The sequence below is a fragment of the Spinacia oleracea genome, chromosome 4, assembly GCF_020520425.1.
Source record: "Spinacia oleracea cultivar Varoflay chromosome 4, BTI_SOV_V1, whole genome shotgun sequence".
Classification (NCBI taxonomy): Eukaryota; Viridiplantae; Streptophyta; class Magnoliopsida; order Caryophyllales; family Amaranthaceae; genus Spinacia; species Spinacia oleracea.
This window is the reverse complement of record NC_079490.1, coordinates 146091517-146163605: the sequence shown is the minus strand read 5'-3', so window position 1 is coordinate 146163605 and position 72089 is coordinate 146091517. Positions and strand designations below refer to the sequence as shown.

General features: G+C 35.9%; 3 protein-coding genes and 1 long non-coding RNA gene across 5 annotated transcripts; all 4 read left to right on the top strand.

Annotated features, from left to right (window-relative positions):
• Positions 1–15085: 15085 nt before the first annotated feature.
• LOC130471997 (glycine-rich cell wall structural protein 1.8-like) lies at positions 15086–17331 on the top strand. Its single transcript, XM_056842396.1, has 3 exons — positions 15086–15221; positions 16000–16054; positions 17067–17331. Exons 1-3 carry the CDS (start codon positions 15086–15088, stop codon positions 17329–17331), a joined length of 456 nt encoding a protein of 151 aa, XP_056698374.1.
• A 301-nt stretch (positions 17332–17632) lies between these two features.
• LOC130460038 (uncharacterized) lies at positions 17633–20285 on the top strand. Its single transcript, XR_008919855.1, has 3 exons — positions 17633–17696; positions 18677–18788; positions 19432–20285. It is a non-coding gene; the product is annotated as an uncharacterized lncRNA (long non-coding RNA).
• A 2868-nt stretch (positions 20286–23153) lies between these two features.
• On the top strand, positions 23154–29615 carry LOC130471996 (uncharacterized). The gene is made up of 6 exons (XM_056842394.1): positions 23154–24423; positions 24474–24719; positions 24892–25050; positions 25473–27061; positions 27478–27554; positions 29393–29615. Exons 1-6 carry the CDS (start codon positions 23154–23156, stop codon positions 29613–29615), a joined length of 3564 nt encoding a protein of 1187 aa, XP_056698372.1.
• Positions 29616–51327: 21712 nt separating this feature from the next.
• LOC110776185 (B-box zinc finger protein 19) lies at positions 51328–55942 on the top strand. 2 transcript variants are annotated; one of them, XM_021980744.2, is made up of 6 exons: positions 51328–51821; positions 54486–54582; positions 54676–54791; positions 54896–55156; positions 55249–55337; positions 55551–55942. In XM_021980744.2, exons 1-5 carry the CDS (start codon positions 51729–51731, stop codon positions 55330–55332), a joined length of 651 nt encoding a protein of 216 aa, XP_021836436.1. In that variant the 5' UTR covers positions 51328–51728; the 3' UTR covers positions 55333–55337; positions 55551–55942. The 2 variants fall into 2 exon arrangements, with proteins under 2 accessions (XP_021836436.1, XP_021836435.1); XM_021980743.2 differs by having other exon boundaries at positions 51329–51821; positions 55243–55337.
• Positions 55943–72089: the final 16147 nt, after the last annotated feature.

The following is a 72089-nucleotide window of genomic DNA, read 5'->3' as shown; positions in this document are numbered from 1 at the left end:
CTCTCTAATTCTCGTAACACTATTGTTAATATAGTAACATGTATGTTTTTTTGGTCAAATACGAGCAATAGCGACTTTTGTGTATATAAATTTTAAATTGATGGCTAATTGGTTTATCATTACAAGACAAAAATAAAGGGATACTTTTATTTCTTTGGGTAAAGATGTAGTTGGCTGGTTGTTAATTATCTCCACTAGGATTGATAAAGTTCTTAGAGATGTCTGTCCCCAGTTTTCTATGGAGTGTTTCTTCTAAATTTTGACTGTTAAATTTTAATCATCAAAGTCTTTTCTTGATTATAGAGTTGCGACATACACTCAATTTAAATTGTATTTGTTATGAATTTTGATGGTCCATGTTCTGTGCAGTTATATTTGGAGAAAACGGATAATTGTGATATTTGTGTAAAGTTCAGACATTTTGTATTCAATACTTTCTTTTGTGTTTATTCCAATTGTTTTGAACATTGGGTTCTTTATGATAGGATATCATAAATCCAACTCTTCTTTTGATTACTGAAGGTACTCCATGGCGAACTTGAGAAGTTGGGCCAGAAGTATCATGTAGCGTTGAGGTACACTACTTCTTGCTTGTCATCTAATTATAGATGTGGGAAGTCTTGCTATAACTTTTCATACTATGTTTTTAATCTGTGGAACAAAAATGATTGTTTCTGCATGAACTTATTAAATTCAATAACTAATCTCTTTTCCAGTGGTAGAAGTTGGTTTATCTTTGGATATCAATTTTTAGCTCGTTTCATGTTAATTAGTTCCTTGGGACATACAATATCTTCTTACTAAACTGAGGCGATATGTTAAGATATGTTAAGATATTAGATATTATTCTGTGAATATTCTGTAGAGTCCTAACTATGGTATGTTACCTAATGTGTACCTAGGGTTTAGGTAACTGAGTTGTACTATATATACGTGTGTGATTAATGAGAATGATACGAGATTACACAATATTTGACATGGTATCATGAGCCTAGGTTAAAAATCCTAGATTTTTTTTTTCCCGCAATAATTTGAGAGAGTGTAGCCGAGTATTGAGAACAGCGAATTTCTTCGCTTGTTGAGTATCGAGATTAGGAGTTAACAATTCCTTAAGTATCACCATGAGTTCCGATGAGGAGGCACCACCAAAGGTCATCGCCGCCGCCGTCGACCTAGACTACTATCTCGGGTCAGGCGACGGTCCCGGTATTGTTATCACCCCTGTGAAACTAAGAGGAGCATCGAACTACGATGAATGGGCCAAAGCCGTTCGTCGCTCGATGATTTCAAAATTCAAATTTGGATTTCTTGATGGTTCTGTGAAGGAACCCATTACGGACGCAACGAAGATGAAACATTGGATTGCGGTCAATTCGATGGTGGTGTCTTGGATCACAAACACCATAGACGAGAGTTTGCGTTCGAATCTGGAAGATTTTGATATTGCTCACGAGTTGTGGTGTCATTTGAGGACGCGGTACTGCGTCGTTTCGGGCACTAGGGTCTGCCATATTAAGATGGCTCTGAGTGGCTGCAAGCAGGGCACGTCTGAGGGCGTCATGGAGTACTATGGCCGCTTGTCGAAGGTATGGAAGGAGTACGTACAGTATGCACGAGTTCCAAGGTGTATATGTGCGGGTTGCACGTGCAACATAACGAAGCAGGTGGGGGACATTCATGATGAAGATCGTCTGCACTATTTCTTAATTGGCCTAGACGATCACTATGAAGCCATTCGTGCACAACTGTTAGCAAGATCGCCGTTGCCAGGCCTCGACGAGGCATACCAGACGGTTATGAATACCGAGACCATGCGCGCCAAGGCAACGAGAGGTAAGGAGAGTGTCATGGCGTTCAAGGTCGAGACTAAGGGTCGGTCGAGGTCGGGAGATGCGAGTGACAGATTTTGTGGTCATTGCAATCGTGAGGGTCATGAGGAAGAAACTTGTTATCAGCTGATTGGTTTTCCCGAATGGTGGGATGAGAAGAAACGAGGTGGTAGAGGGCCTGGTCGAGGAGGCAGGACGTTGATTAGAGGAGGCAGAGGAGCTCGTGGGGCAGCGTCGTTGACCAGTGGTGTCGCTCGCACCAATGCCGTGAGTAATACCACAGGAGGGGCGACAACCACTGTGACGAGTGGAGGCGGATCGCAGGGAGCAGTGACGACAACCAATCATGAGCTTGTTGGTGTGACGAAGAAGCAAGTCCAGCAAATTGTTGACATCTTATCACGACCACCAAACAAGTTGCAAGGTAATCTTGATTTACGATGGATTGTTGACAGTGGGGCCTCACGTCATGTGACGGGTGATATTTCAATTCTGAGAAATATCAAAACATCGAGTAATCAACAGGTTGTGTTACCAGATGGTCAACCTGCAAATTCAAATCAATATGGTTCGGTGGTCTTGGAGGATGGTTTCGTGCTCGATAACGTTCTATTTGTGCCTAAATTGAACTGCAATTTAATTTCTGTAACTCAATTAAGTGACGAATTACATTGTGCTGCTCAATTTACTAACAAAATGTGTGTTCTTCAGGACCGCTCGACGAGGATGGTGATTGGCGTGGGTGATCGACAGGAAGGACTATATTTTTTCCGTGGGGCTCCAAGGGTTCGTGTGCTAGCAGTGGAGTGTGTGGTCGACTTGTGGCACCAACGTATGGGGCATCCGTCGGAAAAAGTGTTGCAGTTACTTCCTCCTGTGAGTCATAAGATTAGGAAGAATAAAAACATTTGTGATGTATGCCCACGGGCGAAACAATGTAGGGAGAGTTTTCCAAATAGTGATAGTCGTGCAAGTCGCCCATTCGACCTTGTTCATCTTGATTTATGGGGGCCTTACAAAACACCCTCGTCGAGTGGGGCGAAGTATTTTCTTACCATTGTGGATGATTATTCTAGGGGTGTGTGGATTTATTTATTGTGCAATAAAATGGAAGTTGAATCGTCGTTTCTTAATTTTGTTGCCATGATTAAATGTCAGTTTAATCGATCCCTGAGAGTTGTTCGCAGTGACAATGGTACTGAGTTTAATTGTTTGCAAGGTTATTTCTTTAAAAATGGGATTCTGTTTGAGTCGTCATGTGTTGGGACACCTCAACAGAATGGGAGAGTCGAGAGGAAGCACCAACATATTTTGAATGTTGGGAGAGCGTTACGGTTTCAAGGGAATCTTCCTATAAAATTTTGGGGGAATGTATTCTGGCTGCTTGTCACTTGATCAATCGTACACCTACACCGGTCCTTGACAATAAAACCCCTTATGAGATGTTATTTGGAAAACCACCATCGTATGTGTCTATCCGGGTATTTGGGTGTCTGTGTTATGCGTATAATCTCCGGAGTAAAGGGGATAAGTTTGCGTCTCGTGGTCGCAAATGTGTGTTTCTGGGTTACCCGTTTGGCAGGAAGGGATGGCAACTGTACGACCTGGAGACACACGAGTTCTTTGTCTCAAGGGATGTAAAATTTCATGAACGGACGTTTCCATTCGCAGACACGTCGACTATGTTGCCTGCAATGCATGATGGTGGTGGGGTGCTTGACCAGTGGGGTTTGGATGAGAGTGGGACTGGATGTACTCAGGAGGTGTCGCCTGCAAGTGACAATGAGGAAGTGTCGTCACCTGCAGGTGCCACAGAGGAGGTGTCGTCGCCTGCGGGTGACACGGAGGAGGTCTTGTCGACTGTGAGGGAGGAAAAACATGATACACCTAGTCGAGGTGAATCAGACGTCGTCTCAGGTGTAGATGAGACGACGGGTAGTGATGAGAGTGAGACAAGGCAGTGTGTGGAGGATACGGAGTTAGGAAGGGGGAAGCGTGTGAAGTTTCCGTCGACAAAGCTGAAAGACTGTGTGATACATACAATACGGGAAAAATATAGTACTTACGACAAAACACCTACGGCGTCACCACCCTCAGGTACTCCTTATCCTATCACATATTTTGTTTATTATGAGCGTTTTTCGTCAAAGCACAGGTATTATATAGCAGCATTGCAAGAAGGGCAAGTTCCTAAGAGTTTTAAACAAGCGATGCAACATGAGGGGTGGCGTCAGGCAATGGCTGCTGAAATCGACGCGTTGGAGGAACAGGGGACATGGACGTTGGAAAATTTGCCGGAAGGGAAGAAAGCACTGGGGAATAAATGGGTGTATACTGAGAAGCGTGATGAGGATGGGAATTTGTTGAGACTGAAGGCTCGATTGGTATGTTTAGGGAATCATCAGGAGGAAGGGTTGGATTATAATGAGACATTCGCTCCCGTTGCGAAGATGACGACAGTCCGAACTTTTCTAGCTGTCGCAGCTGTCAAACAGTGGGACGTGCATCAGATGGACGTACACAATGCGTTCTTGCACGGTGACTTGGAGGAAGAGATCTATATGAAGATTCCTCCTGGATTCCAGAAGAATCACTTTGACAAGGTGTGTCGAATGAGAAAGTCGTTGTATGGGTTGAAACAAGCACCTAGATGTTGGTTCCAGAAGTTGTCGACAGCATTGACACGCTATGGCTTTCGACAGTCGCTGTCCGATTATTCGCTCTTTACTCTGTCTAAAGGTACGTTGCAGCTGAGTGTGCTCATTTATGTGGACGACATGATTATCGCAGGCAATAAAAAGTTTGCGCTTGAGAGTTTTAAGGCATACTTGAAGGAGTGTTTTAAAATGAAAGACCTCGGGGCTCTGAAGTACTTCCTTGGGTTAGAGGTGGCACGAAGTAGTCAAGGGTTCTATGTATGTCAGAGAAAATATGCCCTCGACATCATCTCAGAGGCCGGATTGTTGGGAGCAAAGCCTGTGGACTTTCCCATGGAACAGAATCATAGGTTGGCATTGGCAGACGGGCCAGACCTGTCGGACGGTGAGCAGTATAGGCGTCTGATCGGACGTCTGGTTTATTTGGCTGTCACGCGACCAGACGTTGCCTACTCTGTACATGTCCTATCTCAATTTATGCAAGCACCAAAGGAGGCACATTGGGAAGCAGCTTTGCGAGTAGTGAGATACTTGAAGAAGTGTCCGGGTCAAGGTATACTGCTTCGGTCGGACAGCGCGTTGCAGTTGGAGGGGTGGTGCGACTCGGATTGGGCAGGGTGTCCAATGACGCGTCGGTCGGTGACTGGATGGTTTGTGTCACTTGGTATGTCGCCAGTTTCTTGGAAGACCAAGAAACAACATACTGTTTCTCGGTCGTCTGCTGAGGCAGAATATCGGTCGATGGCAGCTCTGACGTGTGAGTTGAAGTGGTTGAAACAACTACTACGCGACTTGGGGGTGACACACGACCAAGGCATGAGGATGTATTGCGACAGTCAGTCTGCGTTGCATATTGCACAGAATCCGGTGTTCCATGAAAGGACAAAACACATCGAGTCAGATTGTCATTTCATTCGAGATGCAATCAAGGAAGGGATCATCAGTCCGTCGTACGTGTCGACGAAGGTTCAGTTAGCAGATATCTTCACCAAAGCGTTGGGGAAGGCGCAATTTGAGTTTTTTTTGAACAAGATGGGCATTCGAGACCTACATGCTCCACCTTGAGGGGGGATGTTAAGATATGTTAAGATATTAGATATTATTCTGTGAATATTCTGTAGAGTCCTAACTATGGTATGTTACCTAATGTGTACCTAGGGTTTAGGTAACTGAGTTGTACTATATATACGTGTGTGATTAATGAGAATGATACGAGATTACACAATATTTGACACGATATCTCCAATGATTAAACCATCATCAGTCTTTTGAAATATGACTGTTGGTTGCATGATTTCAAAAGTAAACCTTTTTATTGTAGTTTAGGATCAATATTTATTTGCAGTAGTGAGTGGTGACTACAAATTTCGCTATTGATTTCAAATCCTGAATGTATATACTATGAGAATAGCTGAAACCTTAAGAGAACTAGAGCTGGCAAAAGCTAACCCAACCCACCAACCCGACCCGAACCCAACCCGTTATTATTGGGTTGGGTCAAGATTTTTCAACCCGTTTAGTTAAACAGGTCGACCCAACCCAACCCGTTTAATAAATGGGTTGGGTCAGATTGAAAATTTCAACCCAAAAATAACCCGCCTAACCCGTTTAATTATTGGGTAAACCCGCCAACCCGCCAACCCACCAACCCGCCAACCCGCCAACCTGCTAACCTAACCCACAATCCGTGATTCCGTGTAACTGTTTAAAAAAAAAATTCATTAAAAGTCTTTAATTATTTCTGGGCTTTTTATTTGGGCTTTAGCCTTTATTCTCTAATCATATATAATGAAAAACCCTAAAATTTCTTGCCTCTCCTCTCAGTCTCTCACTCCTCTCACTCTCTCACTCCTCTCACTCCTCTCACTCACGACACTCAGTCACTCTCATTCAGTTTCTCACTCCTCTCTCAGTCTCAGCGGCGGCTCTCGGTGTTCTTCACCGCGCCGGTCATCGGTCTTCAGCCTTCACTCACCACTGTGCGGCTCTCGGTTTTCTTCACTCACCACCGTTCTCGGTGTTCTTCACTCACCACCGTCCACCGAAAGTATGTAATTTTTAAAATTTCATTCGATTTCTTTTATAATTAATAATTTATGTATGTTTTGTTCTTTCTAATTTTCTATTTGTTGTTAAAACGCTTTTGTTTGTCATGGTGATGTTGATAACATAGTAAATTAATATCACTTTGATTCCAATTCGTTAGAAATTCAGTTATTTAGAACCATGATGATGATAATGAAGTGGCTTATTTCATTGTGATTCACTGATTTGTCGAGTTCCATAAGCAAAATAATTTTCCAGTGTTTTCGATTTTTTAAGGTTTTTGATAATAATTTTCCTAGGGTTTTTTTAGGGTTCAGAATTATAAGTTGAGAACAATGATGATGATGATGATTTGAGAATAAATTTGTTAATTAGATTAAATTTAAATGAACTGTGATGTTGATGATTATTAGCGCAGACTAAATTTTTTGTGTTTCTTGTGATCCAATTTGAATTAAAATATTGTAAATATGAGTTTCTTACTTGTGTAATTATATTTGGTTTATTTTACAGCAATGGAAGACTATCAGAACTTTGTTGAATGTTCTGATGATGAAGAGGTTCCAGAATCTGGAAAGACAACACCAACATGTAAACCCATGCCAACCAAAGATGCTGAGGGAGAACTGAAGCGCCAAAGGAAGCTTACATCTGATGTGTGGGCTGAATTCGATTTGCTGGATCGTGATGAAAATGGTGTACTGCGCTGTAAGTGTAAGAAATGTGGCCAAATGTACAATGCTGAGAGTAACCAAGGTACTGGTAATTTGCGTCGCCATATTGCTAAATGTAAGAAAAGGAAATTTAGGGATATTGGTCAAATGATATTGGATTGTGGTAGTGGTGGGTCTGTAGAAACTAGGTTGCCTGCTTTTAATCCTAGTGTGTTTCGTGAAATGCTAGCTACTACTATTGTGCGTCATGATTTACCATTTCAGTTTGTTGAGTATGAGGGTATTAGGGGGTGTTTTATGTATTTGAATCCTGATGTGAAAGTGGTATCTAGGAATACTATTAAGGCTGATATTCTTCAAATGTTTAGGAGGGAGAAAGGGAAGGTTAAGGAGGCTTTAAGTTTAGCACCTGGTAAAGTTGCTTTAACTTCTGATTGTTGGACATCTATTACTACTGATGGTTATCTTTCCTTGACTGCCCATTTCATTGATCACAATTGGTGTTTGCAAAAACTGATTTTGAATTTTAGCTTTATGCCCCCACCTCATACGGGTCTTGCTTTGTGTAATGAAGTGTGTCGTTTGTTGAAAGAATGGGGAATTCAAAAAAAAGTATTTTCTATTACTTTAGATAATGCTTCTTCTAATGATTCAATGGCTGATTTGCTTAAGAGTGAAATGGATTTAGTTTGTGGTGGTGCTTACTTTCATGTTCGGTGTTGCGCTCATATCATGAATTTAATTGTGCAAGATGGTTTGAAAGAGGTTGATATAGCTATTGTTAAGGTTAGAGAGAGTGTTAAGTATTGCAAGGGTTCTCAATCTAGGAAGCATAAGTTTTTAAGTTGTGTGTCACATGTGGAGCTTGACTCATCTAAGGGGTTAAGGCAAGATGTGCCAACAAGATGGAATTCAACTTATATGATGTTAGAGTCTGTTTTATTTTACAAGAAAGCTTTGGTTTATTTGCAAAGAACGGATGCAAATTATGTTCATTGCCCAACAAGTGAAGAGTGGGTAAGAATTGAGAAAAATTTTAAGTTTTTAAAGGTTTTCTATGAGGTCACTTGTGCGTTTTCTGGTTCAAAATATACTACTGCAAATCTGTATTTTCCTAATGTTTTGAGGGTAAGGGTGCTGTTACACCAAGAAAAGGGAAGCCATGATGCTTTTATGGAAAAGATGGCTAGTAAAATGTTGGTTAAGTTTGAGAAGTATTGGGCTACCTTTAGCACTGTTATGGTTATGGCTGCTGTTTTGGATCCTCGGTACAAATTTCAGATTGTGGAATGGGGATATGAGAAGATTTATGGGGCAAGTTATAATTTGGAGTGTGCAATGATGATGGACAAGTTGGTTTCCTTGTTCGACGAGTACCAAGCTGAGTCTTCTTTGATGAAAGCAAATGATGAAGCTAGGAATGCTGCCATGTCAAATAATCAGCAAAGTGAGTCGGATTCTCTCATGATGGTAAGTAACCTTAACCATATACTTTACTTTTTTTTTAGTGTTGTATCATTTTTATTGAATATTTGATCATTTCTACATTTGGAAGTGATATTTTACTTTGTTTTTTATTAAGGATTTGACAACTTCTCCACTAAGATGCCTACTAAGGCATTGAAATCTGAACTTGAGAGTTATTTGGAGGAGCAGCTCATGCCTCGGTCAACTGATTTAAATGTGTTGGAGTTTTGGAGAACTCACGAGGCACGATATCCTACACTTGCTCGGATGGCCAGGGATATCTTGGCTATCCCAATCTCAACAGTGGCATCTGAATCTGCTTTTAGCACTGGTGGTAGGGTGCTTGATGCTTATAGAAGCTCTTTATTGCCTTCTGTTGTGGAGGCAATTATATGTCTTCGTGACTGGGTGATTGGACAAGGTTAGTATTTTTCAATTACAATAACTAATTATATATATTCTGCTCTTAAATAAATACTAAGTATGCTGATCTTATTTGTTTTATTACTTTTGTAGTAAAAATGGAGCCTCAATTGGAGGAGCTATGTGGAGCCATCATGAAGATGAAGGTGGAAGAACAAGTTGACGCGGTCGTGAATGTTGATGACCCATCCTCACCCATAGTTGCTTCACCAGGAACACAAGATTCCAACAAAGTGTGATGAATGAACAATTTATTAATGCGTTGTAACCTATTTGAATTTTAGTTTTACGTTGGATATGGTATGTATTAAACTTTAATTTCATATTTGGTGATGTATTAAGCCTTATGACTTTTGACAGGGCATTAATTAATGGCAAATATTGCCAGTTTAAGACTTATTATTTTAGCAGATTGGAAAAACAGGTTATTAGTTTAGCAGGTTTTTTACAAAAAAAAAATTAAGTAAACAGGTCAGCAGGTCGAAAACAGGTTGACCTGTTTATTTCCAGGTTGGGTTGGGTTTAAAATTTCAACCCGTTTAACTAAACAGGTTGGGTTCAGGTCGGGGAAATCTCAACCCGTTTATAAACAGGTTGACCTGATTTCGACCCAACCCGACCCATTGCCAGCTCTTTAGAGAACTGTTGTATGCCTGATTTATGAAGTTCCGATTTTCATGTTCCATGAATGGCTAAAGGGATATATATTCCATGTGGCCATATGAGTCACTTGTATCATGTTGGAGAAATATACTACTTCTAATTCTGACGTGTTAGATTCTTATACAGTATATTGTATGCAACTAAGACAGAGGAAGTAATCTGGGTTAATGTCGTTTTACCATACAATATGAGTTTGAATTCGGGGCTAAGATATATTGTATAGAAATCCAACAAGGAACATACAAAAAAGAGGCAGCATACCCTTCTCTCTCTAGAAACCTCTCCCTTCTCTCTAAACCAAAAAAAAAAAAACCCCAAACCCTAGGTTCCTTTGTTCGTCGGCGGCCTGAGTTCTCCGCTCAACTCGGGTCGCCGGCGAGCATCATAGTGTTTTCTATCGGTGGCGAAGAGAAAGAGGAGCCAAGTTTTCGCTTCCACCTCCTCTTAGTTCGAAGCTCTTCTCGCCGATCTCTATTAGTTTTTACGGATTTTTCATGAAATACCCCTCAATTTTCACGAAATTCACCAAATGCCCCTCAACTTTCAGAAATTCACCAAATGCCCCTCACCTTTAATATAATACCCAAACTACCCTTACTAATGACACGCCGTTAGCCCGCCGTTAGCCTACTTTTCTAATTCACCAAATGCCCCTACAATGTAACTTATTTCACCAAATACCCCTATTTCAAAATATAATTCACAAAATGCCCAAATGTAAAAATTACCTTTTTAAAGCCCAACGGCTAGTTTTTGGGCATGTGTATGTCGACCGAAAAGATGGAACAGTCCTTGTCGGCTGGTGTTACGGGGGAGGAAATTGATGAAGCAGGTTCTCCGTGCTAATTTGTTGGTGGTGTTTCTGGGTTTTCTCCGGCTAACAATTGTCCATTGGTTGGGGTTGGGGTTTGGTTGGGGTTGGGTTCTCTCTCTCCATTTTTTTAAGACAAGTGAGAGTCTTTTTATTATTAGATGCGAGTACAACATTAGTTTACACCATAACTGAGCTTAATCATAGTTTGGGGAAGTTGCTGTCAAAAATCCGTAGCTCTAGCGACAACCACATGTCCATAATAGGACTAGACATCGAAAGACACTACTGTCAAGATGACACCAAACGCCAACTTGCTGAAAAAGTTGCCATAGTGAAGCTGTGTTTCTTCGACAATTGCTTGATTATTCAGTTGTTGCGGATTAATAAACCTATTTGTTCACTGGCCTAGTTCTTCCAAAGACAAGAGCTTACCTTTGTTGCTTTTAAAATGAACAACTGTCTTAAAGCGTTGAACAGAGATTATGGGATTCAATGCAGGAATGCTTTTGATTTGGGTGAATTGGTTGTAACTGTTAAACAAGATAAAAAACAGACCAATGAACAGTTCAAAACATTTGGATTGCAATATTTGACGAATCTATTTACACCGGGTAAAGAATTGTTTTTGTACGTGCTTAAAGGTCCTGCAGCACCTCTAGGAAGTTGGGGTGCTACTATGTTGTCTTTACAACAAATTGAAGCAGCTACTCGTGATGCTTACTTGTGCTGCCTTGTTGCGTATTTCTCTTGTTAATTACTCCATATTTGGGAAATAAACTGCTTCCTCATGAAATTGTAATCAATCTAGCATTTCTGCTGCTAATAGTTTCAGATGTGTCAGAAATAAAGTGTACTAAAAATATCAGCAACAGATTAAGCATATTCAACACACAAAAAAACATCACTTATCAAACTAGATTAAGCATATTCACCATTCAAAAACATCATAATTATCATATTCACCATTCAAAAATAACTTCATATAGTGACAGATATACTGAAACAATATGTAGTATGGATAAAAAACATCATAATTAAGCATATTCGCCATTGTTGCTTGGATCACGCTTGTAGTATACCCTTTGTGGATTGAGTGTTGTATCGGAGCTACGAATGACAAATTTCCTCCCACGATAACAAATTTTATTTGGGACTCTAACATATGTGGACTCATTATGTGTGGATGATGATTTTGAATGATAACTCATGACATAAAATGAGATGAAACTACAACAAAAGAATTTGGTGACTAAATAAACACTCAGAACAGGGTTATTTATACTAAAACAATAAACTACGGCTATTTTTCAATCCCAAAAAACTAGCCGTTGGGCTTTAAAAAGGTAATTTTTACATTTGGGCATTTGGTGAATTATATTTTAAAATAGGGGTATTTGGTGAAATAAGTTACATTGTAGGGGCATTTGGTGAATTAGAAAAGTAGGCTAACGGCGGACTAACGGCGGACTAACGGAGCGTCATTAGTAAGGGTAGTTTGGGCATTATATTAAAGGTGGGGGGCATTTGGTGAATTTCTGAAAGTTGAGGGGCATTTGGTGAATTTCGTGAAAATTGAGGGGTATTTCATGAAAAATCCGTAGTTTTTAGGGGTTTTAATTTGAGAATCGGAATAAGCAAGCAAAGCTCGTGAATTTTGGGTTCGGAGGTTAAAAAAATCGAGTCATCTTCCAGCCCTGCTTTAATCGTAGCCGCCGTCGTCGGTAAAGGTAATCTATTAGGGTTAGGGTTTTTGTTTGGAAGAATTGTTGGTTTTTTTGTGGGTTGTGTTATCTTGTGTAAGTTTTCGGAATTCCCTTGTTTTGGGATTTCGTGGCTTGTTTTTCCCAAGCCCTTTCAATCGCCGCCGTCTTGTGTGTGTCGGACCACCCCGATCTGGACGGTAAAGGTAGTCGCCGCAGTCTTGTAGTGTCGAACCACCCCGATCTTGACTGTAAAGGTAGTTGCCGCCGTTTTGTAGTGTCGAACCACCCCGACCTGGACGGTAAAGGTAAAGGTTAGTTTAGGGTTTCAGTTTTTGGGTTAAATTTTGCCTCTTGTGCTTATGCCCGCACCTCCCCTGCTTTGCCTTGTGTTAGTTTATAGGTTTGTTTTTAATATGTTTTGGATTAACACTTTGTTTTGGGAAAATTTGTGTTGTTTTCTTCTTGGTTTTGATAAGTATTGTCCGTATAAGATTGTTTGTATTGGTGTTCGTCTGAGTTTTCTGGTGTTGATTGGATGTATCTTGAAGATATATTTAGTCTGTAGGTGGGTTGTTAGGTGGGGGGAGTTAATGTGTTCCTGTGTGTGCCCTCTCTCTACCGTAGATGATGTTGGAATAATGGAGTTGTCCTTTGGAGTTGGGTGTAGGATTGGAGGTTGTAGTTTTAGTTGTTTGATTAAGGAAGGGGTAATAGATTATGGGAAGGTCTGGTGTTATGGGGGTTGTGTTGTCCTTTGTTCTTGGAGGGTAGTTCTTGTTATCCCTTCTTTCAGGTTAGCGTTGAGAGTAGTTCTTAGCGCTTTCAAAAATCAATATCTGAACGCTGCTCCCCATTTTATGGGGTTTCATAGTATGCTAAACCTTTTCTGTTTCGACGCTTGTGAGAAAAGCACAAGGTCTATGAGTCTAGCCCATAGCATTGTCTCTCTGTCTCTCCTTTCCTTGTTTTCCAAGTTCTACAGGTACTTTCGGGAGATTCCTAGTCAAAATTGGCCTAACATCAGTACCATCTTCTATAAAGAGAACTCAGTCGCAAATTGCCTTCGCAAGACCAATCGTAGGTGGTGTAAGCAAGGCATTTTCAACAATCACGGACTCAAGCAAGAAGAGCACTTTTCCCTTTCTTTGTTAATTCATGTGTATTTTGTTGGTTTAGTATGTGTAATGGTCTATAAAGACCTTAGTGTTGTTGTAGAAGTTAGCGTATAGTTGTAATACTTTTTATTTTATGTAAAATCAGCCTATGTCAAAAAAAAAAAATTATATATATATGCTGAATTATCCGACATGTTGAATTGTAATCTTGCATCTCACCTTAGGGCTGTGGTTGCCTTTGTGTAACCCGCCACTTTATCTTTGAAAGCGCTATTTATGTCATAATTATTCAAGTGTTTACATAAGTCTGTTTGTATCTTTAGAAAAAACTACTACACATTGATTCCATATGGCTATATCATACCAAGTGGTTGTTTGTTTTATTTTATATACTTTTTATTTTGGTTTAAAGCCACTGTCTATCCTCAAAATTATACATCATAATTTCCCGACCTATGAATCAAAGTATTATTCCTTTTATGGATTTGGTCTAAAATTAAGTTTTTACTACAATACCTTAATACTTTGTCAGCCTAGGATAGTGGACATCCGAAATTCCCGACACTGTTGTCCAGTATCTCCACCTCATTTTTTCAACAAGTCGACTTTCTTTATGTTTTATTTTGCATCTTGTCCCCCCCTCAATGATTCAATTTTAAAACAGTTGAGATATGTGACCAACTTATTGGATCATCGATTCATCGACCAGTCTTTATGAATTAACTTAACTACTACGTAGTATTATGTCATTGGATAAAAGATGCAAGACACTTTTTGCTCAAATTTACTTGCCAATTGTATATCTTAGTGCCTGTATATTCATACCAAATGACAAGCATGTTGGATGAGCCAATCTGTCTTTATTGAATGTCTGTATATTCAAACCAAATGACAAGTTATAAATATGTGATCTTTGCGGTGTTGTGTTATATTCTTGTGTTTTTTTTGCTTGATATATTGATACGATATACTTGGGTTTTATTTAATTTGTTAGTAGTCATGTTAAAAGAATGACAATGACAAATTTCAATTATTTGTGTTTGGGTTAATCTACTTGAATACTTTTATATGATTCGTTATGAAATCTAAAATAAAAGGACTTGGTCATTTCAGTTTTAGCTATTTAGAATGTGTTGTCATCTACGTGCACTATTATGAAAATGATTAGCGTTTGCTTTTGCTAATCAGTTTTTTTGTAGGGTTTTGAGGAAAACGAGTTTAGATGGTGGTGAAGATAACGATAAGGAGAAGAAGCATATTAGTCGTCCTCCTGCAGTTACAACAACTAGAGAGGACAACTCTAAAGACGAACAATACACAAACCGCCACGCCTGTGTTCCCACAAGATAAAGAGGAGGAAGAGAAAGAGAAAGAGAAAGAGTAGTAGTTTTTTCTCACCATCCTACTATTTTAAGGATTAGTTAAGTAATTATTGGCTTCCATTTAGGCTCGGGATTTACTTTAACTTTATCATTTCGAATCCTCGTGAGTTAGAATTAAGTGTTGAACAAGATAGCATATGCAATTACTTATTTATAAAGATAAATGTATGTTACAAGTGTTAGTAGTCGTTAAGCTATATGTTTTTTTCTACAAACAACCATTTATTAACCATAATAATTGAAATACTTCAATAAAAATAATTACACCATTAATTTTTGTCTATCTTGGGGGACGGCCCCCATAACCTTACAATGGACCGTAACATACCACCCCTCTTCGCAGCCACATGCCCTCATGTGGCAGGCTTTGCGCTAGGCAAAGAGAGAAAGTTCCTAGCCCCAGACGAGCACCGACGTCACCTCCATCAGTCACGTGGTGCTAGGAGCGGTAGTCGGCTCTGATACCATTGATACAGGACCACAGGAGAACCATCCCCAAAAGCTAGCTCAAGGGGAGGAGAGTCCATGATCCTATATAAATCCCACATCAGCCACCCATATGACCGATGTGGGACTTAAGTCCCATAACCTTACAATGGACTGTAACATATATCGCGCGTCGACCAACAATTAGTTTCCAAAAATTGAATTGTGACTCCTAAATAAATAAGTGAAGGGGTAATTGTGACTTCTAAAAAAAATACAGAGGGAGTTTATTTTTTGCCATAACAAATTTACCAAATTAGTCGACTATGATACTCCATATGAAATAAGAAAGACAATTGTGATAAAATAAAAGTTGATGTACAACTTATTCTTGATTATATGAGTAGTTTGTCGGAGTGTGTTTCTTTGCGTTTTGTTCATAGAGAGGGCAATAAGGTTACTCATGAGTAACATTCATTCCTTGTCGTGTATAATTGGTAGAAAGAATGCAATGTATTACTCTCTTATTGGAGCCGGACTTACCTACTAATGAATTTAACCGCCCATAAGGGATTCCCCTCAACAAAAAAAAAATTAAAAATTAAAATATTGATATCCAACACACAGGATACTAAATTACTGATAATTTATCTTAATATTTAGAAAATCCAATATACACTAATTTATTGGATGTTGGTTCTTTTCCTCTCACTTAAGGTCTGTTTGGTAACACCAATTGAAATTGAGCTGAAACTGATAAAACAGCTGAAACTGATAAGATAATACCTGAAACTGATAAGGTGCTGAAACTGATAAGGTAGCTGATTATGTTGTCTGTTTGGTAGAACTAGTTTTGTAAGTACCTGAAATTTTTAGTAGTTTAATTGACATTCTATATATTTTAACATCCTATAATTATTTTAACTAGTATTTGGGCCCGGGCGATGCCCCGGGTTAATACACGGATACAAATTTTAAATAAATTCAATACTCCATAATTATTAATATGTCATTTATTATGTTTTGTTATGAAAAGATGACATAAAATTTGATTTGGATTAGTGGTTAATTGTTTGGTTTACAAATTAGAGGTCACGGGTTCAAGACTTGTACACTACTACAGAAATATCATTTAATAGCGTTTTTTTAATAGCGCTTTTACCTCTTCCGCTATCAAAAGTATAAAAAATAACATATTATAGCGCTTGTATAAAACACACTATCATATGTGCACATATTATAGCGCTTATATAAAAAGCGCTGTCATATTAAGTCGTATACGCAAATTACAGCTTTATTATAAAGCCTATAAGGGGGCGTTTGGTTCGAATGGGGTAAAGGGAATGGAATCAACAAAGGGAATGAGAGAGAAAGGAAAGGAAATTCCTTTGTTTTGGCAGTTGTTTGGTGGGATTTTTATTTCCTTCAATCCCTTCACGTCTCTCTCCTTCTCCCTCAGTGTTCCTCTCCTTCTCCCTCCTTCCTATACTTCTCTCTTCCGCCGCCGCCCAACCTTTCGCCGCCACCGCCCAATTGCTACCACACCCAATTGCTACAACGCCCAACGCCGCCCAATTGCTACCACACCCAATTGCTACAACGCCCAACGCTGCCCAATTGCTACCACGCCCAACGCCCAATTGCTACCACGCCCAACGCCCAATTGCTACCGCCGCCCAACGCCATTGTTTCTTATTCTCTCTCTTCTAGATGTTCACCACCACTATGAAAGTCCAATTTGAGGTTTTAAAGGTTAAATTCGAATATGAAAACTCTAGATCTAGAGTTTCCTTGGTCGAATTTGACCATATGAAATCATAATTAAGGGATGGTGGTGGTTTTTTGGGGGTGAGAGGTGGTGGATCAGGTGGTTGGGAGGGCGGCGGCCACGGCTTTTGGAGTTGGTTTCGGAGGTGACGGTGGCTGGTGGTCTCGGAGGTAGTGGTGGTGGTCTCGGAGGTGGTGGTGGTGGTCTTGGAGATGGTGGTGGTGGTCTTGGAGATGGTGGTGGTAGAGTGGTTGGGAGGGCGGCAACCACGGGCTGGTTGGTTGGTTGGGTTAGACAAGGTGGTGTATTAGGTAAACTGGGAAAGGGAATACAAAATCTTTGGGGGGGTGGGGAATCAATGTAGAGGACTTTGGGGAAATGGAGAGGGTAAAGGGAATGATTGAAATGGTGTTACAAACAACAATAAAGGGAATGAATCCTGCTCATTCCCTTTCCCTTTCTTGAAGACCCCCAACCAAACGGCCCCTAAACATAATGCTATTAAAACGTTTAGGAGGAAAAAAAACTAAAACAAAAATGAAAGGAAAAAACGAATCCCTGGCTTCTCTTCACTCTGCAAAACCTCAAGCCTCAAGACCCTAATAGATGGCGAGACCACAAAAATCAATCATATGGCGGCGATTACGGTGGTGGCAAAAATCCATCTTCAGGTGGCGGCCTTTCCTCCGCCCGGCGGTTCTTCTTCTCATGGCGAAAGAGAATTTCAAGGTAATCCATCCATGAAATGTGCGATACCTGTTGATTTTAGGTTTGGTTGTTCATAATTTGCGTTTTTAAGTGTTGGATTATTGTTAATTAGTTTTCTTGAACGGTTTTGTGGTGAAGGGGGTTTGCATTCGATTAGGATTGATTATTATGGTTTTAGGGTTTTGTTCCTCTGAATTGGTTCACGTATGGAGTGAGTATTTAGATTGTAATTGGGTTTTGATTCTCTATTTTGATAATAGGTTGTTGGATTATTTGGATTTCATTATTGCACTAGAGTATTACGTTTTCTGGAATTTAGGAAAACTACAGTAGGATGCTTATCACTTTATCTTCTAATGTGACTATTTCATTTTTAAGAAAACATAATACCAACTGGAAATGAGATATTTTTTTAGGATGCTTATCACTTTATCTTACTAGTCTCAATTCTCCTTAGGCGACTCTTGATGCGCAATCGTGTTTCAAGAATATGTTGTTTTGATCTTTGATCTACACTTCATAATTTCTTCAAATGTGGCTTCTTTGTTGCATTTGATGAATAACTAAAGACTACTTTGCAGGTTAGTCAAATTTTTTTTACTCTATTCTGAGATTGTAATTTATTTATTTTTTGGTTAAAATTAATTTGATCTGATTTAATTATAGTTATTCTTGATGGGTTAGTGATTTGGTTTTAAACTTGTCTGATTCTGTGATTCAATGCTATTTTATCGAGTAAATATGTTTTTGATTGTTTGGTTGAATGAGTATGATTCAATTCGGTCAACAAGTAACCAATTTTGACTGATTCTGATTGTATTTAAAGGAATTGGAATTAGGCGCAGAGAGATATAGATTTTCGGTTAGTTAGAGCTTAATGAATGGAAGTTAGCTCCACTTTCTGCCTTAAAAAAGTAGATTATAGGATTCAGAGAAAGATTTTATCAGGAACTTTAATTGGATCTGCCAATTAACTTTTATCAGGAACTTTAATTGAACAGAGTGATCGGAGCTTCACCTGGCTCACGAGGGCCGGAGCCTCCTACTGCCGGCTTCCCGAACCCGACGGACCCCATCCCAACTGACTACATTCTCCGGCGTCCAGGACTCCCGGTATATATATTTTTATTTATTGAATTGCTAATTATTTGTTGGTTTTGGGATATTTTTTGTTCATTTAAGTTGTCTGATTTGTAATTAAAATTTGATTGAGACTTTGTGATCTGGGGCCAATGTCAATGTGATGTAGGAGTAGTGAATTAGTCAGATAATGTGAATATGTGATATGGTGAATTAGTCACTTAATTCAGTGCTTCAATAGTCGAATTAGTCGCTTAATTGGGTGCTTGAATAGTTGAATTAGTTACTTAGTATAAGTTCAAGTCACCTACACAAGAGTTTTGAAGATGGGATTGGAATATTTAAGGATCGTTTTATACAGAGCATATCGGTTCTTTGGGTCTAAGTTTCTTGTTATTATGACTGAATTCTAGTGATTCGAAATGGGTCGGCGCTGATTTTGTGCCAAAAAAATTACCTTTAACTGCCAAAGTTTTCTCTTTTGGAGCTTGGAATTCTAGGTCATTATATACTGTATACTATGCTGATGTTTGATTGCAAGAAGTGTGTGGATTTGCATGAGATTGATTTTGAAAATGGAAAGAATTGTGTACTTATAGCCTCGAAGACGTCAGTTTCCTTTTAATAAGGTGTTTCTGATATTTGTTTTTGGAAAAACTGAACTCTGTTATTTTAGGGGCACTGTTCTTGTGAGTTTTACTACTACGTCAAGGAGCTATGATATGATGGAGAAACTCCAGTAGCTTTGTCGTGCTGTTAATTTGCAGGAATTCTTGGTTCCAGTTGGATAGTTGGATTTTGGAATGCTGAATTCTATGTGTAGCCTATGGAATATATACCCTGTATGTTATACGTGATACTCCGTATTAGAATATTTGAGCTGAGCTCCGGGGGACATGGATAACTTGAAATGGGACTTCGTCTTGTATCCTTAAGCCAAAAGAAGTAGTGTCACCAATTTTATATAAGCCTGGTATGAGCTGAGACCAAGAGAGTTGGAGAATTTTATGAACTTGATTCTTCTCACTTTCTTTCTTGATTTTAACACGTCCCTGTACCAAAGAATGTGGGTGCATATTATTCATGTCATTTACTCTTAATGTCTTTCTTGCCATATGCTTTGTGTGGGTAGCTTGATTCTTGCTTCGGTTAGTTTTTTTCTTCTCTTTCTAATTACTCTGGTTGTAACTTGTATCCTTGATTTTCCAAACCGAAGTCTGTTAGTATTCACTCATTCTGTCATGAAAACATGAAGTCTACTTTGTGAACGTTTGTCTGATATCTAACTTGATTAACAAACTTTGATGATAATTTCTGGTGGGTTGCATGGAAGTGCAATGCTGCATGCAATCTATATATATCTTATAGTACCAGGCATTCACTTGTCTGTTGGCCTCTTTGACTTTGCTTATTACTTTTATTATTACTTTTTAGTAACAAAAATTATAAAGTACTATTTTTTTACACTGTTGTGTATATTTAACATAATTAAAATGACCTTCAAATCACACACGTGAATTTTCTCTCAAAATTTCCGCGTCTCTCACCAAAGTTGTGAGTCTAGGGTTAGGGTTCTTGTTCCAGAATTTTCTTCCTAATCCCTTCAAATCTTTTCCCCAATCACAGTTAGATTATTGTTAATTGCTTTGGCAAGTGGGTTTATTTTCTTTAGACACCTGTTTTGCTCATGCATCACTGGTTGTCCACTACGTTTTTTTAATTAAGCTATTTCATCTAGGAGATTCTAATTCTTGTTTTATAATCCTCAATTTCCACAAAAATCCTTCTGGTTATTATACTCTGTAATCCCCCTGTCTTCTTCTTAATCTCTGTCTTTTAATATCCTTGTTCTTTTTCAAAGTGTAGTTTTAGCCTTTAAATATGCCTCCTAGAGGTCAACAGTACAATTGGAGGCATCATAGGATGGGGGTATTGGTTGATCCTCCTGCACCTCATCTGTTAGGTCCTCCAATTAATTGGAGTATCTCAGTTATAGGAAAGTTTTATAGTCCAAGCTCTCCTCCTATATCGGTGGTGCAACACGTAGTCGATACTCAATGGGTTAAGAGGGGTCCAATTCGGGTGAAGAAGCTAGGTTTGTTCTTTGTGTTCATCTGTTCGAATATGGTGGATAGAGAAGCTCTATTACAAATTCAGACTACAGTTATGGATGGCTCTTTAATTTCTTTTCGGAGAGGGCATGATGAAGTGGTTCCACACTTATTGAATTTTGATAAAGCTAAGCTTTGGGTTAGGGTACATGGTCTTCCCCTTCGTTTTCTTGACATTCAATGGGGGGTGCAAGCTCTACGACATGTTGGAGTTATAGAGCAGATTGACGGTGGCAATGAGGATGTTCCCCCGGAGCCGGAGATTCGAGCTTTGTTGACAATCGATCTTTCTCAACCTCTTATTCCAGGTTGTTTCTTACCTCTTTCTTCTGATCAAGCTATGTGGGTTAACTTTCGTTACGAAGGAATTTTTAAATTCTGTAAGAAATGTGGAGGGGTGGGACATTATACTAGTAATTGTCTGTTAACTGATTATGCTGCTAGTAGAAGGGTTGGAGATTTCTTTGATAGGTTAGAGGCCACTGGTTCTACTATTATGCATGGTTCTGTACATCAACCCTTGTACTCGAATATGATTCAAGGCCTTTCAGATCGTTTTTCTAATCGAAATACCATGTTAAATTTGTTACACTACCACTGGATTGATGACTTTGACCCTAATCAACTTAATGGGGATGATGATTTAGGGGGTGATGGGGATTTTGGAGGGTCAGGAGGGAATGGGGGTGGTAATAACAACAACAATAATTCCCCAAATGGTTCTGCTGGGGGGTCAGACACGTCCTACCACCCGGCTTCAGATCATTTTTCTGAGGATGATTTTGATGTTAATGGTACTGGTAATCAAGGAGATAGTTCTACTCCACATCAAAATGGGTTCTATGATCCTCGAATGATTCATAATTATGGTAGAACCTTCAGTGGTTCAGTTCGAATGCGAGATGATTCATATATGCCTTCTCCAATTCGTAACTATCTGGAGCCCATTCCATTTACAAATTTCTCAAGTGATAACAGGAGAGGCACATTTAGAATGTGTGCTCCTGGTTTTGATGAGCCTACAGAAACAGTTCAACATGGCTTCACATTTCGTTTTGGTAGAGATAATGCTTCGTACGAAGTGGGTGAATCTTCGAGACAACCTGCTCGTGCTCATATTCCATCTCCTGTGTTACGTTCTGAACCTCTTGATCAGAATCAACATTCAGTTACAGCTGCATCTGAGGAGCTAGATACTGCCATTGCTCCTGTGATTACTGCTCCAATTGAACCAATGTATACTTCAGTGCTTACTGCTCCTGTTGTGCCGTCTATTGATCTGCCAGCTGCTCCGTATGAGCAGACATCGGTTAATAATAACCAAGTTCACCAGTGCTCTTTGCAAAGAGTTAATGTTCCTGATCGAGGATTTGTTGAAGGTAGACCTCAATTATTATTTGAGGGAGTTTTTACACCTATTCCCAATCCACGAAGTGGCTATATCAACTCTCCTCCTCTACCAGTTACCTCTAATCAACCTCGAAGGTTCTCTGAGAGTTTGGCTCTTCGAAGTGTTGATGTTGTGATTCCAGCTCCTTTGTTGATTCCTAAACCACCCCCTGTGTTGTTTAGTTCTGGTTTGAATATAGAAAATGTGCAGGTGTTTACAATAAGTAGCTCCAGCGATCCTTCAACACCATCTGTCCCAAATAATTCAGTTCATTCTCCTACCGCTAGTTTGGCTTCGAAGATTGAGGCAAGCTGGCCAAAGAAACGTTCTAGGCCAAAAGGTTATGAAAGTGAAAGGGGTAGTTCTATCAAGGAATTACCATCTCAACGTCTCTACTGTGAGACCGATTGGCAGCTTAAACGAAGGAAGCTTAGACTTAAGAGATTGAATCTTAAAGGTGGTTTCAACCGTTGGGTTCGACGCAAGAATGTGCCTGTGTTACAATCAAAATGTGTATCAGACTTAGACATGGCTAGAGATTTGGAAGTTAAGGTTCAAAAGGACCTTCTTGCTGGTTGTACTCGAGGCAAGCTATCTGGTAAAGGCAAGAGAGTGAAGAAACAAATTCTTCCTGCCTTTTGTAAAAAAAATTCGAACTGGGTTGTCAGGTGCTATTCATATCTGTAGCAGATCAGCAACTTCTATTCAGCCTTACAACTCCTCTTCTGATCAATCTTCATCAGTTAATCAAGCGAAGGCATTGCCTTCTTCACCTCCATGAAAGCAATAAGCTGGAATAGTAGGGGTTTAAATGGCATTGACTCACCTAAATTACCATATGTTTTCTGGCTTTTGCGTGTACATTCGCCAATGTTTTTGTTTTTGTGTGAGACTAAGATGGATGTCTCTGATGCTGCAAACTTGTTTAGTTGTACAAATCCAAACTTTTGTAATGGGGTAGATGCTGTAGGAAGTAGTGGGGGGTTACTTATTTTAGGTTGGAGTAGCCTTGTTATATCTTGTATTCAAAGATCCCCTAATTTTGTACTTTGTAAAATCGTTGAAGTTAATGGAAATATATCATATGTAGTATTTCTTTATGGAGCGCCTCTCGTTGATGATAGGAAGAGAGTTTGGGATCAATTGTTACAAATACTTTCTTTTTATCCAAAATGTTTAATTTTAGGTGATGTTAATCAAGTTGAACGTTTTGAGGATAAATTAGGGGGGAGGAATGTAATTGAAGGTTGGGATTTGTTTAACCAATTTCGCTTACAAAGTAACCTTCTTGAAATTCCTTTTTCTGGACCAAGATTCACGTGGACTAACAAAAGAGAGGTTGGGCATCTTATTATGGAACGTCTAGATAGGGGTTATATGACGAATGAATGGTTTGTAACCTTCCCGGACAGTAAAATATCCAACCAACTACTTATTGCTTCAGACCATTCAGCAATTGTTTACAATGATGATGTAGTTTTATTAAAGAAAACGCGACCATATCAAATTGAAAATTGGTGTCTTCAATTTGTGGAAGTTTGTAAGTTAGTCGATGACGTTTGGAAAGTTAATATTCAAGGTTCTCCTATGTTTTTGCTCTCTCGAAAGCTAGTTACCCTTCGTCTTAAAATTAAGTCATGGTGTCTTAAGAATAAAAAATCTTGGGGTGTCAACTGGAGAAAGATGAATGAAAACCTTAATACTATTGGTTCATCTGTGAAGAATATACACCAAGGGGAGGAATATATTGACAAAGTTGACAATGCTTTCTCTGAAGCGTCTATCAAGGTTCAATTTTGGAAGCAAAGAATGAAAGAACGTTGGGTGGCTGAAGGGGATTTGCCAACATCGCTGCTTTATTCTAGGGTTAAGGTCAGACAGAAAAAGAATGAAATATTGACTCTTAAAGATCAAAATGGTACATGGGTTGAGGGGCAACAGCAAGTTCAGAGACTAGTGGTTGATTCCCTTAAGAATGTTTTCAATTGCGATCGTGCTCTACCACATAATGACGATATTGAGATGGTTATAAGGGAGTTAGATTTGCCTCGTCTCACAGATGCTCATGTCTCTATGCTGGAACACACCTTTACTGATAAAGAAATTAAGGATGTCATGTTTGCTATGGATGATTCAAAATCTCCAGGTCCAGATGGGTTTACGGCTGGTTTTTTAAAAAACATTGGGTTAGGGTGGGTTTTTCGGTTTGTGAAGCAGTTCGTAGTTTCTTGAAGACAGGTTACCTCCTCAAAGAATGGAATCATTCCTTGTTGGTTATGATTCCAAAGCGGGATATTCTAGAAAATACTGGGCATCTAAGGCCAATAAGCTTGTGCAATACAGTGTATAAGTGTGCTTCAAAGTGTATGGTTGCAAGGTTGAAATTGGTTCTTCCCAGCATTATCTCACCTTCTCAACATGCGTTTATCTCTGGTAGATTCATGACAGATTCTGAGTCACGAAGTTATCGAAAAAATTAATGGGCATCGTCGAGGGGGGACCTACCTTGCTTCGTTAAAGATTGACATGAGCAAGGCATGTGATAGAGTGCACTGGGCTTTTCTTCTTCAAATTCTACGAGCGTATGGGTTTCCGCAACATTGGATTCAGTTAATCTATCAGTGTATTTCAACAGTATCTTACAAAGTGTTAATCAATGGTCATACTTCAGATCAGTTTAGACCAAATTGCGGAATTCGTCAAGGTGATCCCTTATCCCCCTTTCTCTTTCTCTTCTGCATGGACATTTTGTCTCGAATGCTTCAATTAGGAAATGATTTAAAGCAGTTCAAAGGTATTAACATAACAAGGGGAACCCCGCAAATGACCCACCTATTTTTTCGGATGACGCTCTTCTTTTCTTCATTGCTACTAAGGATAGTTGTTCTGTTGTTTCTAAGATCCTCCAACGGTTTCGTGGGATTTCTGGTCAACAACTAAATTTGCGCAAAAATCCCTCTTTAAAGTTAGTCCTAATACCCCCCCAGCTGAGCGGCAAAATTTCAAAGACATTTTGAGAATGGATTTGGTCCAGAATTTTGGAACACATTTAGGGGTTCCAATTGATCTTGCGGGGAAAAAACACACTAATTTCCAATTTATAGTGGATAAGGTTGCAGGGAAAATCTCCGCATGGAATTCGTGCTGCCTATCTCAAAGCCAAAAATTAGTCTTGATTAATTCAGTTCTAATAGCTATGGCTTCTCATGTTTTTAGTTGTTTGGAAGTTCCTGTGTCGATTACGACGAAATTGGACTCTATTATCACTAGGTTTTTGGGCTGGTAAAGCTAGCAAGGGTATGCATTGGGTGAAGAGGAACATTCTACATTTACCTCGAGGGCTTGGGGGTTTGGGAATTCGGAGTTCGTCTTGCCTTAATAAAGCTTTACTTATGAAGTTAGCCTGGAGATTACATAGTAAACCCAATTCTATGTTGGCTGAGGTTGTTAATAAAAAAATTGTTAAACCCCTAAAGACTGGAATTCAAGCTTCTTTGGTTGGTCGTGGTTTGTCTTTGGGTATGCGAGGAATTGGAAGAGCCAGCAACCACATTCTTAGAGGTTGTATTTGGAAAGTTGGTAATGGGAAGAAGATTGTGGCAGGAAGAGATAAATGGGTGAATGGTGATACACCCGTTTTTAGCTCTACGGTTACTCTCAGGCAGGCTAAGGATTGGAAGGTTCATCATTTCATCCTTCCTGCGGGTTCGGGTTGGAATCATGGGGAAATTAATTCCTGTTTCGAGTTCTCCGACGCTCGAAGAATAGTAGGTATGGAACTTCCTTCTGATGAGGCTGAAGATTTCCTTTACTGGAAATTTCATAAATCGGGGAATCTAACAGTTAAAACAGCCTACGCTATGCTAGCAACAGAAGTTGCAAATAAACTTGGCTTTGATATAGGGAATGGTGATTTCAAGACCTTATGGTCTATGAACATTCTTCCTAAATGGAAATTGTTCTTGTGGAAACTTCTTCATAATGGTATCGCTACTAAGGTTAATCTTGGGCAAAGAGGTATTCAACTTTTTATGATGTGTGATCTTTGTGGTATGGGGGATGAAGATAATCAACATCTCTTCCGGTTTTGTGATTTAGCGCAACAAGTTTGGAGGAATGGAGCGTTAGTAATCCATTCAGAATTCAACGAAACTATGTCTTTCAAAGAGTGGTTTCTGTTTTATATCCGACTATTCCAACGTCGGGATGGCAAGAATAGCCCAAGATGTATTTATTTTATTAGTACTCTTTGGGGTTTGTGGTTATCTAGGAATAACCGCATTTTTAGGAAGGAAGCTACTACTGTTTCAGCTGTTCTCGCTTTCATTAAGATTGGCCTGGATCAACATGGAATTCTGCAAGATCAACGTAAACCTTTTTTAAGGTTTATGCATACATCAGAGGGGATTTCTGTTTTTCCTCCAGGGTTTTCGAGGGTCATTTTAGTTGGAGCGGAAGATCATGGTCCAATTAGTACCATCGTGATTGATGGTTCGTGGCACAAAAACACTAGGAATGCAGGTATGGGTTGGTGTCTTGACAACCAATATACTCCGAGTGATAGAATTCTAGGAGGAGCTCAATTTGGTTCTGCGGATTCTGCTCTTCAGACAGAGGTTACGGCATGTTTTCTTATCTTACGTTGGGCTGCTGAGGCTGGGATTGGAAGAGTTACAATTTTTTCAGACTCTCAACGACTGGTTGATTTGCTAAGATCGGATGATGTGACAGACATTCAACTCATTTGGACGCTTGCTGAAATTAGAAGGATTGCCAAAAACTTTAACTGGTGTTGCGTCAACAAGGTAGATCGAGAACGAGTTCAACATGCTCATGACCTGGCGACAACGGCTTCTACTCTTCTTTTGTCCTTTATTAATTTTCCGTCTCTTTCTAGTTGTCATTAGTTTGTTTGTTTAAGCTCATGTCAAAAAAAAAAAAAAAACATAATTAAAATGAAAAAAATGGACATATTTTAAATTTAGGGGCCCAATTTTTGTGAATAGCATAGGACCTCTAAAATATTTAAGACGACCCTGTAAATCAGCAAGGCATTATCCCAATTCTTTTCCAACGGCATCATAATCTATTCCTATAATGTGAAGTTCAAAATTTTTTTCTTCATGTATGGCACTTATTGTTTATGGTAATAGTAATTATTTTGGGTTTCTTTCCTTCTATATATGTATGAATGCTTATACCCCATTGTTTTACTTTTCAGATTGTCAGTTTTCAAGTTATGACAGAGCAGATTGACGAAGTAAGAAGCGAATGGGTGCACCATGTTGTTCAACAACTGTATAGCTAGGTTATGTTGAAGGAATCAACAAACATAAGACTATTAAGTTAATGTATTTTACTTAGTTTAATGTTTAGAATTTTATTTTATATCCATGTAATCAGTTTTACTAGGGTGACATTGCAAAATTCTTTTAATTGAGTTTTGGAAATTAATTTTCAACTATTTACTATTTTTCAGTATATGGTGTTATTTTGTGGCAAAGATGAAATATTATATATATATATACACTCAAATGAGAAGGGAGCTTAAAATGAGAAGAATGAGAAGCAATCTCGTGCGTTCGCTAAGATTAGATCTAACCGTTACTACCGCGTTTTAGTAATGGCATTATTGTAAATATTGCAAAAAAAACATTCGGCATCATCATGAAACAAAATAACAGCTATTTTCTCTCTCCTGACTGTTTCCTTTCTCTCTCCTCGCAAGTTTCCTCTCAGGAGCTCCTAGCTTATTCTCTCTCCTCCATTGTTCCTGTCCTTCTCGATTCTCTCTCCTCACCAGCTGCAACCAACACGTCGGCACCATCTTCACGCTGCCATCATCCATCGCGCCGCCACAATCTCCACCCTACGATCGCCGACCGCCACCATATCTATGCCTTCTCCTATTGTGAGTTAATTTTAGGGTTTTATTAAAATTTTATGGTTTTATTAAATTTTTGGTTGAATTGAATTGAGATCGGGTTCAATTTGAAGTAAACAATTGATATTTGCATTGATTTGAGTCCCAATTAAACTCGAAGTGTCCCGATTTGATCCTCTCATTCATTTCTCTACTTGTGCGTTTGTCTTTAGTTTTCGCTTGTATCTGTGCTTTTCTCAAGTATTTTGTTAATGTTTTCCAGTATCAATTAAGTAAATTATCAAAGTTAGAATTTGAAATTGAAGGATTGAGATGTTGTATACAATTTTCGCAAAATATGATGAGCTATATATAAAAAAGAGAGCAATTACCTTGAGAGATCGAATTGCTTACAATTTAAGGTAAACTTAGGTTGGAAATATAATTTTAGCAACGACATAGTCATGAATTAGTGTCATTGTATAGCAGTTTTTGTTTTGTGAAAATCTCAGTTAAATGAGGTTGATAGATGTTAGAAAAGAAGGATTTGATTGGAGTCACTATGAACTTAAGGAACTAGGTAATTTGTGAGCTATGGTTTGAGTTTGGTATGTTGTGTGTTACGGAGTAAGTAATCAGTTTGGATACACCTTGTCTCAGAGGCAACGAACAATTATACTACTGTTCAAGAAAACTTCCTCTAGAAATCATCAACCATTCAACTACAATTCTATTTCTAGTTCTAATTTTGCTGTTAGTAATGGCTTTGATAAGTAATTGTTGTCGAGAGAGATCCCACGGGGTAGTAGGGTTTTATAAGAGAGTTTACAAGGGATTTGATAGTGTTAATGGTATAGAAATTGTGTGGTGTTCGGATAAGGATAACAGGTAGAATAGATTAACGTCTGAGCATGATGTTACGCGTATGTGTACAGAATAAGCCAGATAGATCATACATCTGTATGTAGAGTAGGATAGATCATGAGAGTATACTGAAATGCTTACTATTTTAAGATCATTCATATCATTATTGAGATTTTTACTTGTGGCATTACATCAAGAATCATGTTCTTGTTGTAGGTCATACAGCAAGCAAGAATTGGTGTAGGCAGATTCTTGAGTGTTGACGTTTGATGAAAATCATGGTAGCAGGAAGAGTTTTGTAGCAAGCAAGCCTTAACAGTCATATTTTGTGTAATTTGGGAGATTTAACCTTCGTTTAATGTTCTGAAATTATTAATTGCATTTAGATGTTTTTATTAATTGCATTTAGATGTTCTGAAAGTGAAGTAGACAAGACCTCTAATGAAGTTGCGGATGTAGCAGGGAAGCAGCGCCCACAAAAGCCAGCTGAGAAGCAAGATGGTTTGCAGGAACATGTGAAAGAAGATGCTGAAGAAGGCAAGAAAGTTGCGACAGATGCAAGTAGGATTAGGGATAAGGAAGCAGGGGATCCTTCTCAAGTAACTACTACTCCTGAAAATTATTTATACTAACAATTCTAATACTATGTATTATACTTTCAAAATAAAAGACTACTGATAAGGAAATTCATTGAAGTCCTCAAGTCCCTAGCTAAATGCCATGTATTTTATTAAGCAGGTATGATAATTTGCATATTTAGTTTTCTGCTCATCTGATCAAATGAGCAAAAAAGTTACTCATTTGCACAAATGAGTAAATTTATTTTGCTCATTTGCACAAATGAGTAAAATTTATTTTGCTCATTTGATTCTATTTAAAAACACTAGCCTACTAGCTCAATAGGTAGAGCATTGTGCAAATCCACAAAAGATGTGGGTTCGAATCCCACGTAGGTCAATATCTACTTTTTGTATTGTTTTATTTACTTTTGGGTTAATGTTATTTACTTCTTATCAATTCATGTTCTTTTTGAGCTATTATGTCGTTTTTTTGGTAAAGTAGCGAAATGTTATTACCAAAAGGTAGGAACAAACAAAAACCAAACAAGGAAACGACATAAAACGTTAGAGGAGTACAACTCACTCCCTAACAACCAAACATAAGCTACAAGAGGGAAGCCACCCTACAACCTACAGCCAGCAACCCACAACCCACTGCAGCAAACGACTGACCATAACCAGAACCCTGCAGAGACACCAGCGACCTAACGGAGCCTGCAGAAAGCCAGAAACAGCAGACAGCAAGCCTGCAGTACCTACAGGCCAGCCTGCTCAAAGCAGAACTGCAGCTAGCAAGCATTCCAGCAGTCTAACCCAGCAACAGACGGACAGGCAGCAGCCACACTAGAACAACCACCAGCAAAAACATGTACTCCCAACTGTACAGGCAGCAATACTCCACACAACAAGAAAAAACAGCAGCACGGAAGCACAAAACCACACACTGCACACTGAAAATAAAACGCAGCAGCTACACAAAGAACTTAGCAGCTGACTGTAACAACAACAACCTACAACCAGAAAAGAAGAACACAACCAAGACCACCTAAGGAACAAGACCCGCAAGAAGAGGCTTCTGCATACACCTTAAGTAGGACATAAGTTGAATCTGCCTCAATAGCTCAACGCTATTCATCTGGAGCCTCTGGAATATTCTCTGTTCCTTTCTTTCCAAACCAAGTAAACCGCTACACTGAGAATCATTTTGTAAAACTGGTGAAATCCAGAACTTTTTTTAAAATGATGAAACATAAATTGAAGCTCTGACTGCCAATCACAAGGGCAACGAGTAGTACCCATCCACCTTAAAGCTTCCTGCCACATACCTCCTGTGAACTCACATTGAAAGAATAAATGAGACACATTCTCATTTTCTTTTTTGCAAAAAATGCATAGTGGCTCACACACCACGCCAATTTTTAAGAGATTATCATAAGTTGGTAATCTACCTAGCACAGTCAGCCAACAAATAAAATACTCTTAGGAGGAGCAGGATTATTACAGATTAACTTTAATATTTGCTCATTTAGACTCAAGGAGCAAAAATTTCAAATCGAAACTATAATATTTGCTCATTTAGACACAATGAGCAAAAGTTTAAAGTTGGGATTTTAATATTTGCTCATTTAGACACAATGAGCAAAATTTTAAAATCCGGACTTCAATGTTTGCTCATTTAGACTCAATGAGCAAAATTTTCAAATCGAAACTATAATATTTGCTCATTTAGACACAATGAGAAAAAGTTTAAAGTTCATATTTTAATATTTGCTCATTTAGACACAATGAACAAAACTTTAAAATCCGAACTTTAATATTTGTTCATTTAGACACAATGAGCAAAATTTAAAATCGAAACTATAATATTTGCTCATTTAAAAACAATGAGCAAATGTTTAAAATCTGAACTTTAATATTTTGCTCATTTAGACACAATGAGCAAAATTTTAAAATCTGAACTTTAATATTTGCTCATTTAGAAACAATGAGCAAAATTTTTAAATTGAAAATATAATATTTGCTCATTTAAAAACAATGAACAAAAGTTTAAAATTTGAATTTTAATATTTGCTACAATGAGCAATATTTCAAAATCCAAACTTTAATATTTGCTCATTTAGACTCAATGAGCAAAAAATTTCAAATCGAAAATATAATATTTAGAATTGAAACTATAATATTTGCTCATTTAAAAACAATGAGCAAAATTTTAAAATCTGAACTTTAATATTTGCTCATTTAGAAACAATGAGCAAAATTTTTAAATTGAAAATATAATATTTGCCCATTTAAAAACAATGAGCAAAAGTTCAAAATTCGAATTTTAATATTTGCTCATTTAGACACAATGAGCAATATTTCAAAATCCAAACTTTAATATTTGCTCATTTAGACTCAATGAGCAAAATTTTCAAATCGAAACAATAATATTTGCTCATTTAGACACAATGAGCAAAAGTTTAAAGTTCGGATTTTAATATTTGCTCATTTAGACACAATGAGCAAAATTTTAAAATCCGAACTTTAATATTTGCTCATTTAGACTCAATGAGCAAAAATTTCAAATCGAAACTATAATATTTGCTCATTTAGACACAATGAGCAAACGTTTAAAGTTCCGATTTTAATATTTGCTCATTTAGACACAATGAACAAAACTTTTAAATCCGAAATTTAATATTTGCTCATTTGGACACAATGAGCAAAAATTTAAAATCGAAACTATAATATTTGCTCATTTAAAAACAATGAGCAAATGTTTAAAATCTGAACTTTAATATTTTGCTCATTTAGACACAATGAGCAAAATTTTAAAATCTGAACTTTAATATTTGCTCATTTAGAAACAATGAGCAAAAATTTAAAATTGAAACTATAATATTTGCTCATTTAAAAACAATGAGCAAAAGTTTATAGTTCGAATTTTAATATTTGCTCGTTTAGACACAATGAGCAATATTTTAAAATCCAAACTTTAATATTTGCTCATTTAGACTCAATGAGCAAAATTTTCAAATCGAAACTATAATATTTGCTCATTTAGACACAATGAGAAAATTTTTAAAGTTCGGATTTTAATATTTTCTCATTTAGACACAATGAACAAAACTTTAAATTCCGAATTTTAATATTTGCTCATTCGACACAATGAGCAAAAATGTAAAATCGAAACTATAATATTGTGTCTAAATGAGCAAATACTTATAAAATCTCATATTACTTAACATTCAAAAAATTTGCTCATTTTTTATAATTTTATACAAATTAGCAAATATTTTTACTCATTTTGATATTTTACACAAATGAGCAAATTTTTTTAAAAGTTTGCTCATTTTGATATCATAAACATAATACAAAGAGTTGCCTATGTAGGATTCGAACCTACACCATTGTGCAATCGCACAAAGCTCTACCAATTGAGCTAATAGGCATTATTAATACCCGAAAAAAACGAATAAAAACAGCTCGGTATCAGCTCACAAAGCATCCTAACGATGGGTGCGCCAGTAGCAGCAAATTGCTTCCACAAACCGTGAATAACTACTCTTGCTCATTTGATAACTACTCGAGCACAAACAATAACTACTTTATCAGCATCTACTGCTACTTTATCAGCACCTACTTTAAATTAAAACTCGAAAACAACTGTTGCTCATTTGCTCATTAGATTTTAAACACTTCAAAAAACTATCAACTGGGTCTTAAACAGCAGCAAAGCATATGTATCCCTATTGTTGGACTCTATTCAGCCTGTATTCAAGCCTTTTGCAATTAACAACTTCATTTTTTTTGGTTATTGAAATTAGCAAAACACAGATCATATTAATATTTGCTCATGTTCTTCCCTTTTTTGGTGCTTAAACCCCCCACTTCACAAAATTCAGAAACAGGGATAAACCCCCACGAAATTCTACATTAGCAAATCCAAATTAGACAATTTCGCAATCAAATTTTAATAGTTGTGCAATAATTTGAATGGCCGGTGCTTATACCCACACTTTAAAATAATACAACAACAGGGCTTAAACCCCCACATTACAAAATTCAACCACATGGCTTAAACCCCCATGAAATTCAACATGAGAATAGCGCTTCATATACATCCGCTATTATAAAATAATTTAAAAGTTGGCGGTAAATCTTTTACAGCGTTTCTTTAATAGCGCTTATAAATTGCTATGAAAGAAACATTTGAATTATCCTAATATAACATATGACAGCGCTTTTAAAAAGCGCTATTAAAGGTACGTACCTTTTACTTTTAATAGCGGAGCCATCAACAGCGCTTGAAGCGCTGTTAAAAGCATTATTAAGCGCTTTTAAAAGCATTTTCTGTCGTAGTGGTACCACACATATTTATCATTTTTAAATAATTGTGTATGACATGGAACATTGAAGTGAGATTAGTGTGAGTGCCACGTGGCACATAGGCTTGCTTATCAAACGCCTTTTAATATATAGTATAGATAGATATAGGTTGATGTATTACTCCACAAAAGTTAGTAGTATCTATATAATACGTGATGTTATGAATCTAAATATTTTAAATACAAAAACCAATATTGATAACATCTAGCAATGTTGTCACGGTTCACTTGCATTTCTTTGGATGCTACTCTTGAATTTTCGATATTTCTAGAATCATTAACATCAAGTACATTGTCATCTCCCACTCATATGTATCTCTAGCTAATTTCTCAATCAAATTCCAACTCTCTTCTGGAGTCTTCTCCACAAATATATAAATACTCATGGAATCCAACACCAAATCTTCATTCAATCCTTCATAAATCACCAAACATAGTTCCCATTGTTCAAAAATATGATTTGGACCAAGAAAACCTCCGAGCCTATAATAATATCTCCAAAACACTTCATTATCAAATTGAGGAAAACAAATAGAAGCCAGTTTATATTAAAAAAGGGAAAATTTTATACACAAACGAAAATATATATACAATGTAGCCTCACCAAAAATAAAAGCTAAAAAGAAAAATAAAACCGTCTCCCCGGCAACGGCGCCAAAATTTGATAGGCTGTCGTACACCCGTCAAAAATAAAATTCTAACGAAACCTCCTAACAATGTAGTAGGGTAAGCAGGGTCGAATCCACAGAGAGATGGCTATTTAAATCTAGCTTTCAAGGTATGGCAAAAATAACAATGTCACAAAATTTAGGATTGAAGGTTTAAACTAAAATAAATAGGAAAATAAACTAAAAGATCTAGGGCAATGGTTCACTATGTTCATAGTTCAAAATCAATCAAAACATCATCAACAATCCAAGTATTCAAAGTATCTAGAGCACGAATTAATCCTATGCTCGGGTCTTAACACTCTCGATTCAACATATGTAGTAAGGTCGCTAACTTAATCATAATTGCTAGTTGTAGTTACGCCTCTAAAAGTAGATTTTTCGATTCTAAACTCTATTAGCAAGATTTAATCAAACAATTGATCAGATTGCAAAGATTAAAGATATAAACCTAATAAACTAGAAATATCAATGAATATTGAAACATCAACAATAATAATAAAGATTCATAATATAAACATGGATTCCCAAACCCTAGAAACAATCTACTCAACCATGAAATAAATAATGAAAATTAAGTCTATGAATGAAAATATAATTAAAAGCAATAAATAAAATAAAGAAAGAAACCAATAATACCTAAAGGAGTTACATTAATGGTGTATGTAGAAAAACTAGGGTTCATGAAAGAAGAAGAGAGAAAAATAAAACTAAGCGTGTATTGAGAATTATAAAGAAATAATAACATGAGGGAAAATAAATTAATTCCCTTAAGTATTTATAGGTCCTATTTTCTAAAATAAAATAAATAAATAAATAAGAAAATAAAAAATAGAAGTCGTCAATGATTGGTCGATGGAACGATGATGTGGCAATGAAACCGCCAAAAGCTTGATGAGTGTGCGCACGGAATGGGGCAGCGCTCGTTGGGCGTCGAGTGATCCCTCGCTGGCCGAGAGGTATTGCTCGCTAGCGAGGTCGACTAAGTTACTCACTGGGCATACGGAGGGAGCAGCAATGGGAGTGCAGCGCGAGATCCCTCGTTGGCCGCGAGTAATCCCTCGCTGGGATGATGCTAGTGCGCGATGGAAGGCAGCGCGAGATCCCTCTCTGGCCGCGAGTGATCCCTCGCTGGGATGCTGGTGCGCGACGAGTTGGTGTGGGCAGCAAGGGGACTAGCGCAAGGGACATCCCTCGCAGGAGGCGAGTGATCCCTCGCTGCATTGTTGGGCGAAGCGTTTATGTCATAACTCTTGTTCTACAATGCCCCTAGGGACGTATGACCTATCGTTGGAAAGCTCTTTAAGTTTACTTTCTAGACCAATCAAAATCATCTCATTCCAATATAGAGAACTTGAGATATCATCAAAAGAGTGAACGCTTGTCCGTTTTGATACTTAGAAAATAACGTTTAGCTTCGTTGTTGACTCAAAATTATTCCTAGAGACATGTAATGATCCTCAAGTCAACATCCCACCAGTTCATCAGCCAAATTAACTCTAAACACTCTGAAAGCATCCAAATGATCGTAAAATCACCTGAAATATTAGAGAAAACACGAACGGGGCGTAATAGAGTACAATAACGACAACTTATGCAAATGCGACTCTAAATGCAACTAAAATGAGACGAATGCCTAGAAATGAAACCTAAATGCACCTAAAATACCCTATACAAATATGATTCATCAATAGAAGGATTAGTGCATGACTCCATCAATTCTAATGCTCGATTACAATTGTTTACCATGGTTCCAATGTGACTAGATAGCTTAGCTGATCAACGTGATTGTCTTCCCTTACGCTTCATTGGGATGAGCTTTGTAATCTTTGTACCACACTTTTGAGGTTGTTTCCCATTTCTGGTATCACTGCTCTCCTCTAGGTTGGATGGACCTTAATTCGGAACTTGAGTATTACAACCACCATCAAGGCCTAAACTGGGTACAGTACCACAATCACCTCTAAGAGAAAGATTAGGTACTTGAAAAGTAACATCACTTAGTAAAGTGGTATAAAAACCCTGCTCTTGATTTTCCAAATTATCCAATCTAGGATAGTAGTCAGGGTAAACCTCGTCATTTCCACTCTCATAATTTTCATTGATTTTGTTATCATTTCTTTCATCCTCCAAATTGACTATATTCACTCTTGATGGGTCAATACTTGTTGACACAACATCTGCATCTATAGCATATACATCTTGAAATAAGTTATTCCACAATTCTTCTAACTCGGGAAGTAATCCTTTATTTCGAAACTTTTTTGCTTCAGGTTTTTCCTACACAAGTAAAATTAATATTAAATTTTTTAACTTGTATAAACACGTTAATAAATTAGGATTAATATGTTTTAATGATATTGTACTAACCTTAACTTTCCTTTCCCACCATTCTTTTGGTGCTTGACTTTTTCCCGTCACGGGATCCCATCCAAGACCAGTTTCCCCTCTCCTCATTTCAAGAACTTCCAAAGCCGCCATTCTCTCCTCATGTGATCAAATTTATTCTTCAAAGTTTTTATTGAGCATTTTGCATCAATTTTTTTCTCGAACTCCTTATGAACTAATGACCACTTAACCCCTTGTCCACGCCCATTCTCATTAATGGTGTTTTTCAGAATTTCACAGTACATGACCATTTCCTCATCTGACTGTAATACCTCGTATTTTTATAATAATTATAAATATATTTTATTATATTTATAAAGCATTATGATTTTTAGAATTTATTTCGCATTTAAATATTATTTAAATGTATTTTAATTATTTAGCATATTTATTATTCTAATTAATTATGAAACGAATTTAATTTTTGAGTCGGGAAATTTAATGGAGTCGCGAGTAATTTTAAAGGTTTGGGTTTTTAAATAAAAGTCCAACTCATTTTATTAAACGAGCCCAATCAAAAGAATTTAATTCTAAACACTAAAGCTAGCCCAATCATTTAATTGCTAAGCACAATATCGAATTCCTAAGCTTAGCCCATTATTTGGGAGCCTATAAATAGGACTCCCCTCATTAAATGATCCCCCTTATTTTTCATTAAACCCTTCCTCCTTTTCTTGCCCAACACTCCTCTCTCTCTCTTTTCTCTCCCTTGTGCCCGGCTCCCCTCACCCGCACACAACCAAGCAGCGATGCTCGTCGTGCCTTGCTCGTCACTGCTTCTCGTGCCGTGCCTTCGTGCATCGCACTCCCCGCCCACACTCTCTTGTTCCCTCGCTCGCAGCCAGCGTTGCTCCCCCTTCCCCTTGCTGTGCTGCATGCTGCGTGTTGTTGTTATTGTTGTGCGCTGCTGTGTCGCTGCCCCTCTCGCCCAACCACACACGCACACCCCTCACTCTCTTGCTCGCCTAGCCCCGCACACTCGTCCCTCTCGTTCCGCGCTGCTGTTGCGCGACCTGCTACTGCCTTCGCTCTTTGTCCGCGCGCACACACACACAAATCGTGTGTGTGTGTTATTTTTGTTCGTTCGTTCAATTTTTCGCCCAATCACATTCAATTCGTTATTGTTCCGTGCTATAGGTCGGATTGGTATAATTCTCTTCTTCCTTACCTATTCTATTTCAATTCCGTATTTCAAATTATATTATTATTATTATTATTGTTTTGAATAATTAAAATGTTGGGAAACGGTTGTGAACACCGTATTGTGATGTTTTACTTGTTTTGATTCTTGAGGCGTATTTTAATTATTAAAGTATGAAATTTCAGATTCACTTATTTAATAAAGACTTGATTTTTATGGTGTTAAATTGATTTTATTGGAGAATTAAGGTTAGGGTTTTAACCTAAACCTAAAGGGTCAATTGCTTAGCATAATTAGGTGATTGATTTAATTATGATAATCAATTATATTTTCAGAGTTATAAAAAGGTTTAAAGTGTCAATTTTTATTGATTTTAAGGGTGGAAAAAGTATGTTTTCATACTAGGGTGTAGTTTTTCAAATTGAGACGATTAATTTATTAAAGAACGATTTAAATTCTAATTATCGTCAAGGTTTTATAATTCATAAAAGTTGTTGGAAATTTAATGAACATGGAAATAATTAAGGTTTCATTATTTTGATGATAGGAGGTGATTTCTAAGTGAATGATCGTGTTCGCAAAGTGGCCCCTACGCTTAGATATTCAAGGTACGTACAAGTCTAGGGCGGCCACATTATTTGTCAAGGGACATTGCGTGATTATTTGTTGATGAGAATCATATTACGTGAACTTGGTGAATTCATATGTGATTTGGTGAACAATCATGTGAATTATTATTAGTGGAATTATTGATTTGTTGATTGAACAAGCATGTTGGGACTATTGTGAGTATGGATTTCATTGTCAATCATGTTGTTCAATATTTATGCATGTATGGTTTGTTTCACATGCAAGGGATGGATTATTTATTGTTATGCTATTGTACGGGATGTCTATCATACTTTTGAGCCAATTATTCGTGCCTCGTTGCACTATTTATTATACCACATGTGAAGGGTTCGCTCACGTAAGCCACCGCACATGTAGGGTTCAGTTGTGAATGTTTTATATGAAATGAATTAGGATTTGTCGTGATAGGGCACAACCTTCATGTTAACAGGCATGATGTGGAATCTCACCTTTTTGTGAGAAGGAACTTGGTAGTAATTTCACTACGTCTTGATTTATTGATCACAAGTCCTAAAGGATTAAAATGAGATTATTTTGGTTGTCGTTTATTAAATGTATGTTGGTTTGAGTCTCGAGTTCGCTATTAATAAAATATTAATAAACGTAAAGTGCAACCAGAACAAGCTTCAAAACACTTGGAACGTATATACCTCGAGTATGAACAATGGGGGGAGACTTGTCGGAAAACTCGATCTCCTACTAATGATACAAGACGTTGTTTCATATTTTTTATGCGCTGGAATTCCGTCGGTATGGCCCGACACTCGGTATGGTCCGATATTGATTATATTATGTATTATGGTGTTTGGTGGGCTCCCAACACCCTTCCTTTTATGAAAACTTCTTTTGGCCCGTTCGAAGCTTATTCTAATTAAATTGTGAGTCAAGAGTCGAGTCAAGAGTCGAGTCTTGTATTCATGATTTGTTTGTTATTTATTAAATAGCTTTTGCATGTGGATTAGTACTTTAGCGAGTGATGCATGTTTATAATTTTCTTTCACTCTAGCCTTGTAAGTACTCAGCTTTTGTTGACTACATGCTTTATGTCTCTTGGTCATGACCTTCGCCTTAATGACCCTATGATGATCCATCATTGCACTTGCGTTGTTGGGGAGTAGATTTAATTTAGCAGGTTGATAGAACAAAGTACGATCGAAACCATGTAGCTTGGGATGGTTGAGAGTATCATTCTTTTGTGCTTTGGAAACTATTTTAATATTTTAATCTCGTATTGCCTTCGTGGTTTGAATTATACTTTAATCTTGTTTTGTGTTTGTTGGATTTCCAATACTTTGGTTTTGGGCCGTTATGGTTCCAATTTGTAGGAGGCCTCAATTATTATTTATGGTGGTTTGAAAGTTAGTTATCATTAAATTCCACTGCGTAATTCTGGTACTAGCCTTAACCGTTATCACGGTGGCGGAAATACTTTAGTAATTCTTTTATTTTAAGTTGGAAAATAGTTTTATAAAAGCAAGGAATTATTAGGGTGTTACAAAGTGGTATCAGAGCTTAGTTTCATTCCTTCTTTGTAGTAAGTAATACTACAAAGTGGTAATCCGAGACTAAGGCTGCTTTGTAATAATCTATTTACAAAGTGGTATTTGCGGAACTTTAGGATTTTTAAATATTATTTTCCTAAAGTCAAAACGTATTATTTTGAGTACTCAATATTTTAAAAGTCAAATACCAATTATTTTGAGTCGTTTGAAATAAGTTGAAAAGTTTGGGATTATTATTTAATTTAATTAATTTTTGTCCGAATTTTTTTTTAATTCGAAATTTTCGAATTTAATCCGAATTATATATTCATTTTATTCGATTTTTTTTTCGGATTTTCTTTTATAATTAAATATCCAAAATTTATTTACTTTAATTAATTGATAATTCTTATTAATTTTCGATTTTAATTTTAATAATTTCAACTAAGTTAGGAGTTAATTCTTAATTAATTTCGAAAATTATTATTACTTCCAAGTGAGGAATGGGTAGATTAAGAAGGGCATATTATTTTAAGTATGCATTTTATGTAACTATGTGATTTATTAATTGCCATGTATATGTTTTGACCATGTTTTATCTTGCTTTATGTGATTATTTGAATCATATTTCATGCTGAACATATACTTGTGCATTGAAATTGTCTGACTCCACGTACTATTTATTGTATCCTTTTGGGTTGGAATTTCTTTGGGAACGCGTTAGTAAGACTTTTTAGTTGTGAATTTTCAGGATTTAAGATGCTACCTTCTAGGTTCTCAAGTCTAGGATGCCTAGAGAAACTGGATAACGAGACTCATCATATGTATGTTCAGAAGATTGAGTTTGCTTGCAACTACTTTGCTTCAACCAAGAATATGCCACATCTTAGGCATAGGGATATGATGGCTAGTATGATTATTCATTATTGTTTGCCCCATAAGAACCCTTACATAGACCTTAAGAAAAAGTTCAATGACATGCACTATAATGATGGTACCCCTAATTGGTACAAATATGGGACTGGAGATGGTAGATGGAAGTACGATACTGAGGTTCTCACTACTATTTTAGAGGTTGCTAAAACTAGTTATGAGGATGGAAGATACTCTGCGGGTCTAGGTATGGGATATGTGGGAGAAGAAAGTGATGGTGAAGATGGCATGATACATGATAAGCAAGCTAATGATATTGGGGAGGATGATGATGAGGTGGTTGAAATTGAGAATCCTAACCCTGTAGTTCCCGAACCAACAATTGAGATATCTAGTGGATCCGGTTTTGGGGTCTTTGTACTCTTTCTCGATTTAAGGTTTTCATATGGAAATTTTTGCGTCATGGTCTTCCTTTGGAAAATACTCTTCTTTAACGGGGTATATTTGTTGACCCTTCCTGTTCTTTTTTCTCTTAGCACCCAAAGATTGACTCCCACTTATTCAGGGATTTCTCTATGATTAATCGTGCATGGGAGTCTGGTCCTCTCACTACCTTCTGCCATCTGTCTACTTCTGGTTCCTTTGTTGATTGGTGTGTCCGCTTTGTTTCGAATACAATATTCTTTGCGTCCTAGTCTTCTGCATCCCTTTGGCTCCACATTGTGGTCCATTTGGGCTCTTCATAATGAAATGAGATTGCGTGATGCAACCTAGGATCCAACCTTGGATCCAGGTGCGTTTCCAGCATTAGTAGATGGATGGCGAGCTTGCTGAACTTCAGTTTGATCTCTCTATGACCATTGTTTTCTCAAGAATCTAAGGAATCATCATATTTCTCCAGATTTGTTAGTTTCTCTTTCAGTGGTGTCTGCAACTTCTCTGGTTGGTTTTGATGTGTGCCTAGCTTTTGATGGGGTCTGGTTATCCTCGTCTAATGAAGCAGGGATTGGGTGGATTGTTCAACATTCGTTGTTTTTGCCTATTTTAGGTGGTGGGGCTCAGGCGTGTTTTCTAGGTTCAGCCCTTCAAGTAGAGTTAACAACTTGTCTATGGGCTCTTCAAATGGTTATTCGACGTGGTTTCTCCAAGCTTCTTCTGTATTCAGATTGTTCCTCGTTAGTCCTATTGATATCTACTTATTATACAACTCCAGTCTCTGTCTCCTGGCTTGTTGTTGACCTCCGCCACTTGCACAGGTCTCTTTTCAAGTTCTCCGTCCACAAGATTTCTCGATCTATTTTGCTCTCTTATTTTGTTTGCTTTTCTAGTCCTTTTGTAAAAAAAAAAAAAAAAAACTTTTATGACTACTATGGAAAATACTTTGTAGATCAATTTCAGCCAAAATAGACATAGAATCGATCAACCATTCATTTCGCTTTAGTTTTGCCAAGTCGTTCAATCATTCATATCATACACACTATTTTAGTGATTATAAATTTGAACACAGAATGGATAACAAAAATATGATATTTTAGTCATGCTCACTCATGATCAAAGAAAGGAATCCACTTGGCCTCTAATGTTTTATTTTATTAATAAATAAAAGCATCTAATAATTTCTATAAATAACAAAGATAACCCCCCCTTAATTTTACTTTGTTTGGAATGATAGACATTGTTGCCACGAAGTAGACAAAAACAGGGAACAAGTGCTAATTTGTGGTGCACAAAGAGTGATGTGGGCCTGGCCCGGAGGAAGGTTCTCAAATTAGTGGCTGAAATTCAAGAATCGAGCTTTCGCCCAATTTGTATGACTTCGCAACATCATTTTTTTGTTAAATTAATTCGTGGCCACTATTTTAGATTTCCTTAATCCACGTTCTATATAGGTTGGTTATGAGGGTGCACCTTATACCTGATCCGTTCAGGAAATATCGCACCATGGTTGATTTTTACTTTTCTAATCATTATTTTGACTTTTAATATCTCAAATCGTGTGTAAGTAAAAATTGTAAAAATTAATATTTAGATAATAGTTATCGATACGAATCTAACATGACCTCACATGACTAAAATTTTCTTACGTACGAATCACAACAAATGAACAAAGTCGTAGTGTGAATAGTGTAAAAAACAAATGGTGCGATATTTCCGGAACGGAGGAAGTATATTTTTCCTCTGTCATTTAAGTTAACCATGTACATTTTTTTTTATTCAATATAACCCCCTGTTCTATTCGATTGTTTTGTGGCTATTACTCCGTACAACGCGCGGATGGTGCAGGGGCCTGCACGTAGATCTACGTGCACCTGCACCAAAACGCAAAAATACAAAAAGAACATAAGAAACTAAACAGAAAGAACATAATGGAGTAAACGAAAAGAACATTAATCAAAAGCTGAAAAGAACACTAATGTCATAAAACTAAAGAAAATGTACAAGATTGAAAATACCATATTCTCTCTCCTGATACACTATAAAAAGAACAACTATTTTACAAAAAGAACATCATGTGAAAAATGCAACCGAAAAACAAAAAAATAAACATATTATCGATAATATTATAAAAAATTAAAAAACAGTAAAAAAGTTAAAAAGTTAAAAAGAACACAAAATAATTAAAAAAAGAACAACAACTCTTTTAGAAAACACAAAGAACAAAACCAAAAGAAAAATAAAATAACAAAAACTCAAATTTTTTTTAAGAAAAAGACAAAAAAAAAAGAACAAGAGAACAAAACACATGAAAAAGAACACCATTTTCTTTTCCCTTATCAAACAAAAGAACAGAATGAAATGGACGAAAAGAACAACAAATCCATGTTCTTTTATTAGTTGTATTTGTTCTTTTCAGAGCACTTAGTGTTCTAATTAAAAAGACAAAAACGACGATATTTTGATGCACTTAAAACTAGATCTATATTTTTATGTAAATGTATTTTTGTTTTTATCCAACGCATCAGATCTATGTTCTTTTATTAAGTGTTATTTGTTCTATTCAAACGATTTTATGTTCTAGTTTAAAAAAAGACGAAACGACGATTTTTTGATGCACTTAAAACTAAATCTATATTTTTTTTAAAAGTATTTTTGTTCTTTTACCACGAATAACACTATGTTCTTTTTTAAGTGTTATGTGTTCTTTTCAAACCATTATATGTTCTTTTTTTAACAATCTATGTACGTTGATATAAAAGAACAAACTATGTTGATGCCACAGTAAAAGTAAAGTTGTGAAAAGAACATTACAATTTGAAAAGAACAAGGAAACGTACCTTAAACACTTGATCAAAATTTACCAGGAGCATCAATATCTTTTAATAAATCTTCAAAAACTGATCTCAATCCTCGGAAAATATCACGCTCTCCAGATATTCTCTTGCTTCGAAAACTAGCCAAATTGAACTAGTGTTTTTCTTAATTCACTCATTTTTCAACAAAGGAGAAACATTCATAAGGATTTTAGAGAGAGAATAAGGAGAAAATACATTTTTTACTCTTTCACTCACCATCTCACTCTTTCTCTCTCAAAAAATCTCTCTTATGTTGAGAGAATATAAATCCTCTCCTCTTTCTCTCTCTAAAATGTATTTATAAAATGACTAATGATTATGATTCATAAGTACAATTATTATATATATAGTTGCTGAAAAATAGAAAATGAAAAAATAGGAAGTAGAATCAAAGAATAACAGAGAAGGAGAAAGGAAAAATTCTTAAAGAGTGCATAATGAGAACTATGCACGTGTTTTTATTTTGTTCTTTTAGCAGAATATTATAAAAATTAGAACAAATGAAAAGACTAAAAGAACAAATAGAGAGACTAAAAGAACAAGTCAAATACCTTGTCCAACAATAATATATGATTCGGAATCATCATTTTCATCATTCTGTTATGAATTATCAAGCACATTATTCATAATATCTGAAAAAATAATAGGTTAACATGTATAAAACCAAGAAAAAGAACGCAGCCAAAAGAACAAAGGATAAATAAAAATTAAGAAAAAAAATAACACAATAAAATAAAAAGAACAAGTTATGAAACGCAAATGAAATTGAAAATAATAAAAAAGAAGAACACAATAGAATGAAAGAACAAATTATGAAACGCAAATGGTCTATTTTTCTACTATAATGAAACTGTTCTTTTAATACGAGCATAAAGAAACTGTTCTTTTAATACGAGCATTATGTTTTTTTAATACGTAAAACTGTTCTTTTCTGGGAAAAAAATCGTAAATACATAATCCAAATCTTCAAAAGCAGCAATTTCAACGAAATCAGCATGTTGTTACATAATTTGATTCATTAAAATCATCAAAACCATCAAAACTCGATTATTACAAAAACAAAATAATCAAAATCATCAAACACACGATTATTACAAAATCAAAATCATCAAAACCTAGAATTTATTATTTCAAAATTGAAAAATTACCTCCCAAAATCTGATTATTAGCTGCAGAATTCAGATTTGAAGAAGAAGAATCGATTTAATTTGATGTTGAAGCAGAAAAATCAACGATTTTTTGGGAATTTTCACTACTTTCTCTCTCTAAGAACCATTTTAGAAAACCTAGTTCATACTTTCTCTCTCCTCTTCGCAATTTGAGTTCAAAACATAAAATCTAAAAGAATATATATCGCAAGAAGAAAGCAAATCGAATAAAAAACGTGAAATACAGAGCTGAAAAGAACAGAGCCTTTAATGTTCTTTTGTTCTAGGGTATTGTTCTTTTGTTCAAGAAAAATGTTCTTTGGTTCTCGAGATTTAATGAAACACGCGCGTTTTATGTGTTTTTTATGTCGTTTTGTTTCCGGTGCACCTAGAGCACGGTGCACACGCCTGCACCAACGCGTGGATGGTGCCGGGACCTGCACGTAGATCTACGTGCACTTGCACCAAAACGCAAAAACATTAAAAGAAAATGCAAAAAACAAAAAAATACAAAAAAGAACACAAGAAACTAAACAGAAAGAACATAATAGAGTAAACGAAAAGAACATTAACCAAAAACCCGAAAAGAACACTAATGTTAAAAAACTAAAGAAAATTTACAAAATTGAAAATAACATATTCTCTCTCCTGATACACTATAAAAAGAATAACTATTTTACAAAAAGAACATCATGTGAAAATTGTAACAGAAAAACAAAAAAAAAAATATTATCGATAATATTATAAAAAATTAAAAAAATAAAAAAGTTAAAAAGTTAAAAAGAACACAAAATAATTAAAAAAAGAACAACAACTTTTTTAGAAAACACAAAGAACAAAATCAAAAGAAAAATAAAATAACAAAAACTCAAATTTTTTTTTTTAAAAAAAAAGAACAAGAGAACAAAACACATGAAAAAGAACAACATTTTCTTTTTCCTTATCAAACAAAAGAAAGAACGAAAGGGACGAAAAGAACAACAAATCTATGTTGTATTTGTTCTTTTCAAACCACTTAGTGTTCTAATTAAAAAGACAAAAACGACGATATTTTGATGCACTTAAAACTAGATCTATATTTTTATTTAAATGTATTTTTGTTCTTATCCAACGCATCAGATCTATGTTCTTTTATTAAGTTTTATTTGTTCTATTCAAACGATTTTATGTTCTAATTAAAAAAAGATGAAACAACGATTTTTTGATGCACTTAAAACTAAATCTATATTTTTAAAAAAAAAGTATTTTTGTTCTTTTACCACGAATCAGACTATATTCTTTTTTAAGTGTTATGTGTTCTTTTCAAACCACTATATGTTCTTTTTTTAACAATCTATGTAAGTTAATATAAAAGAACAAACTATGTTGATTTAAAAGAACAAACTATGTTGATGCCACAGTAAAAGTAAAGTTGTGAAAAGAACATTACAATTTGAAAGGAACATTAGAGGAAAGAACAAGGAAACGTACCTTAAACATTTGATCAACATTTATCACGAGCATCAATATATTTTAATAAATCTTAAAAAACTGATCTCAATCCTCGGAAAATATCACGCTCTCCGGATATTCTCTTGCTTTGAAAACTAGCCAAATTGAACTAGTGTTTTTCTTAATTCACTCATTTTCAACAAAGGAGAAACATTCATAAGGAATTTCAGTGAGAGAATAAGGAGATAATATATTTTTTACTCTTTCACTCACCATCTCACTCTTTCTCTCTCAAAAAATCTCTCTTATGTTGAGAGAATATAAATCCTCTCCGGCCTCTTTCTCTCTCTAAAATGTATTTCTAAATGACTAATGGTTATGATTCATAAGTACAATTATTATATATATAGTTGCTGAAAAATAGAAAATGGAAAAATAGGAAGTAGAATCAAAGAATAACAGAGAAGGAGAAAGGAAAAATTCTTAAAGAATGCATAATGAGAACTATGCACGTGTTTTTATTTGTTCTTTAACAGAATATTATAAAAAGAACAAATGAAAAGACTAAAAGAACAAATAGAGAGACTAAAAGAACAAGTCAAGTACCTTGTCCAACAATAATATATGATTCGGAATCATCATTTTCATCATTCTGTTATGAATTATCAAGCACATTATTCATAATATCTGAAAAAAATAATAGGTTAACATGTATAAAACCAAGAAAAAGAATTAACGCAATCAAAAGAACAAAGGATAAATAAAAAGTAAGAAGAAAAATAACGCAATAAAATAAAAAGAACAAGTTATGAAACGCAAATGAAATTGAAAATAATAAAAAAGAAGAAAACAATAGAATGAAAGAACAAATTATGAAACGCAAATGGTCTATTTTTCTACTATAATGAAATTGTTCTATTAATACGAGCATAAAGAAACTGTTCTTTTAATACGAGCATATGTTCTTTTAATACGTAAAATTGTTCTTTTCTGGAAAAAAAATCGTAATTACATAATCAAAATCTTCAAAATCAGCGATTTCAACGAAATCAGCGTGTTGTCACATAATTTGATTCATTAAAATCATCAAAACCATAAAAACTCGATTATTACAATAACAAAATCATCAAAATAATCAAAATCATCAAACACACGATTATTACAAAATCAAAATCATCAAATCATAGAATTTTTTATTTCAAAATCGAAAAATTACCTCCCAAAATCTGATTATTAGCTGCAGAATTCAGATTTGAAGAAGGAGAATCGATTTAATTTGATGTTGAAGCAGAAAAATCAACGAATTTTTGGGAATTTTCACTAATTTCTCTCTCTAAGAACCATTTTAGAAAACCTAGTTCATACTTTCTCTCTCCTTTTCACAATTTGAGTTCAAAACATAAAATCTAGAAGAATATATATCGCAAGAAGAAAGCAAATCGAATAAAAAACGCGAAAAACAGAGGTGAAAAGAACAGAGCCTTTAATGTTCTTTTGTTCAAGGGTATTGTTCTTTTGTTCAAGGAAAATGTTCTTTGGTTCCCGAGATTTAATGAAACACGCGCGTTTTATGTATTTTTTTATGTCGTTTTATTTCCGGTGCACCTAGAGCACGGTGCACACGCCTGCACCATCAAATTTGCGTTACTCCGTATGTTAGATTGTATTCATCTTTGTGTTACGTATAGGTTACACTAGGTCAATCATCCGAGTGCAATTTACATGTCTCATATATTAAGCTAGGTGCAAGTTAAACAAAAGAATAGAAAAGATAAAAAAGAATAGAAATGATAAATCTAGGCTCCGTCCTATTCGACTTATTTTGTATAAACTTATATTATCTGAACTTAGACTCTGTTATATTCGATTTAATTTTGTCTGGACTTATATTATCTGAACTTATCTGGAAAAAAAAATTATTTTGACTAAAATAAACTTATTTGTGTGTTAGAATATCTTAAAAAAACATATTTTTTCTGAAGTTATATAATCCGAACTTATCTGAACTTATTTTGTCTGAAATAAGTAAAAATAAGTCGAACATAACAGAGTCTTAACTTAATGTACTTATCTGAACTTATTTATTTGAAAAAAATCTTATTTTGTCTGAGATAAACTTATTTGTGTGTGAAAATGTATGAAAAAACTTATTTCTTTTCCTGAACTATCTGAATTTATTTTTTTTCTAAAAATGAGTCAAAAGTAAGTCGATCATAGCAGAACCCTAGTCCCTCCGGTAGAATTGTCCGTTTTTAGTTTTCGGTTTTATGAATTTAAAAGTCATGTGATTTGGATTAAATTAGAAAAAAAATTAGCATCATTGTAAATATTTTGTTTAGTTTCTTTAAAACTAGAAAACTGAAAATGATAATTCGATATCGAACGAGTTCTAAGAAGTTACTTGTAAGTGTTCAAAAATCGTTCCCTATTGAAAAAATAGACAGGAGTGAAGACAACTGGTCCGATCTCCTGTCCGAAAAAAACAATTTTTCGGTCCCGTTCCATTACGGTCCAAAACCCATAGAAAATCTCTCTAGGATTGAACCGATTTTGCTTAAAAAAAATATGAATACAAACCACAAAGGAAGTAATTTTCTCCTTTATTATTCGATTTTTTTTTTTTTATTTTACTTTTTACCCCTTTTGTAGAAAAAATTTAAAAAATATACTTCAAATCATCATTTCGTATAAAATTGGTCCAAACAGGTCACCTCCAAGTTTTGGACCAATTTTTTCAGTCCGGGTCTGGTTCAAATGTTACCAATCCAGTCTTCGGATTTTGAATTATCAAATTTTAATCTATGGTCCGGTCTAATTTGATCTGATTTTGGACTAATGAACAAGAGCATCAATAATAGATATCTGTTAACCCCCTTTTAAATTTTCTCTCTCTTTAAAAGGTAACTCTTAGCTAAAATGTAGTAACTCTTAGCTCCCTCTTATTTAGAGGTTGATTGTGACTTCCTCTAAATAAGAGGTAACTCTTAGAAATTAAGAAGGGGTTGAGGTGGAGGTTTGTGTTTGTTTTTTCATTTTTTATTTATTTTTTAAAAAGAAAAAATATGTAAAAGATATTAAAGAGGTAGTAAATAAGAGTTAGGCCCTGTTCTTTTTGGCTTAATTTCAGTTTCAGGACTTATTTGGCAGTTCAGTTCAGTTCAGTTCAGTTCAGAAGCATTCAGTTCAGTTCAGTTCAGTTCAGGAGCATTCAGTCAGTTCAGTTTAATTCAATTTAATTCAATTCAATTTAACTTAATAAAAATAAAAATAATAATAATAATAATATTGTTTTTATTATTATTATTTATATTATTGTATTACTTATTATTTATATTTATATTTATATTATTATATTATTATATTACTTATTATTTATATTTATATTAATATTATTATATTACTTATCATTATTATTTATAACTAATTATTTATTAATAATTAATATAATTTATTATTATTTTTATTAATTAGTTACGGATTATTAGTTATTAATTATTTAGTTTTTAGTTATTAACTATGAATTATTATTATTATTAAAACTTATCATCTATTGTAATTATTTAGTAATCAATTACAGATTATTATTATTATTATTAGTTATTATATAGTTATTTAGTTATTAATTAATAATTATTCTTTAGTTATTAGTTAACATTTATTATTATTATTATTTCATTATTTATTATTCTTATTATTTCTTATTTCTTATTTCTTATTTCTTATTTCTTATTTATTTTTATTATTTGTTATTTATTATTTATTATTTATTATTTATTATTTATTATTTATTATTTATTATTTATTATTTATTATTTATTATTTATTTCGGTAATATATTCTGTTAAGTTAAGTTAAGTTAAGTTCAGTTCAGTTCAGTTCAATTCAGTTCAGGAGCATTCAGTTAAGTTCAGTTCAGTTCAGTTCAGGAGCATTCAGTTCAGTTCAGTTCAGTTCTCAGCTCTAAAGAACAGGGCCTTAGTCTATTTCTTGGGTTTTTTCATGGACAACTCTTATTAAGAGATGGTGATGAGTTGGACAACTCTATTACTCCCTACGACTTAGAGCATAAGAGTAAGCTTACTATTGATGCTCTAAGTCGTAGGGAGTAATAGAAGGGATGTCAAAAACTGGCCTGATCTAACCGATTTCTGACAAAAATCGAAGTGACCTGAGAAAATAATTTATCACACTCAATCTGCATAAGCATAATGACCCTGTACAAATACATTATCCGATTATACCGATTCGTAACCGACAGATGACCCGATTGGACATCCTAGTGTATCCGGTATCGAGATATTTTTCATCCATCTATGCCGACGTGCCCTTCATTTGCGTCATTTCTCTCCTGTATTTTTGCTCTTCAAAAAGAAGCCAAAGGAAAATACAACAAAGAGACAAGTCGCAGAAAAAAATTGAAAGAAGAGAGAGAAAGTAAGAAAAAATATTGAAATATCTGGATTCTGGAATACTAGTAGTCGTCTTTTACCAGAGTATATAAGTGGGTGATGAAACACCCAACATTCAGATCATCATCCTATTTCAACCAACTCACCCATCTTTTTCTTTCTTAAATATAATTCTTATTGTAATTGTTAATACCCACCTTCTTCAATCTCCATTTCCATTGAAAACAACCCCAAGTTTCAATCTTTATTGTTTATTTTGAATTACCCAGATGGAAATTTCAATCAGAAATACGATTTTGTAATAGTAGAAGCTTGGAAAGTTAAAAGAGTAAGTTTAGAGAGAGAAGGAGAGAAAAATGAGGACTCTTTGTGATGTTTGTGAAGGTGCTGCTGCTGTCTGCTTCTGTGCGGCAGATGAGGCTGCTCTTTGCCGTGCTTGTGATGAGAAGGTACTTTTCTTTTTCTGAGTTCTTTTTATTTTTGTGTTTTATTGGGAATTATTGATTAATTTGAATCAAATCATGTGTTTTTTTGATGAGATTTTGATCTTTGTTGCTTTCCAATTTCAATGTCTTACTCAGATTTAGTGATTAATTTAGTGAGTTAATTGGTAATTTTTTGGCGTTTGTGTTCAGAATCCAAAACCCAATTCAGAAATTACGAAAGTGGAAGAGTTTTCTTTGAGTTCTATCTGTAGTTTAAGTTGATGAACATGTATTCTTTTTAATTGTGAGTTGGGTAAAATTTTATTTATTTATTTTAGAACTAGCTTATGCTTTATTAGTGGTACCAAAAAGTTTATAATTTGGTTACCTAAATGGGTTGTTTAGGGGAAAAATGTGTAATGAATATTTTTTGAAGTAGCCCAGGGTTGGTCTACCTAATTAGTGGCTGTGGTGCTAAACTGCTAATGGGGGGATTTTGAAGTGAGTGTGACATGTGATTCCACATGTTGGATTTCGTGTCAGCTTGAAGTTCGATGGCGGCCAAATCTTGAATGTCACGACTGGTTTTAAATGGTGGAGGACTGTGTATGCGTGCGCGCGTGTGTGTGTGTGAGGAGAGGGGTTAGACCATTAGGTGTTTGCCTGCGTTGTTATGTTACATTGAAGTATTGAACTGTGTGTGTGTGAGAGAGAGAGGGGAGGGGTTAGGCCATTAGGTGTTTGCCTGCGTTGTTATGTTCCATCGTATTTTGTCGTTAAGGACCAGTGTGTGTAATCAAATATCTTCCATCAACTTTGCTTAATGCTCCTGATAAAAGCTTCATTCTCACGTATAAGTTCTAACCATAGATGCATTGGCTTGTTAAATTATCTCCTCGAATCTTAGCCTAGAAATATTGTTGCCAACATGTGAAATTCAGGCGCTTGAACCAGTCTATGTTACATATTTGATTGCAGTGTGGCTTCCAGGATTCACTTTGTTTGCATTTCCCTTCTTACATTGCAAAATAATATTCCGCGTTATCTGTAGGTTCTATCCAAATGGATTTAGGGCCCTTTTATTTTTTGAAACTTATCACAACTCACAAGGATGTTTATTCTGGCTGACTACCTTAGCCTTGGTAGTTATCAATAAATTTTAAAAGTAGGATTTATTTGAAAGGATTATTATAAGTTGTGTTTTTCTTTGCATCTTTTAACTCTGACTTTTCTAATTTTCTTGCCTCTTTGGTTCCATCGATTTCTCTGCTTTTTACTCTCCCCCTTCTCCACATCTTTTCTTTTCTTTTCCTGCTCTAGTTTCTGGAAGCTTCTGCTTGACATTTGACTGTGATTTGGCAAATACATGTAATACCAAGTGTTGACAAAGAAAAAGGAAGAGATATGAATACTTCCTCCGTCCTAGATTGGTATTTACTCTTATCATGGCACATAGGTTTACGTGATAAGTTTTTGGTTATCAAAAGTAGATGGGAAATGAGATAGTGCCGTGGTTGGAGTTAGTAGGGTATTTTATTGTATTGAAATTTTTGGTAATACAAAAAGAGAGATGTATTAAAATATTGCATTTTTCTACATTTTACCCTTGTGTTTTATTGATCTCTACGTTGTACCCAAGCCCTTGTAGTTGTAAAGGCAATCCACTTTATCCCTGCCACCAACCCAATGTTAACAAATAACAAGTTCCGTTACTTTTACAAGAATCAAGATTTTCCTACATTATTAATGTCGGGTTACCAACAAAGATAAGCTTGATTTTAAAATAGAAAAACCTTGGGTTGTTTAAAAATTAACAAGGATAAGGTTGGTTATATTTTACAAGTATAGGGGTACAACGTGGACGATTTCAAATGCATGTGTATAACGTTGAATTCAAAAAAACACAAGGGTATACTGTAGAAAACCCCTAAAATATCTGTGTAGTCTTCCCTAATGGAAGTGTAAAAACTAATTAGGGACAAATGAAAAAGAAAAGTGTAAAAACTAATATGGGGAAGAGGGAGCATGTATCTTCCAATTTGTGTGCTAGAATTGGTGCAAAAGGTTTCTTGCTGTAGCTTAAGTTGTGGAATGTGTCTTGCTTGGTCACGAATTTTGATTACCTGTTGTATGAAAACTTGCAATAATTTGTAGTTCCAATCATGAACACACATTCCTTATTGTTTACTTCAGATGACTTTGATGTCAAAGAAAATTCAATGATTCAGTGCAAATAGCATAAAAGCAATAAATTCTAGTATTACTGCTAACTGGAGAAGAAATTGAATTTTCCAGGAAACCACATAGAGTAAAATTGAACCTTGAGGATGGTAAAGGATTAAAGATAGGATTTTTTTGTCAGAAAATGTAGATGACCTTGACTCATAGACAATATCTATCGTGTTCGGTGATAGTTGTATGAAATATAATATCTAATTGAAGCAATGTAAAGATGAAACTGAGGAAATTGAGCAGCAGGATAAGTTATGTGAACACTTTTCTTAGTCTCTCTGTGAACATTTTTTATTCAGTTTATTGTTATGATACAGAACATCTTTCTCTTGACTAGGGTGCGTTGAAGTGTATACTGTATAGTTGAGAACTTTGAACTTCTAGTATGGATCTTATTGGACTAATAGTTGATGTTTACAAGAAGTAACTTTCCATTTTCTGAATCTTATTTGGCAGGTCCATATGTGTAACAAGCTTGCTAGTCGACATACACGTGTTGGACTTGCAGCCCCAAATGCTGTACCAAAATGTGACATTTGTGAAAATGCACCTGGTGGGTATCTTTCTGCATCTGAGTAAGGGTTGATGTTTTATTTATTTATCCTTGTATCTTAGTGTTGATGAATAAAACCTCCATTATATGCAGCTTTCTTTTATTGCGAGATTGATGGGAGTTCGCTTTGCCTGCAATGTGACACGGTTGTTCATGTTGGCGGTAAAAGAACTCACAGACGATATCTTTTATTGAGACAGAGGGCGGAGGTCTGTGTATTAAATGATATGATTACTGATTAGTGTTGGCTGCTTGTTGCATCTTCTTAAAAAGGGTTATGTTTATTTCCTAACTGATGGATATGTGTGTGTAGTTTCCAGGGGATAAATATGTAAATGTTGAAGATATGAGCTCGGGTGATCCAATGGATGCTAGGAAGGAACCTAATCAATTATCGGAAGCAATTGCAATGGAGAAGGAGCAAAACAATGTAGTAATTGTAGATGGTATTCATGGTAATGGTGTTCCTGATGCACAAATGGATAACAAAATGATTGATCTTAATGCTAGACCCCAAAGGACTGTTCTGCAGTCTTCTAACAACAACAACAACAACAACAACAACAACAATCAGGTGCATGTCTTGAGTTGAGTGTATAGAATGTCTTGGCTTTCTTGAACAATAGAATATTTTACTGATAACTGGTATTTCTCATAAAGACACAGGGAATGGATTATGTTTCTGGGACTAATGGTGATTCTGCAAGTGTTGTTCCTGTTATATCTTTTAAAAGCGAGCGGGAAAAATAAACCAGGTTATTGCTACTTATAGCTGTAATTTTGTAACTAGTTATCATGGTGTTTACTTACCCTTGTGTTTTATGTGAAATCTGAATCCTTTTTTATGATCTGAACCCTTACCTGAAAGCAGATCATAAATAGAATTTAAAACAAGTGTATATATTTCGTATTATTTTTACGTTTTAAGAGTAATCTTAATATCTTATCTTAACTTTTCGGAATTGCAGTGAGCATACATACTGAAGGTCCCGCAATCCTGGTGGGATGATTGATTAGTTCCAACTTCCAAGCTAAATGTTCTTTCATTCATATGGTCTATTTAATGGCACTTAAGAGTTGAAGCTTATTCTTGCATGTAAAACGCCAAATTCATAGGCATTAAAAGACAATCATATGAAGTCCCTTATCTTGGCATGCCTTGAGAACATAGTCCGTTGCTTAACCGAGGGTCCTTTGTAAGTAGAGTAGATTAACCGTGGCGATTGTTACCGTCATGGAAGTAATTACGGATAACTGATAATGCACTGGCTGAAGCTCCATATACGTGTATGCATGTGAATTGTTCCACGTTGGAGAAAACAGAGAGAATTACTATTTTTATTGCTAATAGGCTTGTAAACGGCTTTATTCTTCTCTTTCCGTATGGACGAGGCTCAGGCCCCATTCCAGTTTTTCTCAAATTGTGACATTGTTGTTTTTCTGAAAATTGTAACATTATATCAGTAAGAACTGTTCTAATATACTACGGAGTACACTCTGGTAGCAAATAAATTCTGGAACTTGGTAGTTCCTGACTTCCTATGAATGCTATCACAATTAATAAAGAGGAGATTAGAATAATACAGAAGCGTAAGATGTACTTGGTACTTTGTAACCCTATTTCACTCTCTAATCTCAAAACTTTCATTTTTGCATACCAAACTCCCCGGGTGTATCTCATGCTAACGGGTTGCATATTCTTCACTTGCTTGGTACAATAAATTAGTTTAGATGTACTCGTAGCAAATACTTAGCAAATACTGGAATAAGACTAAGTGAACATGTTGTGCACATGTTACTTGTCCCACATTGGAGATCATTCGAACTTGTAAGTAGCCCACACCTTCATCCTCATCCTCATCCTCATCCTCCCTATTGGGTCGCCAAGGTCCATTTTGAAAATTACACGAGGAGCCTAATATATCTTTGTCAATTGGGGACTAAGAATTTAAATTTTCAACTTTTCTCTCGGAATCTAGCATCCAAGTTAATTGACAAAGATATATTGTACCCCAACTTTATTTATATTACAGTAGAACGATGTGGAGGACATTTGAATACACATACAGTAATCATTTGAGTTGTTAAAACTTAAAGAGTATAGAGGCATACATAAATAGAAGTTGCAGAATCATGGATAATTTCTTAAAGTCCATCAAGGTGATAAGGCTGAAGACATATGATGGTCGTTACCTAACGGCTCATGAAGACCAGGAATCACTTGCCATACGTAAACCAGGTGACAAAAATGGACCAGTTGCAGAAAATACTGAGTGGAAAGTGATGTGGTTAGGACCTGGAAAATGCTGTCTGAAAAGCATCTATGGAAAGGTTCTGACTGTTCGACGTGGCTGGTTTGTGGTGTGGGTGAACCAAGAGCCATGGCCTGTGGCAGATGGTGCTGGGGATTGGTACCTCCAAATTACAAATCAAAGCAGCAGCAATGTCAGAGAGTTTCAGGCTAAGCTCCTACCTGTTAAAGAAAGTGGATACTCCCTTGAGGCTACTGATTATGGAGTCTTCTTGAGTTCTACTACTTTCCCTTATCTTAGGTCGGCGATGTCAGGATGGACTGTAGAGGTTGTCAAGACTCACAACACGAAGCAGAGGCCAAGGCAGCAGAATGCAGGTCTGATGCAGGTTGGTCAGATGGTTTTTAATGTTGCCGATGCTGGTGGAGGTGGTCCTAGTGGTGGCTTCTCTCAATATAATGCCGGCCATAATTATAACGGATCCGGTACACAGACTAATGGAGATGTTAATGTGCATACCGAGATTGGTAGACAAGGAGATTTTTCCGTTAACTTTAACAACAATCGTCATTAATCATGATGCATAGAGACACTAGTTATGTTTTGTTACATATATTCAGTACTGTACCTTATGATACTCTCTAATATAGCTACTAGTGTTGTACTCAAGGTAATTATATAATTAATGACTATGTATTTCGTGGCAAATTTAACGTTATGGTAATTGTTTCTCGTTAATGTGGAAGATTTTGAAGTCCTAGATAGCATAGTGCAGTAAAATTTGCCAAGAACATTTGATGTAGAGAAAGATGGATAAGGCAGCTGCAGCCTGGCATGTTCTAATTCTAGTAATAAATTTTCAGAAATTTATCAACTGAAACAAATTAATTTCAAGTCATTATATATATTGCTAAAATAATTGTGCTCCATTGTAAACTAGACACAATTCGGCTGAAAGTAATGCTCAAAATTGTGTCAGTGATTCTTAATTTAAGAAACATGATCTGATCAGTTTATGTGAATAACGTGATTACCTTAGATTCGTTGCAAGCAAAGGCATTGCATCTGCTTGAAAAGAGGATTAAAGGTTTGTGATCGAATATAAGTTATGCCAATTGAGACCACATAACACATTCCAACAATCTTGTGCAAGAATAAAATCAAAGACTAGATAAGTGGGAGTCTGTATCAGAAGAATCCCCCCGTGAGAGCTGTATGGTTATGAGGTCTTGAGGAGGTTGAACAGATAAATTCCTTCTTCGAAACGTCTATTTATGCATTGGTGGCAGTTACTAAGGTGCTCCTCATTCAAAGAACATCAGCAATTTGCAATGAACTATCACAAGATATAGGGATTCCCCCTTTATTGTTGCACTTTAAAGGTGGGGATATATTCTCAATACTGTATAACCAACACAAGTTGGTGGAGTTGGTAGGGAATTCACCTTATATCTTGTAGGTCAACCCCATCAGCTTTGTTAGTGTTAAGAGTAACTAAAGCGTTAGCCTGTGTAGCTGAGCTGATTAACATGAGATAGGTGCTCGTTTCTTGTGCTTTCCGTCTTCCACCACAAGAGACCTTGTAGGATGTCATTGTCTACAGGATCATAGTGCGAAATGCTATATATAGTATAATATGTGAACGTGTGTGTTTGTGTTTGTGAGAGAGAAATACAAGAAGTTGATCATGGACAAGTATTTAAGGTCCATCAAGGTGGTGAGTCTCTTTGAAAAAACCACCAAGTGTTACCTAACAGCTTGTGAAGACAAGCAAACAATAACTCTGGTTCGAAAGCAGGAATCGAGCGACCCTGGATCACCCCCGAAAGGAGCAGAGTGGAGAGTAAAGTGGATAAAAGGGGCAACTGGTGCTTTATCCGGTAAATGCCGCCTCCACAGCTTCTATAAAAAGGCGCTCATGGTTCGGCGTGAAGCTGCAGGTGAAGGTCAGCAGAGCTATTTGAAAGTGTTCCAAGAGCGTTGGCCTCCACTAGAGCAGTACAGTAACGCTGTTTCTGAATGGAACCTGAGCTTGAAGCATATCAGTTTCGAAAGAGGTCTGGGAATCGAGGCTCAGCTCTCAATAGATTATGAGAATCAAAGCTACTTCCTTGCAGGTCCTAAGTCTTGTATGATGAGTAACTTTGCCTATCCTAGGCTGGAACCGCGTACTTCAGCTACTAACTTACGCGTCCACGATTGGATAGTACTTCAGCTTCTTAATGCTGAGCAGCTACTCAAGAATAAGGATGGTTCTAAGAAACCGAATTCTACTAAAACCAGTAAACCTCCTCCTAATTCTCAGCCTCATTCTACGACTACTGGTGTTACTACTACTACTACTACTACTGCGACTTCTATTAGTCGGGAGGTTGCTGTTGTAAGGGGTCCATTTGGTAACAGCAGTCAATTGACAGGATGGCAGGTGGGGCAGGTAGTGTTGAACTACTTCACCTCGGCCACAGGAATTGGTGGTGCTTACTCGACTTATAATGCCGGCCACAACGTCAATGGATCCGGCACACAGACTAATGGAGACGTAAATGTGCGTACTGAAGTCGGTACTACCAGAGACGTTTCTGTCAGCTTTTATAGCAACAAAACTTCATCATCCCCACTTAAGTATGGTGGATGATCCAAATTACTCCCTACTTTGTATTGGAGTGTTAGGTGCTTTAGATTTAAGATGAATATCTAATAGTGTAATTTATGTTAGCTGATTGTGTATCTGAAGCAACTACATATTTTGTATTACACTTTTTTTTGCTAAGATATGGATGTTCTCTGTTCAAAGTAAATCAGTTACCAGATATGCAGATGCCATGAACCTAGTTAGTGGCCACTGAGCCGGTCCGTGTTTGGGTTAAGGCATCTTGAGCCAAGATCGGCTTGGGTTGGTTTATGGGTTGGCTGGGGATGACTGGACTTGTGCTGGGTCATGGATTCTTTACTTATACAGTTATACTAACTACGGAGTAGTAGGTACTCCTTCCATCCTAAAAGATTGTCCCATTTAATTTTTCACGGTTTTCATGACATAACTTAAAACGTACGTAGATATATATTATGGAAACGTAAAATTAATATTATAAGAAATATATATGGAAACGTATCTAACAAGACTTATATTATTTCTTATAGGGTAATGAGAATTTTATGGTCAAAGTTTGACCCAAAAATATTGCAACGCGGCAAACTTTTAGGGATGGAGGGAGCAGTAACTAATATGGAGTAACAAAAAATACTTAAACATGCAGTGAACTAGTGAAGTATCTAGGATTTATGAGGATGGCAAGGGTATAATATATCTTTGTCGATTGAGACCAATTCCTCGAAAAATTAGTAATGGAGATGAGGAATTTAAATATTTTTATCTCGGAATTTAGCATCTAAGACAAAGCTAAGACAATTGAGAAAGAGACATGATTCCCTAACTAGCTTACATTACTTATATCCCAGTAGAAGAAAATGAAGGATATATTAGAGCAATGTTTTTAGTTGTTAATTAATTAGACTACCTACTCCGTATATTATATATTTAGTATAATTATATACACAGTAGTCAGAAACATAAATAGAATGATCTGATGGATAGTTTGTTGAAGTCCATCCAGGTGATAAGGCTTAAGACATCCGATGGTCGTTACTTAACAGCTGATGAAGATCAAGAATTGGTAAGATTTGTAAAGCCAAATAGAAATGATGTTGGTGTTTCAAGGAATACAGAGTGGAAAGTGATATGGCTAGGAGCTGAAAAATTCTTTCTGATGAGCACACATGGCAAGACTCTTACTTATCCACGCGGCTGGGCATGGGGGATGATCCAAGAGGTATGGCCTTTGCTAGATTATGCTTATGGCACAGATTGGTACCTCCAAATTATGAATACCAATAATAACAATAATAATGTGAGAGAATTTCAGGCTAGGCTTATACCTGCTAAAGAAAGTGGGCTGTAGAGGTTGTAAAGACTAATATTGATGAGAAGCAGCATATAGGTATGTTGTTGCAGGTAGGGATGGCAATGGGTCGGATCTGGACCGGGTCCGACAAGATCCAGACCCAGACCCGCTTTTTAAGAGGTGGATCCAGATCCGACCCAGATCCGCTGGGTCCAAAAAAATCAGATCCAGACCCAGATCCACTGGGTCTAATGGGTCTAGGGTCGGATCTGGATCCTAAATGGGTCTAAGCGTATTTCTTTTCAAAAAAAAATTTGTCCCTCATTTTTCTTATATTACGTAATTTTTTCTCCCATTTTTTGTATGTAAACGTAACGTTGCTTTAATAAAACCACTAAATATGGAATATTCGTTAATTTTGTTTATGAAAAAAAATCATATTAGCCCTCTAATACAATAAGTATTTAAAGTTTCTAATATTATTATGTATATGTCACGTCAAACAATTTTTAAATAGTTTAGTATCATAAGAACTTAATAAAGTTTAGCACGTAAAGATTGAATTATATTTAAATTTTAATATTTTTTTTAAAAAAATTATATATATGGGTCTGTGGGTCGGATCTGGACCGGATCTGGATCTTTAATTCTTGGACCCGGACCCAGACCCGCCCCATTGAACAAAGACCCAGATCCGCCCCAGATCCACAGGGTCTAATTTTTTTGGACCCAGACCCTTAAAAATGGACCGGGTCCAACTGGATCTGGATCGGGTCTTGGACCCATTGCCATCCCTAGTTGCAGGTGGCAACCGTGGGGCAGATGGTTGTTAATTATGTTTCCGATGGTGGTCGTGGCGGCGGTTTCTCTCATTATAATTCCGGCCATAATGTTAATGGATCCGGCTCACAAACTAACGGAGATGTTTCCGACAACTCTTACAAAAACCGTCCCTGATCATCATCTATGCATGGACACTACAATATGTCATGTTGACTTGTTACATATCTAGCTACAATTCAGTAGTGAGGAAATCCAAAGAAATTATATACTCGATTAATGTCATTGTATTGCCAATAACATTATATTATATTATATTATTGGTCAAATAATTGTGCTCCATTGTAAACTAGCTAGACTATTATATATGTTGAATGCTTTAAAACATGTGCGTGGTTCTTAATTTTCAGAACATGATTTGCGCATATATTTGTTTTGTCAATCGTCAAAACCGGTTATTGGATTCCTTTTATAGTTGATTTTGGTAGTGGACAACGTACGTACTATTATACTTTCTGGTTATGGCGCTATATAATCGCTAATTTTAGTGATATCATGTGACAATTACTACCGGCCTCCATTTCTTTTTTAAGATGCATGATTTGGTAGTGAGATCATCGAAACATATATTGCTTAAATCAACAAGTAAATATAAGATAAAAAAAATTGAATCATAAAGATAAATAAAAACAACAAAAAACATAATATATATTAAACATTTATTATATGAGACCAATAATATAAGGAAACCATTTTATTTAAAATTTCATTGTTGATGAACATCTACAACTTAGCTTCTATTCAAATTTAGGGATCCGGTGGCATACGTACAAAAACCGTCTGATGCACAAATTTGACCAGGACAACAATTGTCGTTGTGAATATTGCATGCTTCACCATATTGAGAGCATTTGAGACCATTAGGAACAATCACGTGTAATATAGTATTTGAGGGTAAGGGGAACTGTCGAACAGCCAAAGTTGATTGAGGTTTTGTTACAACCACCAAAAAGGATATCAACGTAAGAAAAATAACCGCCTTCTTCATCTCCATTACTTCACTTGCTCGATCTCTCATTACGTATAAATTATTATTAACTTTTATTGATTCTTAACTTCCTATCTATCTTTTTGTGGCTTGATTGAAGAGTTTTTGCGTATTGGATTAACGGAGGAGAAGGTCCTTTTATAGAACCTCGTACCTAATCACAAATTATTCTATACTATAAATGGGGTATCATGATCATCTTTTATTTGTGTTAATTGAACCAAGGAAATTCCCAACCAATTAATTATGATTCTTTCTTTTTTTGTATGATTCTTGAGTAATTAATTGAGAAATATATATTATCAGTGATAGAGGCGTTTGAATTACTTAGAGTTAATCTATACCTAGTAGTATTTAAAAAGGATAATCATACATGATTAGATGACACGTGTCACCTTAGATGACATGTGTCACCTCCTTCTTTCATCCATGGATTTTTAACTTTTTTAATTTTTCATGTTGTTGTTTGTTATACGAAGCATTTCACTACTTCAACGCATCTTCCTAATCCAACATCAATTCACTATTGAATTCATATTCAACCTCTACTACGTCATCTCCCTCTTTAACACTTAATATTAATTCACTATATAATTTATATATTTTTTCAACTTAGAAATTTGAACACCTCTATATAAATCATATACTCTAACTAAAATCACAATCTCTCAATAAAATTAACACTTTAAAAAAGGGCTTAACAAACACTATATAATTGTCTGTTTTTTGAACGGGCTCCAAAACTAGTTATGTTAATTATGTTGCCGACGGTGTCTAAGTACTGAATCAAAAAATAGAAAATATATTACTCCGTATTCACGAACTAATGAAAATATACGCTATTATTTACCAAAATACAGAAGATGTGCTATATTTTCGATTCCTATCCTATGCTTTTCCTTCCCATCATGCATAGCATTTTTTATATTTTTTTTTATAAAAAGGAATAATTAGATTAAAACTATTTAGAGACCCAAGCGAGGCGACGGATTTTATTATTTATGTTATTTGTTCTTTATTCGGTTAATGCTTGTTTTCCTTACAAAACTTTATGTATCTGTTTTATTTAATTCGTTTCCATATTACATACTTTACTCTAAATATACGAGAGTTTTCATAATAGTTCTTATGTTCAACTCTTACTTGATTGATAATCCGCATAAATTTTTTATTTTTTTTGATAATCAAATTAATTCATTGATAAAAAGTCATACGACATCTACATAAAAATTTGAATCTAACAAATACATAATAACCAAATTGAATAAAAACTTCTTTTCAGCATAGCTACGATCGTAGTATATCAAACATTATGTATACCCTCTTTTATATCGCTGTGATTTACAGCCTTCCTCGGCGAGGGGGTCTATAGATCTGTTGTAGCCGTGGAAAATATAATTTCCGTCTGATTCGTCTGATTGTACTCGAAAGATTGACCTCCTCTGCGATCCCGGGCAAATTTTTACCAAAGAAACAACCTAAAGTAAACTAAACACACAAAACTTAACTAGAATCAAACCTACCATAGCGGTACTTACTACACTGAAACTATGTAGTTTTATTGAGAATCGAACGCAAAAGGCAAAACAAAATTGAAGAGAGGGGCGAAAATAACCAAATTTCCGAAGAAAATTGGCTATTTTCGCCCTAGAAAACCCTAATTTTGTAAACCCTAAATTTTGTTTTTTCTAATTCACTTATAAACATACAAAATTTCTTAAAGTATCAATCATTATAAATTGAATAAGAAAAAATAATATTTTTAGAAAAACACACAATTGATTATCTAAAGAAGTAGTGTAACAATTAACTATTTTGTTAATGTATGATCTGAGTAATTAAGAAATATTAAGTAAAATTGTATAGGTTGTTGTTCAAATATATATTGGGCATTAAAGTTTTAATTTTTATAAGAATGAATTTTGTCTTTTTTCATTACTTTAGAGTCATATATTATATCATTGTAGAGATGATTATAACTTTACATTATGAATAAGAGGTCATGGGTTCGAACATTAATACTAACATTTTTGTGATAATAAAATTGAGTAATGCATGTGTGCACGAGTTTGACATGACACATCGATATTTATTTGCCAAATTACAGTGACACATGACAACTTGACATTCCTTGTCTTAGAGAAATAGGATAGGTTGGGAAATATATATATAGCAGAGTTACTGGCTTCCCTCAAAACTACAGCAGCAAAATTGTTTGAGGACATAGCCTCATTAGGCTCCCATCATAGGTTGAAGTTACCTCATTCTTTCTTCAAAATGTTAATTAATTCTTTCATTTTTTATAATTACTATTATCTGGTTTTAAAATGATCTTTACGCATTCTGTTTTAATCTGTTTCATAATGCATTTCTTTTCACAGTGTTTTACACTACTTTTGAACATGAAAAATTACTATCTTACCCTTTTTACTTACCCCGCAACATTTATAACTTTAAACTCACTTTCTTTTATTTGATTCATCTTTTTCTCCTACACACACTAAATCTATTACTTTATCAATATTTTATTATATACACTCATCTTTTTACACACCCAGTGGCGGCTCCAGTATGGGTTCAGTGGGTTCAACTGAACCCATACTGGAAAAAAAAAATATTAACTAGTTTCTGAAACTAGGAAGTATGTTATCTATATTTTAGCGCTAGTATTACTCAAAGAATTAATTCTGAATCACTGGTTAGAGCAGCAAACTCACATAGAATGGACGCGGGTTTGATTCCAGCGATATGGACTTTTTGATTTATTTTATTTATTTTTCTTCCTTTCTTGTTTACTTTGTTTCTCACCCCTTTAGCAATAGTTTTAAACTTTTACAAATACATATTTTTATAAATTCCTATTACTATACTTCTTTCAAACTTTGAAAATTATAAATGGCTTTTGTTTTATTCATTTTCTTTGATTTTTTTTAAAAAAAAATTATTTATCTTATGTACGGAGTACTACAGTACGTATAAAACCTGTTATTTGTACACAAAAAATCAGTAAAATTTGCTAATGTACGTTTTGCACCAAAATATGACATGTTTTTAAATTTTTCGAACCCTTAATACAGATTTTCTGGCACCGCCACTGTACACACCATCCATTTTATGTCTTAATAGTCGTGCAAATAATATATGTAAAAATTATGAAACGGAGGTAGTACTTAATTTAGTTAAATCTTTTTTTTTAGGAAGAAATAATGTTGTTTTTACCATGTACAGTATAATTTTATGATATACACAATAACTGTTTTTAATTCTTTTCTTTCTTATACGGGACTGATACAGAAGTATTTGCTAAGAATAATTGTGCAATTAAGACACCAGGATTTACTGATTTAGAATACTATTTAAGAAATTATTGTTAGCAAATACTCGGTACGTACGTTATGTACGGGATTGATATCACGCAGTATTTGCAAAGGATAATTCTATTTCCTTTTATATATTATTTATAGAAATTAGAATCACTTATATACTATACAAATCTCCCCTCAAAAAAAAAATCTACAAAAATAATTTAACATAAAAACTTAATTAAATAGTGGTGTATCATTTTCAGGCGCGAATATAATTAGGTTTGGTGTAGTCTGAGACGAAACCTAGCTAAAAACATAAAAATAATTTAACAACATAAAATTTAATTAAAAAGTGGAAATCAAACTATATATATTACATGCATGACTGGACCAAACCACATTAAAACGTTTTGGGGTTGTTTAGTTTTCGGTTTAACAATATTTTTAATTTTTTTTTGTTAAAGTAGTTTGTAACTTACACTACAAAAATTTGTATTTTTTATGACAACCTAATAACGACGGGTAAAAATCCCGTCGCAAAAGGGCTTTTGCGACGAGAATAACAACTTTGCGACGGGGATAACAACCCAACAAAGACGGGAACAACCGTCGCAAATGTCTTTTACGACAGGTTAACGACGGGATTTTCCATTAACGACGGCCCCCTTTTATGACGGGTTCGCGACGGAAAATCCCGTCGTTAATCAACAATTATTGACCTTTAGCGACGGGATTTCCCGTCGTTCATAGTACAATTTCTTGTAGTGTTAGATGTTCTACCTTGTAAAGTTTTATTAAAACTCTAGAGGATAATAACTATAAGATTAACTTTAAGGGATAGGTTACCACTGATCAAAGTCGTTTATTATTTGATGAAACATGACACGTTTTGGGTGCGTCTATGTTAGTAGTTGAAGGCTATTATAGAAAGAGTTAATAGAATCACACCTGATACGGTTCTCTTAAAATATAGTAGGTCGTTTTATAAAATTATACAGCTACATAATCTCCATTTGTAGACAACATCTCTCCAAAATTGGACGTACCAGTTTGCTTGTTGATCCAAATATTAAAAATGACTAGTGATTTAAATGCTGGTAAGTATATGTACTCAAAAATTTAGTGTTGAACCTGTTTTGATCTCAATTACTTATATCTCTCAAAAAATCATCCCTTGTTACACAAATGATGGTTATGTACATAAACTTATCAATTAAAATTATTGAAGAGCTAATGAAATACAGAGTATTTTAAACGGAAATATTATTTATATAATGCTAAAAGAATGAGTTAAGCTAATGTTTGAGGATTCACCTTTTGAGTTTTTCACTTGTTGGGATCTGTATCTTTTTTTTCACTCTTTGGGACCTAATCTTCATTTTCCAGCAATTTCACTCACCGTTAACTCAACTTTTACCACAACATAAATTTTTTTAAAAATTAAAACACTTAATTAAAATTTGAAAGTTTGTGTTGAATTAAAATGTCCAAAAAATGATTGTTGCTGCTTGCTTGCTTGCTTGCTGCCGCTTGCTGCTCTTAAGTAAAAAATACAGCAGCCCTATTTTAACCAAAAAGTGAAGCTTGCTTTATTGTGAACAACACAATGTAGAAAAGGAAAAACAATTGCAAACTGTAAACATTCACAATTATAGTATATCAGGCTATAATCAAATCAACAATGCATGAAAGGAGAAACAGATCATTGCAATACACCAAAATAAACAGCACAATTCAAATTTTGAAGTAATTGAACTACATAGACTAAAATATTCTCTAAAAAGTTCACAAGTTGAAGATTAAGTTGCTCAAAAAAAATAATTAAAACACATAAATGAACAAAAATCATACCAAATTACTATTGCATTGATCAAGATTCAAACACTTGATAGCAACGACCTCGTTATAAGGAATATAGATCACTCGGAAAGCCGTCTCACTTGCACCAAATCCAATTTCCTCGAGAAGCTTATAGCCATTTGTGTTCACGGACTAAATCCGTAAGAAAATGATAAAGGTGTTAGGTTATGATACATATGACAATTCATAAATCATGCGGAAAAACCATTTAGCCAGGAATACATATTATTTACACATAATCATATAGCATAGTTTAGATGCATACTCTTTGTTGCGTGCCTTTCCTAGCTGCGCCCGAACCGAACAAGAACAAGTCTTTAGGACTCCAAGTGTCGTCCCTCCGTAGATAGTCCACAGCACGTCCGGATCTGCCTTAAGATTGACCAACTAGAATCGCCCTTAAGGTACTAATAATTTTCGGCACTTTTAGGCAAGATATGTGACTGAATTTTTCTCTCAAAAACTCACTTTGAATACTTGAAAACTCGTTATAAATTGTGAACCCAGGCCACATATTTATAGGGGTATGGAAAGAGAATTGGAATCCTACTAGGATACGAATTAATTAAATTAGAATCCTAGTGAAACTCTTATTTAATTAATTTATCAAATAGGATTAGGAATTTAATCATTAAACGAATCCTGTACGTTTTAGGTTTCGTATGTGAACACAAACACCCACGCACGCATAGCAGCCCACGAGGGGCGCCATGCGCGCGCGCGCACAGCACGAGCAACGCAGCCCACGACTGCCGCAACCTTGGGCGCGCGCTGGGCCTGCCTTGCGGTGGGCCTGGCGCAGCCTTGGGCTGGCGTGTTGTGGCGCGCGTTTCCCTTGCTGGACGTGGGCCTGGCTTCGTGCTGGGCCTTCGTCTAGCAAGCTCGTCCGATGCTAATTCGTACGACGCGCTTCCGATTAATTTTCCGATTCCGGAATTCATTTCCGATACGAACAATATTTAACATTTCCGATTCCGGAATTAATTTCCGTTTCGAACAAATATTTAATATTTCCGTTTCCGGAATTATTTTCCGATTTCGATAATATTTCCGATTCAGACAATATTTCCGTTTCCGGCAATATTTCCGATTCCGGCAATATTTCTATTTCCGATAATATTTTCCGATACGTACCATGTTTCCGTTTCCGGCAACATCTACGACTTGGATAATATTTATATTTCCGATACGATCCATATTTCCGTTTCCGGCAATATCATCGTTTCCGGAGTATTCATTTCTTGCCTGTGACGATCTCAGCTCCCACTGAAACCAAGATCCGTCGATTCCGAATATCCATAGATGGAGTATTTAATGCCATTAAATACTTGATCCGTTTACGTACTATTTGTGTGACCCTACGGGTTTAGTCAAGAGTAAGCTGTGGATTAATATCATTAATTCCACTTGAACTGAAGCGGTCTCTAGCTAGGCATTCAGCTCACTTGATCTCACTGAATTATTAACTTGTTAATTAATACTGAACCGCATTTATTAGACTTAACATTGAATGCATACTTGGACCAAGGGCATTATTTCCTTCAGTCTCCCACTTGTCCTTAGGGACAAGTGTGCATTTCCTAATTCCTTTGTCGCTCGATGCTTGCTCTTGAACATAAGGTAAGAGTTGTCATCCTTATTATGTCCAGAGGTGTTCCTCGGTTTCAGAGTTCAACTGATCAAATAAACAGATAATCATAGCCTATGATTCATCCGAGCACGGCCATGCATTTCACAGTTTCTAGCTCTCCGAGTGGCCTTGTACAACTTTTAAGCATCTCATCCCGATTTATGGGAGGACAATCCCAATCTTGCGATCTTGAGATTAGACTTCGTTTGATAGGTGATTACCTGGGCGTTGCCTTTATAGCCTCCTTTTACGGTGCGACGGTTGGTCAACGTCAAAGCAACCAGTTCTCAAACAAGTAATCTCAAATCACTCAGGTATTGAGGATTTAGTGTCTAATAATTTTAATGAAATTTACTTATGACAGATTTTCATCTCTTACAGTAAAGTTTCATAGGTCTTATCCGATACTAGTCTTCCTAAAGTAAGTATCTATGCAAATGATTATGACATTGCCATGTCCACATAGTTCAAGAAACAGAACTACTAGTCATCTTGCATTCTAGTCGTCTAACGTTTTCTATGCGTCCAATTTTATAGAAAACTCCGACTAGGGACCATTTTCAACCTTTGACATTCAAGTTCACTTGATAGACATTTCTTAGTCACAGGACTGGTCCTGACAGTCTATCTTGAATATATCGTCAAATTGAAGGGACTCATCATTTAATAAACCACAAATTAAATGGAAAAATGAATTCTTTTCATTTATTGTGAATGATTAACCAATAATGTTTTACAAAGATTTAAACTCTAAAACTTTAAAACATTAAACAGAGACATCAAAGCCATTCTCCAATATGCTTGATTCCCATAGCTACAGTGTGTGAGTTGTGCTTCGCCTGCGGCAGAGGTTTAGTCAATGGATCTGATATGTTGTCATCAGTTCCAATTTTGCTTATCTCGACTTCTTTTCTTTCAACGAACTCTCGTAGAAGGTGAAATCTACGAAGTACATGCTTGACTCTCTGGTGGTGTCTAGGCTCCTTTGCCTGTGCAATAGCTCCGTTATTATCACAATACAAGGCTATTGGTCCTTTAATGGAGGGGACTACACCAAGTTCACCTATGAACTTCCTTAGCCATATAGCTTCCTTTGCTGCTTCATGTGCAACAATGTACTCCGCTTCAGTTGTAGAATCCGCAATGGTTCTTTGCTTAGCACTTTTCCAGCTTACTGCTCCTCCGTTGAGGCAGAAGACAAACCCAGACTGTGATCTGAAATCATCTTTGTCGGTTTGGAAACTTGCGTCCGTATAGCCTTTAACAATTAATTCATCATCTCCACCATAGACCAGGAAGTCATCTTTGTGCCTTTTCAGGTACTTCAGAATATTCTTGGCAGCAGTCCAATGTGCCTCTCCTGGGTCTGACTGGTATCTGCTCGTAGCACTGAGTGCGTACGCAACATCCGGGCGTGTACATATCATAGCATACATTATTGAACCAATCAATGATGCATATGGAATCCCATTCATTCGTCTACGCTCATCAAGTGTTTTTGGGCACTGAGTCTTGCTTAGAGTCATTCCATGAGACATGGGTAGGTAGCCTCGCTTGGAGTCCGCCATCTTGAACCTATCAAGCACCTTATTGATATAAGTGCTTTGACTAAGTCCAATCATCTTTTTAGATCTATCTCTGTAAATCTTGATACCCAATATGTACTGTGCTTCTCCTAGATCTTTCATCGAAAAACATTTCCCAAGCCAAATCTTGACAGAGTTCAACATAGGAATGTCATTTCCGATAAGTAATATGTCGTCGACATATAACACTAGGAAAGCAATTTTTCTCCCACTGACCTTCTTGTATACACAAGATTCGTCTGCGTTCTTGATGAAACCAAAGTCACTGACTGCTTCATCAAAACGTATATTCCAGCTCCTGGATGCCTGCTTCAATCCGTAGATTGACTTCTTTAGCTTGCATACCTTTTTAGCATTCTTTGGATCCTCAAAACCTTCAGGCTGTGTCATAAACACAGTTTCTGTTAAAACGCCGTTTAAGAAAGCAGTTTTGACATCCATCTGCCATATTTCGTAATCGTAATATGCAGCGATTGCTAACATTATCCGAATAGACTTTAGCATTGCAACTGGAGAAAAGGTTTCATCGTAATCCACACCGTGGACTTGCCTGTAACCTTTTGCAACCAATCTAGCTTTGAAAACTTCAAGTTTCCCATCCTTGTCCTTTTTCAGTTTGAAAACCCATTTGCTTCCAATGGCTTGGTAGCCATCTGGCAAATCGACCAAATCCCATATTTGGTTTTCAGACATGGAGTTTAATTCAGATTGCATGGCTTCTTGCCATTGCTTGGAGCTAGGGCTCGTCATAGCTGAGCGCTGGCGCGCGTGCAGCGAGCACCAGCTCGCGCGATGGCTTGCGAAGGGTAGAAGCAGCAGCTATGCGACGCAGCGCATGGGCTGCGCGCACATGGCCAGCGATGGCTGTGTGCGTGTGGCCCATGGGCGTGTGATGCGTGAGGTGTTTGCGTTGCGATTAGATCGTTTTGAAATTTTAATTTGAAATTTTCAGTTTACGTAATTTTAATTAATTTTAAAATTAATAATTTAAATTATTTTCTTGGATTTTAATTTTGAATATTGTAATTATAATAAATTTTATTTATTCTAATTATTTTACTAAAATTAAAATCATGAATTAATTTAAATACGACTGAAATTAAATTAAACTTTTTGGATTCAATTATAAATTTATATGAGCTTT

Coding starts and splice junctions, on each gene's coding strand:
- LOC130471996 (XM_056842394.1), top strand. CDS start 23,154: ATGGATGTCTCTGATGCTGCAAACTTGTTTAGTTGTACAAATCCAAAC. Junction 24,424..24,473: donor TCCAGATGGGTTTACGGCTG/GTTTTTTAAAAA, acceptor TTTGTGAAGCAG/TTCGTAGTTTCTTGAAGACA. Junction 27,555..29,392: donor CACCATGTTGTTCAACAACT/GTATAGCTAGGT, acceptor AATTGCATTTAG/ATGTTCTGAAAGTGAAGTAG.
- LOC130471997 (XM_056842396.1), top strand. CDS start 15,086: ATGGACCGTAACATACCACCCCTCTTCGCAGCCACATGCCCTCATGTG. Junction 15,222..15,999: donor GTCACGTGGTGCTAGGAGCG/GTAGTCGGCTCT, acceptor GAAACTGATAAG/GTGCTGAAACTGATAAGGTA. Junction 16,055..17,066: donor TGTTTGGTAGAACTAGTTTT/GTAAGTACCTGA, acceptor GTGGTGGATCAG/GTGGTTGGGAGGGCGGCGGC.
- LOC110776185 (XM_021980743.2), top strand. CDS start 51,729: ATGAGGACTCTTTGTGATGTTTGTGAAGGTGCTGCTGCTGTCTGCTTC. Junction 51,822..54,485: donor GCCGTGCTTGTGATGAGAAG/GTACTTTTCTTT, acceptor CTTATTTGGCAG/GTCCATATGTGTAACAAGCT. Junction 54,583..54,675: donor CATTTGTGAAAATGCACCTG/GTGGGTATCTTT, acceptor CATTATATGCAG/CTTTCTTTTATTGCGAGATT.